The 69,911-nt window shown below is 44.6% G+C and overlaps 2 protein-coding genes and 2 pseudogenes across 4 annotated transcripts; 1 reads left to right on the top strand and 3 right to left on the bottom strand.

The window, feature by feature from the left end:
• The first annotated feature begins 9,163 nt into the window (after positions 1–9,163).
• LOC122544190 (uncharacterized) lies at positions 9,164–42,630 on the top strand. 3 transcript variants are annotated; one of them, XM_087981055.1, is made up of 8 exons: positions 9,164–9,280; positions 9,552–9,869; positions 13,811–14,128; positions 28,608–28,716; positions 29,353–29,399; positions 38,284–38,348; positions 42,354–42,392; positions 42,520–42,630. In XM_087981055.1, the coding sequence occupies exons 1-8, from the start codon at positions 9,229–9,231 to the stop codon at positions 42,574–42,576; spliced, it is 1,005 nt and encodes a 334-aa protein (XP_087837181.1). In that variant the 5' UTR covers positions 9,164–9,228; the 3' UTR covers positions 42,577–42,630. The 3 variants fall into 3 exon arrangements, 2 of the variants coding, with proteins under 2 accessions (XP_087837181.1, XP_087837182.1); XR_015753711.1 differs by lacking the exons at positions 42,354–42,392; positions 42,520–42,630 and adding an exon at positions 37,836–37,975 and having other exon boundaries at positions 38,284–38,349; XM_087981056.1 differs by lacking the exons at positions 28,608–28,716; positions 29,353–29,399; positions 38,284–38,348; positions 42,354–42,392; positions 42,520–42,630 and adding an exon at positions 15,638–16,198.
• LOC148139336 (uncharacterized) lies at positions 16,366–22,862 on the bottom strand (annotated as a pseudogene).
• Positions 42,631–54,447: 11,817 nt separating the features above from the next.
• LOC122544188 (C-reactive protein-like) lies at positions 54,448–60,801 on the bottom strand. The gene is made up of 3 exons (XM_043683242.2): positions 60,722–60,801; positions 59,290–59,365; positions 54,448–55,465 (listed from the first exon to the last, which is right to left on the bottom strand). The coding sequence occupies exons 2-3, from the start codon at positions 59,351–59,353 to the stop codon at positions 54,849–54,851; spliced, it is 681 nt and encodes a 226-aa protein (XP_043539177.1). The 5' UTR covers positions 59,354–59,365; positions 60,722–60,801; the 3' UTR covers positions 54,448–54,848.
• Positions 60,802–67,055: 6,254 nt separating this feature from the next.
• Positions 67,056–67,968, bottom strand: LOC148139335 (uncharacterized; annotated as a pseudogene).
• Between the last annotated feature and the right edge of the window lie 1,943 nt (positions 67,969–69,911).

The following is a 69,911-nucleotide window of genomic DNA, read 5'->3' as shown; positions in this document are numbered from 1 at the left end:
TTGTGGATTTACTTAGGAAGATTAATAACCTTGTGAAGTTTCAGTGTGGCAATGGGTTGTGTAACTCAAGGTCTGGAACAACAAGATTCATTTTGTAATTGCCAAATGGTCTCCAATCGGAAGTTCTTACTTCAAAGAAAATCAGTAATGAGCGTCAAATAGAGAGGCACGCCCACTCAATGAGTCTGTCCATTTCTTTCCCCTCTTGAGCCTCTTTCCCCGTACTTTCCTATTATCCCTTGAATCTTGCCAACCCTAAATCACTCTGCAAGTATTCAGAACTATAACTCACGCGGTTATAGGTGCATGGCATGAAAAAAAGTCTTGAGAAAGAAAATTGCATGTGCTTCTTACCATGGATTGGTTCAAATGTTTGCATTTGTTCTCTTGCTTGGTCACTTTTGGACACATGTAGTTCCTCATTCCCTCCTTCCTCTTTCAACTGCCCAAACCCACAAGATTAAAGCAAGTGTGAAAGAACTTCCTTTACAAATTTTAGGTTCCCTTTATCTGGCAGACTATTTAAAACTCGGCTTTCCAAGTTAACTATTTAGAAACAGTCCGGAATTTCACTGGTTGTATTTGAGCAGTTGCAACGTCTTTTCACAACAATGGACTTGCATAGCTATGTCGTCAGAGAGGAAAATGCAAATTTTACAAGATCACACTAAATCCATCAGAACATCAGCAAATTTTGTTCAGACCACGACTTATGAATTAAAGGGAACAGAGAAGCTTAGTCTTGGTGATTGGTGCAGATGATGTGTCTGTGGTACGTGGGATAGCTTTAAGATCGTGTCTGAGTGGGCCTTTTACATCCATAATCCACCCTTGAACTCAATGGCTTGCCAGATTAATGACCCCACATTTCATTGCCTAAATGACATCAGTCAGCACCTTTATTCAGTGTTGTAACTTTATATCAGCCAGTGTCATTGTATCTTACAGTGTGGAGACTCTTCTGCTTCTATCATTCTCCTCAAACAGGTCTCTTTCTGGAATTCCTATATCTTCCATTTTCAATTTCATCATGCGTCCATTCATTGCTAACTCCCATTAAAATGTTGGCACCATTTCAAAAACAAGATTCAACTCAAATCATTTGTTTTGCTTCCATTGCTGTTCATGCAGAGAGGATGCAAGCAAATGAACTCTCTTCTGCTTCATAATTGACTGGCATTATCCTTGATCTTAAAGCCACGACTGTCCACATATAATTGCTTGCAATGAAACTTAACAGTGCTGAAAATGCAATCACACTTTCTCTTTCACATGAAAAAATCCTGCAGGACAAGGTGATATATCTGTGGGTTTTCATTTATTTGAACCATTCACATTCTTCAAATTATTTCTAAAATATTAAAGGACAAGTCCAATATTACCTACTACTCAAATATTAGTACATAGTCTCGGGCAGCTACTGCAGAGAAATAAGACTTGAACACCTCTGCACACAATTGCAACATTCAAACTTCCTTCTGGTTGACCACATTTCAACCGTTAAGGCGTAAACGTCATTACAGCTTCAGTTCTGCACAGACATACAGAGATAAACTTAGGGTACCTCAGTGTTTGGCAACGTTCATACATAGCGATGCCACCATCATTTTTCTAAAATCTGACCCATTTGTTGTGAGATATAGCATTAGGACATCACTTAAGTACGTATGGATAAGTACTGAAAGGGGATCAAATTTACATTGATAGGAGTACCTATCAAAGCCCTTTGAAGGAACTGCAGTATGGATGAGAGGCCAAGTGTTCTAACATTTTTCCTTGCTCTCACCTTTCTGTGATTTGGACAAATGTGCAGCATGGAAACAGCTCTTAGTTTCACTGCCATGTTCGACATATTGCTCTGTTTTTCTGAAAGAACTGTTAGAACATAATGATTCAAAAATCCATTCTTACCCTTTTTTTTGCAGTATTGTACTTCAGTGATTAAAGGAGTCATATTCCTGTACTCCTGTACCCTACCAGCTGCCCTGCAGTCACCCCACAGCATTGTCATCTCTGTGAACCGTCTCATAGGAGCATAATCATATACAAATGCCGCCTCGTGCTCCCACGAGGAGGTTGAACAGTTCATCCACTTCACCAACACCTTCCACCCCGACCTCAAATTCACCTGGACAGTCTCAGATTCCTCCCTCCCCTTCCTCGACCTTTCTATTTCTATCTCAGGCGACCGAATCAACACGGACATCTACTACAAACCAACCGACTCCCACAGCTACCTGGACTACACCTCCTCCCATCCTGCCCCCTGTAAAAACGCCATCCCATTCTCCCAATTCCTTCGACTCCGCCGCATCTGCTCCCAGGAGGACCAGTTCCAAAAACGCACAACCCAGATGGCCTCCTTCTTCAAGGACCACAATTTCCCCCCCGACGTGGTCGACAATGCCCTCCACCTCATCTCTTCCACTTCCCGCTCCACCGCCCTTGAGCCCCGCCCCTCCAACCGCCACCAGGACAGAACCCCACTGGTCCTCACCTACCACCCGACCAATCTCCACGTACAGCGCATCATCCACCGTCATTTCCGCTACCTCCAAACGGACCCCACCACCAAGGATATATTTCCCTCCACTCCCCTATCAGCATTCCGTAAAGACCACTCCCTCCGTGACTCCCTCGTCAGATCCACACCCCCCACCAAACCAACCTCCACTCCCGGCACCTTCCCCTGCAACCGCAGGAGGTGCAAGACTTGCGGCCACACCTCCCCCCTCACCTCCCTCCAAGGCCCCAAAGGAAACTTCCATATCCGCCACAGATTCACCTGCACCTCCACACACATCATCTATTGCATCCTCTGCACCTGATGTGGCCTCTTCTATATTGGGGAGACAGGCCGGCTACTTGCGGAGCGTTTCAAAGAACACCTCTGGAACACCCGGACCAACCAACCCAACCACCCTGTGGCTCAACATTTCAATTCCCCCTCCCACTCCACCAAGGATATGCAGGTCTTTGGACTCCTCCATCGTCAGACCACAACAAAACGACGGTTGGAGGAAGAACGCCTCATCTTCCGCCTAGGAACCCTCCAACCACAAAGGATGAACTCGGATTTCACCAGTTTCCTCATTTCCCCTCCCCCCACCCTGTCTCAGTCAAATCCATCAAATTCAGCACCGCCTTCCTAACCTGCAATCTTCTTCCCGACCTCTCCGCCCCCACCCCAGTCTGACCTATCACCCTCACCTTGACCTCTTTTCACCTATCACATTTCCGACGCCCCTCCCCCTAGTCCCTCCTCCCTACCTTTTATCTTAGCCTGCTGGACAAACTTTCCCCATTCCTGAAGAAGGGCCTATGCCCGAAACGTCGATTCTCCTGTTCCCTGGATGCTGCCTGACCTGCTGCGTTTTTCCAGCAACACATTTCCAGCATATACAAATGAACAAAAGTAAACATTTCGCAGTATGGCTTTGCATTTTCTTCTGAAAAGTAGAGTTCATCACAGATACAAGTTCTATATTCCAGATTTTTCTGCTGTTGTTGGAACTGAATTAATAGTGTTGTGTAAATTGCCTTCCAAAAGCAGAACATTCAGATTGTGACAGCAGGTAATAAAGGGGTGAGGGTGACTTTCCTTCAGAGGAAGGCTGTATTTGACAAGATGTGGAATCAAGGATTCCCAGCAAAACTGGAGTGAATGAGAATCTTCGCTGTTTGGATTGATAGCTGGCACATTGGAAACTGATTATGATTACTTTAAGTTTGTCATCTCAGCTCCAGAACATCTCTGCAGGAATTCCTCAGGCTAATATCCTATGGCTATCTATTTTCAACTCCTTCATCAATGACCTTCCCTGAATCATAAGGATAAGGTTTGATGACCGCACAATGTTCAATACCATTCACAATTGACAGAGCTGGCAAATTGGATACACAATCGTCTTGATGGGAGGAAGCAGAGTGTAGTAGTGGAAGGATGTTTGTTGGATTGTAGGCCTGTGACTGCTGTTTGTTATCTATATCAATGATTTGGATGAGAATGTACAAGGCATGATTCGTAAGTTTGCAGATGACACTGAAATAAGCGGTATTGTGGACAGTGAGGAAGGCTATCAGAAATTGCAGCATGACCTTGGCCAGCTGAGGAAGTGTGCTGAGAAATGGGAAATGAGTTTAATACAAAGAATTGTAAGGTCTTGCAATTTGGAAACTCAAATCAAGATAGGAATTACATGGTGAATGGTGGGGCTTGAAGGAGGGTTGTGGAACAGAGGGACCTTGCAGTTCAGGTGCATGGTTTCCTGAAGGTGGAGTCACAGGTAGACAGGGCAATGAGGAAGGCTTTTGGCACACTGGCCTCATTAGTCAGGCAGTTGGGAAGATATTGTGCAGTTGTATAGGATGTAGGTGAGGCTGTACTTAGAATATTGTGTTCAGGTTTGGTCACCTTGTTTTATGAAGGATGTTATTTAATTGCAAAGGATAATAAGAAATTTACAAGGATCTTGCCAGGACTTAACAATCTGAGTTATAGGGAGAGGTTGGACAAGCTAAAAATCTTTTCTTTCAATCATAGGAGACCGAGGGGCATAACTTATGGAAGTGTATATGATCATGAGAGGCATGGATAGGGTGAATGCACTTAGTCTTTTTCTCAAGTATAGGGAATGGACATCATAGAACATAGAAGAAGAATACAGCGCAGTACAGGCCCTTCGGCCCTCGATGTTGCGCCAATCCAAGCCCACCTAACCTACACTAGCCCACTATCCTCCATATGCCTATCCAATGCCCACTTAAATGCCCATAATGAGGGAGAGTCCACCACTGCTACTGGCAGGGCATTCCATGAACTCACGACTCGCTGAGTAAAGAACCTACCCCTAACATCTGTCCTATACCTACCCCCCCCTTAATTTAAAGCTATGCCCCCTTGTAATAGCTGACTCCATACGTGGAAAACGATTCTCACTGTCAACCCTATCTAAACCCCTAATCATCTTGTACACCTCTATCAAGTCACCCCTAAACCTTCTTTTCTCCAATGAAAACAACCCCAAATGCCTCAGCCTTTCCTCATACAATCTTCCTACCATACCAGGCAACATCCTGGTAAACCTCCTTTGCACCTGTTCCAGTGCCTCCACATCCTTCCTATAGTATGGTGACCAAAACTGCACACAATACTCCAGATGTGGCCGCACCAGAGTCTTATACAACTGCAACATTAAATCAGTTTAAAGTTTGAGGTGAAAGAATAAAAGTGAACCTCAGAGGCAACTTTTTTTGACAGAGGATGGAATGCCAACAGAAGTGGTTGAGTTGGATACATGAACAGCATTTAAAAGGCATTTGGACAAATACATTAATTGGAAAGGATTAGAAGCATTTGGGCCAAAAGCAGAGAAAAGGGGTAAGCGTGGATGGACATTTTGGTCAGTGTCGACCAGTTTGGGCCAAATGGCCTGTCTCCATGCTGTAGAGCTCTATGACTCGATGACCACTCGGTGTGGGGGAACTTTAAACTCACTCTGGGTTCTATTAACTCAGAGCTGTGCACCTTAATGTCACTGTCACACATGGATCCTGAACGCTGGAACAGGATTCTCTTCCGTTTCAGCGGAAGCTGCATCCGGGGAAGTAAACGCCAGATGGGAAATTGGAGCAAGTGTTTTCACGATTTCGCTTTAGTATTGGTTATTAGGTTGGCGGAGAGTTACCGGTGGGGGAGAGAGTTTGGAGAGCAGAGACCAGAGGGATAATGGAAAATAGGTGAGTCTGAGAGATTTGGTGTGAGAAGATGTCAGTGAGTATCTGAGCTGGCTTGCTTATCTTTTCTAACTTCAATGTGGCCATCATTTGCAATATCTACATTGTGATCGTCCTTCATTGCCCCTTCCGTTTTAGGGCCATTTCTTGGGAGGAGATGGCCGAATGGTATCATTGCTAGACAATTGTTGTAGGAGGAAATATCAAAGAGGTGTTTTAAGCCCTGTGTCCCTTAGCACAAGCGATCTTCATTCAGAACTCTATTACCACATTCAGGGACCACCTCAAATCTGAGGCCCAGTCACCCTCTTAATCACAGTTCAAATCAGAAGTTCAATCAGACGTTCTCTGGCAAAATGCAATGTTTTCAAACTTTTCGCGTAATAATAATTGTATGCAATATTGATATCATAGTTGGCCACATCCCTCCAATCGATCCATTCAATTTGGTAAACACACAATCAGTGATGGATAACTCTATGTACAGCCATTGGTCATCTCATAATCTCATGATGTCTACCAGATACTTCCATCTTTTGTATTTGGGATCTTCTGAAACTGCTTCTGACAGTTTTACTACCTCGCTGCTATTTACCAGCTGACCCACATTATTGACCAAAGGCTTACATTTTACTAAGACCCCTTCCAAATTCTGTGCTTACTTTAGTATGGCAGATTAGGAAGGATATTATTTGGACAGGCAAGAAATCTTTTCTTTCGATCAAAGGAGACTGAGGGGTGTAAGTTACGGAAATGTATATGATCATGAGAGGCATGGATAGGGTAAATGCATTCAGTCTTTTTCTTAAGTATAGGGAATGGACATCAGTTTAAGGTTTGAGGTGAAAGATTAAAGCAAACCTCAGAGACAAGTTTTTTACACAGAGGGTGGTATGCATAAGGAATGAGCTGCCAGCAAAAGTGGTTGAGTTGAGTACATTAACAACATTTAAAAGGCATTTGGACAAATACATTGATAGGAAAGGATTAGAAGCATTTGGGCCAAATGCAGAGAAAAGGGGTAAGCGTGGATGGACATTTTGGTCAGTGTGGACCAGTTTGGGCCAAATGGCTTGTCTCCATGCTGTAGGGCTCTATGACTCGATGACCATTCACAACTCCAGAGGCACTGAAGCAGCCATGTTCAAATGCAGCATAACCCGGACAATATGCAGACTTGTGCTGAAAAATGACAGGGAACTTCAGCACCAAGTGAATGTCAGTCAAAGACCATCTTCAACAGGATCCAATCAAGCCTCGACATTCAATGATGTGACCATGTTCAGCAACCGAATCAGGTAGTATTGTCCAAACTCTGAACTGAACTCACCATATGAATACAATTGCTCCACGGACAGGTCAAAGGCACAGAATAATGCAGCACGCAATTCACCTCCTGACTCCCCAGAGTCTGTACACAAGGCTGAATGAGGAGCAAGGTCAAGTATTCCAGCCCTGCCAGGAGGAATGAAACTCCAACAGTACTAAGGAAGCTTAACCTCATCCAAGCCGAAGCAGTTTGTTTGCTGAGCATCACATCCACAAACATCCAATCCCTTCACCAATGATGCTCAGCAGCAGCAGCAGTCTCTACCATCTACAATAAGCCCTACAGAACTTCATCAGCAATCCATAGACAGCACCTTCCAAAACCGCAACCATCATCCCCTCAAATGTTGGAATATTGGAATATGATGAGGTGTAATTTCCCATCCAGGCCACACACTTTCCTGACTTCATTCCACCATCTGGAATTATATAACAGCTCCTTCCGTGGAATTATCTGGAACTGCCTCCATAACTGCATTACTGACAACACATAGACTACAGTGTTTCAGGAAGGCAGCTCGCCATCACGTTCTCACCAGCAGCAAGGCGATAACTGATAGCTCAGCTAGTGACCCTGCTATCTGACGAATGAACATACATATATATAGTCTGTAGGACAGAAGGGAAGATTCAGATGAAAATGTGCTGGATGACAATCTTTCGAGATTCTCTGGCAGACAAACGATAGTGGTGATTAAAGCTGAACTTTCTCTGAATCTCATGCTGATGCCTCTCCTACACTGAAGCAATATAGATTGTTGCCAACCTGAAGAAGTCCATTTGATGCATCATGTCTCTCTTTGCCGTTAGAAATAAAAACTGCAACAAACGCCATCCAAGGTCATTGCTTCATATCCTGCGTATATTCCATTTCAGAGACTGATCTTGCTTTCTTTTTGAACACCATGCATAAACATCCTTCCATTATCCCCTCAGGCAGGGCACAGCAGATGAGAATGAGTTATTCTGAACTAAGCTTTCCTTCCAGTCAACCACCTGATGAAGGAACAGCGCTCCGAAAGCTAGTGCTTCCAAATAAACCTGTTGGACTGTAATCTGGTGTTTTGTGACTTTTAACTTTGTCCACTCCAGTCAAACATGGCGTTTCCAAGTCATTCCATCCAGTCGTCATTGCTTCTTTTGTGGTTTTCAAGTGTTGGTTACAGCTGTCTCCTTCGATTCCTCAACCAATAGGAAGAGATTTTCCAGAAAACAAAGGTGATACTCGAGCAATGAGTTGTTGGAGAAGGCTTGATGATGTGCTGTAGTGCTTATGTGTACCCAATAGACTGTTACCACAGTGTGCTCAAGTTGAATTGGCTGATTATCTTTCGATTCTCACAGATAGATGCCTTTATCCGAGACAGGGATCTCTTCAGCTGTATATATTCAGAGATGTTCGGACTATTGCATCAAACTTTCAACATGTACATTGTAAATGATGAAAAGTTTTTGCTTTGGTGAGGGGACACACATTAACTCTGCGATCTGTCTGTGTTGCTCGCAAGGCAAAGTTCTTCACTGTACCCTGGTACACGTGACAATCAATTTAATTCGATTCAGTTAACTGATCAGAGCGTGATTCTGCGGTGTTCATGAAAGTTTCTGTTCAAAGATGACCATCACACTATCGAGAGTGTGGACAATGCCATTGAACGCAAAGGGCTGGTTTCACATTTTTGATAGAAATGGAATTATCTGATTCCTCTGTGGTAGGAATGTTCTTGGTCCTGCTTCAGACCAGACACTGGAGCTGCATAGATCCAGCTGCAGGCGAGGCCAGGCCAACTGCATTCCCTGAGGAACTGTGAATGGACCTAAGGACCATCCAGAAAGGCCAGGCACAAGCAGCGAACATGGAAATTAAACCAAGACCGTCCTGCCTGAGGGAATAATAGGCGTCATGGTTACATGACTGCAACATTTCGATTTCTGAACGAGCTGTAACCTGATTCTGCTGCAAACGTTTGTTCCTGATTATTAACCTCTCCCTGTACTTTGTGCAATTTGTTTCCTGTCAGATGACCAGAATTCGGAGCAGTTAGCATTGCATCTTTTGAAACTATCTTCGACGACCTGCACCAGGAGGAGAGGATCCGTCTGTAAATGTAACAGAGACTGGAAGGGTTGTTGGGTGGGGAGGAACGGGGGAGTGCACTCGGGATGGCCAAACTGCCTCTTACCACCATCTCTATTTGCTTATTAATGGCAGTAGGTGAGATACACTTCCTCTTACTATTCTCGATATTTTCCGACTTCACCTTTGCAGGGAACCCATTAGAAACTCCAGAGAAGGTAAGCCTTGTACCTGGGAGCCCAGGGTCGGAGGGAGGAATGCTAACACAGTATAATAACTATTTGGGAACTTGGAGAAACAAGACCAGACACGATGTTAGGAAAAGCCAGAGCGATGTACAGCATTTTAGAGAAATATGTATCCTGGAGGGTTTCTGTTTGTAACTTCCTTAATGATGTGATTTCACCAGCTGAGCCCCAGTCGTTCACGATCCAGACCGAACACAGACAGATTAATGTGACTGTTGGAGAAACGGCAAACTTTTCAGCGAAACCATCAGCTGCTGTGAGGAATGGGAACTGGGAATTCCAAGGGAAAAACATTGGGTTATGGATCGGTTCATCTGCTTCAATAAGTAATGATTACAAGTTGCGAGCTGAGATTTTAACACCAAATGGATCGCTCCTGCTGAAGTCCGTGATGTTTTCAGACAGTGGGGAGTACACTGTTACCATGGTTCCTGAAATGGGTGCCCAAGCATCAGCGACCCTCACCCTGCATGTACTTGGTAAGCTGCATGTTCTATTGCTCTGTGTATGGGATTGTCTGCGATAAAGGGAGGTGCGAGATGTACAGAAATTGTTTGCTCTGTGCACACTCGGTGTGGGGGAACTTTAAACTCACTCTGGGTTCTATTAACTCAGAGCTGTGCACCTTAATGTCACTGTCACACATGGATCCTGAACGCTGGAACAGGATTCTCTTCCGTTTCCAATGTTTCCCATCGGGAAGCTGCATCCGGGGAGGTAAACGCCAGATGGCAAATGGAAAAAGAAATCGGAGCAAGTGTTTTCACGATTTCGCTTTAGTATTGGTTAGTAGGTTGGCGGGGAGTTGCCGGTGGGGGAGAGAGTTTGGAGAGCAGAGACCAGAGGTGAGTCTGAGAGATTTGGTGTGAGAAGATGTCAGTGAGTGTATCTGAGCTGGCTTGCTTATCTTTTCTAACTTCATTGTGGCCCTCACTTGCAATATCTGCATTGTGACCACGATGACTACCAGATACCTCCATCCTTTGTATTTGGGATCTTCTGAAAATGCTTCTGACAGTTTTACTACCTCGCTGCTATTTACCAGCTGACCCACATTATTGACCAAAGGCTTACATTTTACTAAGACCCCTTCCAAATACTGTGCTTACTTTAGTATGGCAGATTAGGAAGGATATTATTTGGACAAGCTAGAAATCTTTTCTTTCGATCAAAGGAGACTGAGGGGTGTAAGTTACGGAAATGTATATGATTATGAGAGGCATGGATAGGGTAAATGCACTTAGTCTTTTACTCAAGTATAGGGAATGGACATCAGTTTAAGGTTTGAGGTGAAAGATTAAAGCGAACCTCAGAGACAAGTTTTTTACACAGAGGGTGGTATGTTTAAGGAATGAGCTGCCAGCAAAATTGGTTGAGTTGGGTACATTAACAACATTTAAAAGGCATTTGGACAAATACATTGATAGGAAAGGATTAGAAGCATTTGGGCCAAATGCAGAGAAAAGGGGTACGCGTGGATGGACATTTTGGTCAGTGTGGACCAGTTTGGGCCAAATGGCCTGTCTCCATGCTGTAGGGCTCTATGACTTGATGACCATTCACAACTCCAGAGGCACTGAAGCAGTCATGTTCAAATGCAGCATAACCCGGACAATATGCAGACTTGTGCTGAAAAATGACAGGGAACTTCAGCACCAAGTGAATGTCAGTCAAAGACCATCTTCAACAGGATCCAATCAAGCCTCGACATTCAATGATGTGACCATGTTCAGCAACCTAATCAGGTAATATTGTCCAAACTCTGAACTGAACTCACCATATGAATACAATTGCTCCACGGACAGGTCAAAGGCACAGAATAATATAGCATATGACTCACCTCCTGACTCCCCAAAGACTGTACACAAGGCTGAATGAGGAGCAAGGTCAAGTATTCACTGTGAACAGTACTAAGGAAGCTTGACCTTATCCAAGGTAAAGCAGTTTGTTTGCTTAGCACCACATCCACAAACATCCAATCCCTTCACCAATGATGCTCAGCAGCAGTAGCAGTGTCTACCATCTACAATAAGCCCTACAGAACTTCACCAGCAATCCATAGACAGCATCTACCAAAACCACAACCATCATCCCCTTAAATGCATATCTTGGAATACGATGACATGTATTTTGCTGTCCAAGCCACACACTTTCCTGACTTCATTCCACCATCTGGAATTATATAACAGCTCCTTCAGTGGAATTCCCTGGAACTGCCTCCATAACTGCATTACTTACAACACATAGACTACAGTGCTTCAGGAAAGCAGCTCGCCATCACGTTCTCACCAGCAGCAAGGCGATAAGTGCTGGCTCAGCCAGTGAGCCTACTGTCTGATGAATGAACATACATATATAAATATTTATAGCCTGTAGGACAGAAGGGAAGATTCAGATGTAAAGCTGCTGGATGACAATCTTTCGAGACTCTCAGGCAGATAAACGATAGTGGTGATTAAAGCTGACCTTTCTGTGAGGCTAAGTTCAAAGATGTGCAGGTCAGGTGAACTGGCCAGGCTAAATTGCCCATAGTGTTAGGTGCAATTAGTCAGAAGGAAATGGGTTTGGATGGGTTACTCTTTGTAGGGTGGGTGTGGACTTGTTGGGTCGAAGGGCCTGTTTCCACACTGTAGGGAATCTAATCTAATCATGCTGATGCCTCTCCTACACTGAAACAATATAGATAGTTGCCAGCCTTTAGACGTCCGTTTGATGCATCATGTCTCTTCTTGCTCTTAGAAATAATTAAAAAAATACAACAAGCACCATCCAAGGTCATTGCATCACATCCTGCGTATATTCCATTTCAGAGACTGATCTTGCTTTCCTTTTGAACACCATGAATAAACATCCTTCCATTATCCCCTCAGGCAGGGCGCAGCAGATGAGAATGGGTGATTCTGTCACTAAGCTTTCCTTCCAGTCAACCACCTGATGAAGGAACAGCGCTCCGAAAGCTAGTTCTTCCAAATAAACCTGTTGGACTGTAACCTGGTGAATAATTTTTAACTTTGTCCAACCCAGTCCAGCACTGGCATCTTCAAGTCATTTCTTCCAGTAGTCATTGTTTCTTTTGTCGTTTTCAAGTGTTGGTTATCGTTGTCTCCTTTGATTTCTCAACCAATAGAAAGAGATTTTCCAGAAAACAAAGGTGATACTCGAGCAATGAGTTGTTGGAGAAGACTTGATGATGTGCTGTAGTGCTTATGTGTACCCAATAGACTGTTACCACAGTGTGCTCAAGTTGAATTGGCTGATTATCTTTCGATTCTCACAGATAGATGCCTTTATCCGAGACAAGGATCTCTTCAGCTGTGTATATTCAGAGATGTTCGGACTATTGCATCAAACTTTCAACATGTACATTGTAAATGATGAAATGTTTTTGCTTTGGTGAGGGGACACACATTAACTCTGCGATCTGCCTGTGTTGCTCGCAAGGCAAAGTTCTTCACTGTACCCCGGTACACGTGACAATCAATTTAATTCGATTCAGTTCACTGATCAGAGCGTGATTCTGCGGTGTTCATGAAAGTTTCTGTTCAAAGATGACCATCACACTATCGAGAGAGTGGACAATGCCATTGAACGCAAAGGGCTGGTTTCACATTTTTGATAGAAATGGAATTATCTGATTCCTCTGTGGTAGGAATGTTCTTGGTCCTGCTTCAGACCAGACACTGAAGCTGCATAGATCCAGCTGCAGGCGAGGCCAGGCCAACTGCATTCCCTGAGGAACTGTGAATGGACCTAAGGACCATCCAGAAAGGCCAGGCACAAGCAGCGAACATGGAATTAAACCAAGACCGTCCTGCCTGAGGGAATAATAGGCGTCATGGTTACATGACTGCAACATTTCGATTTCTGAACGAGCTGTAACCTGATTCTGCTGCAAACGTTTGTTCCTGATTATTAACCTCTCCCTGTACTTTGTGCAATTTGTTTCCTGTCAGATGACCAGAATTCGGAGCAGTTAGCATTGCATCTTTTGAAACTATCTTCGACGACCTGCACCAGGCGGAGAGGATCCGTCTGTAAATGTAACAGAGACTGGAAGGGTTGTTGGGTGGGGAGGGACGGGGGAGTGCACTCGGGATGGCCAAACTGCCTCTTACCACCATCTCTATTTGCTTATTAATGGCAGTAGGTGAGATACACTTCCTCTTACTATTCTCGATATTTTCCGACTTCTCCTTTGCAGGGAACCCATTAGAAACTCCAGAGAAGGTAAGCCTTGTACCTGGGAGCCCAGGGTCGGAGGGAGGAATGCTAACACAGTGTAATAACTATTTGGGAACTTGGAGAAACAAGACCAGACACGATTGTTAGGAAAAGCCAGAGCGATGTACAGCATTTTAGAGAAATATGTATCCTGGAGAGTTTCTGTTTGTAACTTCCTTAATGATGTTGATTTCACCAGCTGAGCCCCAGTCGTTCACGATCCAGACCGAACACAGACAGATTAATGTGACTGTTGGAGAAACGGCAAACTTTTCAGTGAAACCATCAGCTGCTGTGAGGAATGGGAACTGGGATTTCCAAGGGAAAAACATTGGGTTATGGATCGGTTCATCTGCTTCGCTTAGTAATGAATATCGTTCGCGTGCTGAGATTTTAACACCAAATGGATCGCTCCTGCTGAAGTCCGTGATGTTTTCAGACAGTGGGGAGTACACTGTTACCATGGTTCCTGAAATTGGCGACCCAGCATTAGCGATCCTCACCCTGCATGTACTTGGTAAGCTGCATGTTCTATTGCTCTGTGTATGGGATTGTCTGCGATAAAGGGAGGTGCGAGATGTACAGAAATTGTTTGCTCTGTGCACACTCGGTGTGGGGGAACTTTAAACTCACTCTGGGTTCTATTAACTCAGAGCTGTGCGCCTTAATGTCACTGTCACACATGGATCCTGAACGCTGGAACAGGATTCTCTTCCGTTTCCAATGTTTCCCATCGGGAAGCTGCATCCGGGGAGGTAAACGCCAGATGGCAAATGGAAAAAGAAATCGGAGCAAGTGTTTTCACGATTTCGCTTTAGTATTGGTTAGTAGGTTGGCGGGGAGTTGCCGGTGGGGGAGAGAGTTTGGAGAGCAGAGACCAGAGGTGAGTCTGAGAGATTTGGTGTGAGAAGATGTCCGTGAGTGTATCTGAGCTGGCTTGCTTATCTTTTCTAACTTCATTGTGGACCTCACTTGCAATATCTGCATTGTGACCATGATGTCTACCAGATACCTCCATCCTTTGTATTTGGGATCTTCTGAAAATGCTTCTGACAGTTTTACTACCTCGCTGCTATTTACCAGCTGACCCACATTATTGACCAAAGGCTTACATTTTACTAAGAACCCTTCCAAATTCTGTGCTTACTTTAGTATGGCAGATTAGGAAGGATATTATTTTCTACTAATTGTTATATAGTCCTCAAAACCAATTCTAATATAAAGTTACTGAAACAGAGTTGACAAATTGACCACAACCCCTCTCTCACTTCAGCCTGAGTTCAAACAACAGTCCTTCTGATAATCACCTGCAGTTTACAAGCTGCTATTTACATGTTGTAAGTGGAGTTAAACTAAACTTTCATCTTTAAATAAATATTTACTGTTTCCACTCTAAACACTTTATATTGCTAATTATCCTTCCTTATTAGAAATATCTATTTGATTTTCACTGAAGAGGATGAAATTCAACCATGTTACAACTTCAGGAGGCCATTAAATTAAACTTGATTAGATTCTACAAAGAACTAGGGGACAACCACATCTTTACTCTGTATTTTTTAATCTGTGTTTGTCACTATTCCCTTGATCTTTGGGTGCAAGAATTTGCTCAACTCATTTACATCTACACCTAAGTTTCAATTGTTTATCTTTCTCTTGTCATGACCTCTCTTGTTACAACTTTTCTCCTGTGCCAATGGATTTTTTGGAGATTTTGTTTATACCATTTATTCCTTTATCTTCCATAATAATACATTGGGCCTCTTTGCTGCCTATAAACATTTGCTCAAGGAATGCACTACACCTTTTCACACGAATTTGTTGTGTGCCTTTCTAATTGTACAATTACCTAAACAGTATAAAATACTATAGGGGAATACTTTTCCATTCAATTATTCCTCTATAAAAAGATTGGAACTGTGGCAAAAACTAGGCCTTACAAATCTGCCCCTTTTTAAAATGTTTATATGTTTAGAACTGCTTGCTTACAGAAACTTGGTTAACTTCCCTTATGGTTCTTCCTAAGGAGAATCTCATCTTATCCAGTATATCTATATGGAAACTACAAGTTTAGCTGTGATGTCCTACTGTATTAACTGTCGAAACCTTTCGCCCATTTTGCGTTCTGGTTCAGTACTATCCTGCAGGGAAGAAAAGCTGTCATCCTTGGTGACTCCTGACCAGCTGTTTTGTGAATCTCGTCTGCCTTCTGAGCAGTTAGGCATGGCCAAGAAAGGCTAGCCAAGCCAGCGAGGCACACATCCTGTGAATGTTTAACAAACAAAAAATCAGCAGCTATGGACAGTCACATTACTGAAAGTCTGGGGTCGCCAGTACTAGAAACCAAGATATGACATAGATTTTTTTCATTAATTTCACTTTTCACTCACCTGTACAAATCTACTGTATTACATGGAACAATTCAGTGCAGAACAGGCCCTTTGTCCCTCGATGTTGCTTTTCCACCAACATCCATCTGCGACAAGGAAGGGATTATATATTTGTTTTTCATCATAGAATATTTATCAGTAAAATATTTGTCATCACGCATATGCCTGGACTCATCATTTACTTTTCTAAATTATGCCGTCATGTAAACAAGGGGAGTAAATCTCGAATTTGATTCATTTTGTTTTCTTTCTGTACTCATTTTTTTATTTCAAAAATATATTTTGGTTCGTAGATATCTTTTGATATTTGTACAGTGATGCCATTCATATATACATTACATGTTTTTACATACAGAGACCAGACTGAATCATTTGTATTTACAATTCTGTATGTTGACCATCTGGATGTTGAGTTGAGACATCAGCGGAGCTCAATTACTGAGTGGGTCCCCCGTTGTTCTTCAGCAGGCAGACCTTATACGGCGGTCTTTCTCCACCACGCCTTGGCGGCAGCTGCCCCAAGCTTCAGCACGTAGTCCTGGACCTTGGAATGTGCCAGTCTGCAACACTCAGTCAGGGTCACCTCTTTCAGCTGGAAGACCGACAGGTTATGGACAGACCAAAGAGCGTCTTTCACCGAGTTGATGATCCTCCAGGCACAGTTGATGTTTGACTGAGTGTGTGTCCCGGGGAACAGATTGGAGAGCACAGAATCCCATGTCATGGAGCTGCTTGGGACAAACCTCGACAAACATCTCTGCATTCCTCTCCAGACTTCCTTTACATAGGCACATTCCAGAAGGAGGTGTGTGACAGTCTCGTCCTGTCCACAGCCGCTTCGAGAACAGCGTGAGGTGGAGCAGACAGTCTGGGCGTGCATAGAGGATCTTACCAGCAGAGCCCTTCTCACCACCAGCCAAGCCATGTCTTGGTGCTTGTTGGAAAGTTCTGGCGATGAGGCATTCTGCCAAATGACTTTGACAGTCTGCTCAGGGAACCACTCGATAGGATCCGCTCTCTCCTTTTCCCGAAGGCTCTCAAGGACACTACGTGCTGACCACTTCCTGATGGATTTGTGGTCAAAGGTGTTTTTCTTCATAAACTTCTCCATGAAGGACAGGTGATACGGAATGGTCCAACTACTCGGAGCGTTCCATGGCAGTGAGGCCAGACCCATCCTTCGCAACACCGGGGACAGGTAGAACCTCAGTACGTAGTGACACTTGGTGTTTGCGTACCGGGGATCCATGCACAGCTTGATGCAGCCACACACAAAGGTGGCCATCAGGGTGAGGGTGGCATTGGGTGTGTTATTTCCCAGTTGCCCAGACCTTTCGACATGTGTCCCTTCGGTTCCAGTCCATCTTTGATCGCCACATAAAGTGGAAGATGGTCCGGGTGACTGGGGTGGCAGAGGTTCAGGGAATAGGCCAGACCTGTGCCACATATAACAAAACTGAGAGAACCTCACACCTGATGACCAGGTTTTGACTCGCGATGGAGAGCGACCGTTTCCCCCATCTACCCAGTTTCTGCCTTAGTTTCCTGATATGCTCCTTCCAAGACTTGGCGCGCGTCTCAGCCCCTCCGAACCAAATACCCAGCACCTTAAGGTGGTCAGTCCTGACGGTGAAGGGGATGGAGGATTGGTCGGCCCAGTTCCTGAAGAGCATGGCCTCGCTCTTGCCTCAGTTTACCTTGGCCCCCGAGGCCCGTTCGAACTGGTCACAAATGCACATGAGTCTGTGCACGGACAGCGGATCCGAGCAGAAAACGGCGACGTCATCCATGTACAGGGAGGCCTTAACCTGCAGGCCCCCGCTGCCAGGAATAGTCACCCCTCTCAGGCTCGCAACCTTCCTGATGGACTCGGCAAATGGCTCTATGCAGCACACAAACAAGTCAGGAGAGAGAGGGCTGAATCTCACCCATTGATTGAGACTGCACTGACAATGTTGGTGTAGAGCAGTCTGATCCAATTGCAGATTCCCTCCCCAAAGCCCATCTCTCATCTATGTATGCAATATCTTGTCAAAGGCTTTCTCCTGGTCCAGGCTGATGAGGCAGGTGTCCACCCCCCTGTCCTTCACATAGGTGATCGTATCTCTGAGGAGTGCAAGACTCTCAGTGATCTTCCTGCCCGGAACAGCACAGGTTTGGTCAGAGTGAATCACCGATCCCAGAGCAGACCTGACCCGGTTGGCGATGACCTTTGACAAGGTTTTGTAATCCACATTTAATAGCGAGATTGGTCTCCAATTTCAAATTTCCTCCCTCTCCCCCTTCCGCTTGTAGATGAGGGTGATGATGCCTTTCCTCATGGATTCACTCATGGTACCTGACGAAGCATACTGACATACACCTCCAGCAGGTCCTGGCCAATCAAGTCCCACAGAGCTGAATAGAGCTCGACCGGTAAGCCGTCGCTTCCGGGAGTTTTATTCTTTTCGAAGGACTCGAGGGCCTTGGTCAGCTCGTCCAGAGATAGCGGCTGGTCCAGCCTCTCCCGTGTTCTGTCATCTAAGACCTCCATGATAGAGGACAGGAACGACTGGGAGGCCGCGCTTTCGGTCGGCTTCACGTCATACAGACTGGCATAGAAGGATTTACTGATCCTCATGACGTCAGCCTGAGATGACGTTATCGAGCCATCTTCTTCCTTCAGGCTGCTGAGCACGGAGTTCTCTTTGTGCACCTTCTGGAAGAAGAAACGTGAGCACGTCTTGTCCTGCTCCACCGAGCGGACCCTGGACCAGAAAATTATCTTAGAGGCCTCTGAGGCAAAGAGCGAGGCTTGCTGGCCCTTCACCTCCTGGAGGTCCTCCATGACATCGACCCCCATCGTCTGCAGCAGGCGCAGGTTCTGCATACTTTCCTGGAGTTGGGACAGTTTTCCCCGCCTCCCTCTCGCCTCCTGAACACTTTTGAGGATGAAGAATCTCTTGATGTTCCCTTTTACTGTTTCCCACCAGTCCGCTGGGGACTCAAAGAGGGGCTTCACGGTTCTCCAACCTGCGTAGTCCCTCTTGAGCTCCTCAATGTTTCCCGGGGTCAACAGCTTTGTGTTCAGCTTCCACGTTCCCTTACCAGCCCGCTGCTCATCCTGTAGGTAACAGTCGGCCAGCAGGAGGCAGTGGTCAGAGAAGAACACCGGCTTGACGTCAGTGGATCTGACCGAGAGCGTTCGGGACACAAACAGGTAATCTATCCTTGAGCGGATAGACCCGTCTGCCCGTGACCAGGTGTATCTACGCTGCGCTCCGTCTGCAGGGGTGCTGAAGATGTCATACAGCTTGGCATCTTTTACCGTGTCCATCAGGGCTCTGGACGTGGTGTCCAGTTTACTGTCCCCCCCGCCGGATCATCCGTCTGCATCAATGATACAGTTGAAGTCTCTGTCCAGAATGACCGGCCTGGACGTAGCCAGCAACAGTGGAAGCTGCTGCAGGACGGCCAACCGTTCACTCTTACCCACTGGGGCGTACACATTAATCAGTCTCAGGGGAGCATTCCTGTACATGACGTCGGTGACAAGGAGGCGCCCGCCCACCACCTCCTTAACCTCGGAGATGGTGAAATCGCCTCCTCGGAGCAGGATACTCAGGCCAGTATCATTGCTCCCCCCAACCAAACTGACAGCCCATGGGCCCACAAGCTTGACCATCTCCTGTAACTGCTGAGGTGCAGAAATAGGACATCAGCTGTAACGTTGGCCAGGAAGGCCATCGTAGAAACACTTCGCATAGAAGATTAAATGCTATGCAGGTTAATGCTGGCAATTTTAATGGCCATCTTACAGTTTACAAAGTTACCACTGTCTCCGTGGCAGATGTCTGCGTCCCCATGGTAAAGGCGAACTGCTGGACACTTGCAGGGCTGAGGTAGCTGTCCAGTTCCTCGCTGGGGTCATTTCCCCATTCTGGTGTCATCGGGCCATGACCAGTCCAGTTCTGTGTCTGACAGCGGGGCTGTCAGAGGATTGCTGCTCTCAGTTAAGTGGAGCTGTGGGGCATTGGGTATCTCCTGGTTTTCACCTAGTTAGGGAGGGGAGATTGGTGGTGGGCTTTACCAGCCACCTCAGAGGGTGCGTTGTGTCCTGGTTGGTGGGTGTCGCCCTCCTTTCTCCCCTCGGCACTCTGCCTCTTCTTTTAGTGACGACCCTCCTTGCGCCCGTCTTCACCATCTGAAGAGCTGCCTGTATCCTCCTCGTGCAGCTGATGTTTCCCCTTTGCTGGGTGGCTTTGGGGACCTGGCGGGTTTTCCGTTTCCTGTTTTTCACCGGTATCCACACCCCTGCCTCCTTGGTTCGTTCCTCCTCCATTGTCTCCGTCTGTCCTGTCGGAGCTTGGGTCGGCTGCTGTACCTATCCACTGGCTGTTGCCTGCTCCGTTCCAGCCTGTGCTTCTTTCTGTGTGCCCCCAGACTCAGTTCCCCCTGCTGTCTGATTGGACCTTGCTGGTCTTTGGGGTCCACAGCTCACCTTGCTACCCCCGGCCATCTGTGTGTAAGTGGCTGCCTCCCTCCCGTCTTGGGTAGGCCTTGTAAATGTGACCTGCCTCTCCGCACAGATTACAGTTCTTCGCCTCCTTACAGTCCTTTGTCAGGTGACCCTCTTGCTTACAGTTCCTGCAGATGGTCACCTTACAGTCCGCTGCCATGTGGCCTGACTTCCCACAGGTTCGGCACACTTTCAGCTGCCCTGCGTACGTCAGGTAGCCCCCTGCTCCCTCCGAATGCGAAGCTGGAGGGTGGGTGGAGGATGTTCCTGCTGGCGTCCACCTTCAGCGTTACTTGGACCTGCCGTTTGCTGGTCCAGATACCAAATGGGTCAACCACATCCATGCTGTCACCTTCGACCTGCACATACTGTCCCAGGAAGGTCAGGACAACAGCTGCTGAGACGTGGGGTTTGTACATATGGATGGTAACAACCCGACGCCTCTGTGCAAGAAGCACACACAAGACCACCAACAAAATGGAGAACAGAGGCTCCCCTTCCTTCTTCTTCAATACCTTCAGGAGCTGCTTCACACTCCTGAAGGTCACATTGAAATGGCCTGCCCCAGGGAAATCCTGCAGGCAGTAATTTTTTTTTAAAAATTTCAAAAATATATTTTATTCATAAAATATTTTGATAATTTGTACAGTTGGTCATGCCATACATACATAAATGTTCAATTTCTTTGCATACAGAGATCGGAATTAATCATTCCTATATACAGGTCTGTACATTTACTATCCATATATTTAGCTGAGGCGCCAGCAGAGCCCACTTACTGCGTGGGCCCCCTGTTCTTTGGCAGACAGACGTTACACGGTGGTCTTTCCCCACCGTGCCTTGGCGGCAGCTGCCCCAAGCTTCACTGCGTCCAACACGTAGTCCTGGACCTTGGAATGTGCCAGTCCTCAACACTCAGTTGGGATCAGCTCCTTCAGCTGGAAGATCAACTGGTTTCGGACCGTCCAGAGAGCGTCCTTCATCGAGTTGATGATCCTCCAGGTATAGTTGAAGTTCGTCTCGGTGTGCGTCACCGGGGAACAGGCCGTAGAGCACGGAGTCCCGCGTCACAGCGCTGCTTGGGACGAACCTCGACAAACACCACTGCATTCCTCTCCAGACTTCTTCTGCGTAGGCACATTCCAGAAGGAGGTGTGTGACAGTCTCATACCCCCCGCAGCCACTTCGAGGGCAGCGTGCGGGGCGGCTGAGAGTCCGGTGTGCATAAAGGATCTCACAGGCAGAGCCCTTCTCACCACCATTCCTGAAGAAGGGCTAATGCCCGAAACGTCGATTCTCCTGTTCCCTGGATGCTGCCTGACCTGCTGCGCTTTTCCAGCAACACATTTCCACCCCTTCTCACCACCAGCCAAGCCATGTCTTGGTGCTTGTTGGAAAGTTCTGGCGATGAGGCATTCAGCCAAATGGCTTTGACAGTCTGCTCAGGGAACCGCTCGATAGGATCCGCCCTCTCCTTCTCCCGAAGGGTCTCAAGGACACTACGTGCTGACCACTTCCTGATGGACTTGTGGTCAAAAGTGTTTTTCTTCATAAACTTCTCCACGAAGGACAGGTGATACGGAATGATCCAACTACTTGGAGCGTTCCGCGGCAGCGAGGCCAGGCCCATCCTTCGCAACACCGGGGACAGGTAGAACCTCAGTACGTAGTGACACTTGGTGTTTGCGTACCGGGGATCCACACACAGCTTGATGCAGCCACACACAAAGGTGGCCATCAGGGTGAGGGTTGCATTGGGTGTATTTTTACCCCATTGCCCAGATCTTTGTACAGCGAGTCCCTTCGTACCCGGTCCATCTTTGAGCTCCATATAAACTGGAAGATGGCCCGGGTGACTGCAGCGGCACAGGTTCTGGGAATAGGCCAGACCTGTGCCACGTATAATAGCAATGACAGTGCCTCACACCTGATAACCAGGTTTTGACCCACGATGGAGAGCGACTGAAGCTTCCATCCATCCAGTTTCTGCCTCACTTTGCTGATACGCTCCTCCCAAGACTTGGCGCACGCCCCAGCCCCCCTGAACCAAATACCCAGCACCTTCAGGTGGTCAGTCCTGACGGTGAGGGGATCGAGGATTGGTCGGCCCAGTTCCTGAAGAACATGGCCTCGCTCTTGCCTCAGTTGACCTTGGCCCCCGAGGCCCGTTCGAACTGGTCACAGATGCACAATAGTCTGTGCACGGACAGCGGATCCGAGCAGGAAATGGTGACGTCATCCATGTACAGGGAGGCCTTAACCTGCAGGCCCCCGCGGCCAGGAATAGTCACCCCTTTTAGGTTCGCATCCTTCCTGATGGACTCGGCAAATGGCTCTATGCAGCACACAAACAAGGCAGGAGAGAGCGGGCAGCCCTGCCTGACTCTAGATCTGACTGGGAAGCTATCTGATTCCCACCCATTGATTGAGACTGCACTGACAATGTTGGTGTAGAGCAGTCTGATCTAATTGCAGGTTCCCTCCCAAAGCCCATTTTGGAGAGAACATCTCTCATATACTTATGAGATATCTTGTCAAAGGCTTTCTTCTGGTCCAGGCTGATCAGGCAGGTGTCCAACCCTCTGTCCTGCACTTAGGTGATCCTATCCCTGAGGAGTGCAAGACTCTCAGTGATCTTCCTGCCCGGTACAGCCAGGTTTGGTCAGGGTGGATCACCAATCCCAGAGCAGACCTGACCCGGTTGGCGATGATCTTTGCCAAGATTTTGTAATCTGCATTTAATAGTGAGATTGGTCTCCAATTTCAGATTTCCTCCTGCTCACCCTTCTGCTTGTAGACGAGGGTGATGATGCCTTTCCTCATGGATTCACTCATGGTACCTGCCTGAAGCATACTGACATATACCTCCAGCAGGTCCCGGCCAATCAAGTCCCACAGAGCGGAATAGAGCTCGACCGGTAAGCCGTCGCTTCCGGGAGTTTTATTCTTTTCAAAGGACTCGAGGGCCTTGGTCAGCTCGTCCAGAGATAGCGGCTGGTCCAGCCTCTCCCGTGTTCTGTCGTCTATGATATCCATGATAGAGGACAGGAACAACTGGGAGGCCACGCTGTTGGTTGGCTTCGCGTCATACAGACTGGCGTAGAAGGATTTGCTGATCCTCATGATGTCAGCCTGAGATGACATTATCGAGCCATCTTCTTCCTTCAGGCTGCTGAGCACGGAGCTCTCTTTGTGCACCTTCTGGAAGAAGAAACGTGACCACGTCTTGTCCTGCTCCACCGAGCGGACCCTGGACTGGAAGATTATCTTAGAGGCCTCTGAGGCAAAGAGCGAGGCTTGCTGGCCCTTCACCTCCTGGAGGTCCTCCGTGACATCGAACCCCATCGTCTGCAGCAGGAGCAGGGTCTGCATACTTTCCTGGAGCTGGGACAGTTTTCACCACCTCTCTCTCGCCTCCTGAACACCTTTGATGATGAAGAACCTCTTGATGTTCTCTTTTACTGTTTCCCACCAGTCCACTGGGGACTCAAAGAGGGGCTTCACGGTTCCCCAGTCCCTCTTGAGCTCCTGAATGTTTCCCGGAGTCGATAGCTTTGTGTTCAGCTTCCACGTTCTCTTACCAGCCCGCTGCTCGTCCTGTAGGTAACAGTCGGCCAGCAGGAGGCAGTGGTCAGAAAAGAACACCGGCTTGACCGGAGAGCATTCGGGACACAAACAGGTAATCTATCCTTGAGCGGATAGACCCGTCTGCCCGTGACCAGGTGTATCTACGCTGCGCTCCGTCTGCAGGGGTGCTGAAGACGTCGTGCAGCTTGGCATCTTTTACTGTGTCCACCAGGGCTCTGGACGTGGTGTCCAGTTTACTGTCCCCCCCGCTGGATCGTCCATCTGCATCAATGATACAGTTGAAGTCTCCGGCCAGAATGACCGGCCTGGACGTAGCCAGCGACAGTGGAAGCTGCTGCAGGACGGCCAACCGTTCCCTCTTACCCACTGGGGCGTACACATTAATCAGTCTCAGGGGAGCATTCCTGTACATGACGTCGGCGACGAGGAGGCGCCCGCCCACCACCTCCTTAACCTCGGAGATGGTGAAGTTGCCTCCTCTCAACAGGATACCCAGGCCGGAGGCGCGGCTATCGTTGCCCCCCGACCAAACTGACGGCATATGGGCCCACAAGCTCGACCATCTCCTGTAGCTGCTGAGGTGCGGTATCCCACACTCCTGCAGAAACAGGACATCGGCTTTAATGTTGTCCAGGAAGGCCAGCATAGAGACACATTGCGTAGCAGATTTAATGTTACCAGCCCCCTCAGAGGGTTCATCATTTCCTGTTTGGGCGGTGCTGCCTTCCTTTTTCCCTGTGGCGCTTTGTCTCTTCCTCTGGTGACAACCTTCCTTAAGCCCGTCCTCACCATCTGAAGAGCTGGCTGCATCCTTCTCGTGCAGGTGTCGTTTCCCCCTTTGCTGGGTGGCTTTGGGGGCCTGGCAAGGTTTCCTCTTCCTGGTTTTTACAGGAATCCACTCCTCTGCCTCCTTGGTTCACTCCTCCTCCATTTCCTCCACCTGTCCTGTGGGAGCTTGGATTGGCTGCTGCATCTCCCCGCTGGCTGCCGTCTGCTCTGCTCCATCCCTCTGGGTGCCCCCAGACACCGTTCCCATGCTGGTTTGTGGTCCTTTTGCAGTCCACGGCTCACATTACTACCTCCGGCCATCTGTGCATAGCTGGTGGCCCCTCGTCTTGGGCAGGCCTTGTACACGTGGCCCACCTCTCCGCACAGATTACAGTTCTTGGCATCTTTGCATTCCTTGTTCGGGTAACCTTCCTTCTTGCAGTTCCGACAAATAGTTTGGAAGTACGAGCTTTTGGAGCGCCGCTCCTTCATCAGGTGGTAGAGAAAGCTAGTATGAAAGCTAGAAAGCTAGTCCAAATGATCCTGTTGGACTAAAACCTGGTGTTGTGTGATTTTTAACTTTGCCAATCCCAGAAAGTCTAGTAGCCTGTATCTCAGTATTCCACTTGACAACATTGTCTTTTTCCAGTGTGAGTACTGACAAAAAATATTCATTTAGTACCTCCCCTATCTCCTTGGACTCCACACATAACTGTCCATTATTGTCCTTGACTGGCCCTAATCTTACTGGAGTCATTCTTTTATTCCTGACACACCTATAGAAAGCTTTAGGGTTTTTCTTGATCCTACCTGCCAAAGACTTCTCATGCCCTCTCCTGGATTTTCTTAGCTCTCTTTTTAGGTCTTTCCTGGCTAACTTGTAACTTTCAAGTGAGACTTCACATCTCAACCTAACATAAGCCTCCTTTCTCCTCTTGACAAGAGATTCCACTTCCTTAGTAAACCACGCCTCCCTTGTTCAACCACTTCCTCCTTGCCTGACAGGTACATACTTATCAAGAACATCAAGCTGTTCCTTGAATAAGCTCCACATTTCAATTGTGCCCATCCCCTGCAGTTTTGTTCCCCACCCTATGCATTCTAAATCTTGTCTAATTGCATCATAATTGCCTTTCCCCAGCTATAACTCTTGTCCTGTGGTACATACTTATTTGTTTCCATTGCAAAAGTAAGTATAACTGAATTGTGATCAGTATCACCAGAGTGCACACCTACCTCCAAATACAATGCCTGGCCGGGTTCATTACCCAGTGCCAAATCCAATGCAGCCTTGGCTTGTCTACATACTGTGTCAGGAAACCCTCCTGCACACATTGGACAAAAACGGACCCATCTAAAGTACTCGAACTAAGAGAAAGTGAGGACTGCAGATGCTGGATATCAAAGTTGAGAGTGTGGTGCTGGAAAAGCACAGCAGTCAAGCAACATCCACAAAGCGGGGGAATCAATGTTTCGGTTATATGCCCTTCATCAGGAAGCCCTTTCAGGGCTTATGACTGAAAGGGCTTCCTGATGAAGGGCTTATGCCCAAAATATCAATTCTCTTACTCCTCGGATGCTTCCTGACCTGCTGTGCTTTTCCAGCACCACACTATCAACAATATTTCCAGTCAATATTTGGAAAACTAAAATCTCCCATAACAATGACCCTGTTACTTTCGCTCCTATTCAGCATCATCTTTGCAATCCTTTCCTCTACATCACTGGAACTTTTCGGAGATATTTTAAAACAAATATTTTAACTTGCAAAAGAAGAATTCATAATTGGTCTACTTCCATAGAAGTTTCAGACCTAAAGAAATAGAAACAGGAGTATGTCATTTGATCCCACAACTTTGGTCTGCCGTTCAGTGGCATCATGGTTGACCTGACGCTCCTTATGTCCATTTATAACATAGAACACGACAGCGCAGGACAGGACCTGTGGACCACGATGTTGCACCGACCTGTGAAGCCAATCTGAAGCCCATCTAACCTACACTTTTCCATTTTCATCCATACGTTTATCCAATGACCATTTAAATTCCCTTAAAGTTGGCGAGTCTACCACTATTGCAGGCAGGGCACTCCACGCCCCTACTACTCTCTGAGAGGGTGAAAACTCTCAGCAGGGTGACCTCTCCTTTCTTGTTTCTAACCTCTGCCCACACTACCTCAGTGGACGAGTCCTCATCAAATGTCCTTTCTGCCTCCATAATATTGTCCTTGACTAACAATGCCACACCTCCCCCTCTTTTGCCACCTTCCCTGTTCTTACTGAAATATCTAAATCCAGGAACCTGCAACAATCATTCCTGACCCTGCTCTTTCCATGTCTCTGAAATGGCTCCAGTTTCAATCTCCCAGGTGCCAACACATACTGAGGTTCACCCACCTTATTCTGGATGCTCCTGGTGTTGAAATAGATGCACTGCAAACCACCTGCCTGCCTGCTGGTACATCTTTGTGACCTTGAAACCTGATATATGGCCTCACTATTCTCAACTCGTGTACACTGGAACTACAATTCCAATTCCCATCCCCCTGCTGAATTAGTGTAAACCCTCCCAAAGAGCATTAGCAGGATGGCTAGCACAAGAGGACAGAGCCTTAAATTGAGGGGCGATAGATATAGGACAGATATCAGAGCTAGGTTCTTTACTCAGATTTGCAACTCCAGTTTAAGACCTGTTACTTGCATTCTGCAAGTGAATTTAAACTAAAGTCCATCTTTAAATAAATGTTTACTATTTCCACTTTAAACACATTCAATTACTAATTATCTTTCCTTAACAAAATATGTATTTGAATTCCACTGATGAGGATGAAATTCAATCACTTTACAACTTTAGCAAGCCATTAAATGAAACTTGCTTAGATTCTGCAAACAACTAGGGGACAACCACTTCTTTACTCTGTATTTTGCAACCTGTCTAAACACAATGAATTTGGATTAGTGGTGCTGGAAGAGCACAGCAATTCAGGCAGCATCCGAGGACAGGCAGCCTGAATTGCTGTGCTCGGATGCTGCCTGAATTGCTGTGCTCTTCCAGCACCACTAATCCAGAATCTAGTTTCCAGCATCTGCAGTCATTGTTTTTACCACAATGAATTTGGATTCCATTGTCAGGGAATAAAAGTAACTGGCACTTCGGAGTTTTAAGATAATCAAATGGAGCGAGAAAGCATTTGTGAAATGGAACCATATTTCACTAATATAATTTATAGTTTTGATGAAAGTTCAGAAGAAGTTGATTAATAAAATGGAGCAGATGTGGACAATCCTAAATGCCCCTTTTGTGGAGTTTTGATATTCTAGTTAGCAAGTAGTTGGGATTGCAATCAAAGCAACTCAACACTTGGCCAGTCTGTGAGATCTGTAAAAGAAAGCGTTAAATGTCTGGTTTGTTACTGGGTCACTCAGAAGTTAATTTTCTTTTTCTTATTTATCGTGGAGTGTGGGCATCACTACAAAGTTGTTGTCCCAGTACTGATTTTTACAGTTGACAGCAGTTGTACGTTCACTAAAACAGGAACCAGCTGAGTAATTTTGAGAATTGCTAACTGAATTTAAATGTCAGCAAGTTGTATTTAGCTGAAATCATGATTATAGATCTCATGACGTTACTGCTATGTTTTGCTAACGTCTTGCTAACCATATCTGCAACTGAGGCGGCAATTAGCTCTAGACAATGCAATTGTGGCCATTTTGTTATGTGATGTTTCATTATTTGTTCCTGTTGCATTTTCAGATCATAAAACAAATGTTGGTGTCACAGTTGGCATAGTGATTTCATCACTTGTTTTTTTGGGTTTTATTGGTGGGATCAGTGTATGGTTAATCAAAATTAAATCACATAGGTGAGTACATTTTATAACTTTTTTTCTTAAACTTTGCTAAATTCTTTATGGCCAAGTAATTTTGAACAATGTATATTTATAAAAAGTTGATTCATAATATTTCTATATCAATCATAGATAAGTGTAAAGCATGTTTATACTGAGAATGTTAATGTTTTATATATTGCAATGAAAGAATCCTTTGTCTTTGTTAGTTCCTCATTTTAGTTCGAGAGAAAATTCATTATCTTTTGCTAATGCTGTGACATAGTTTTAAATCTCCAATACTGAAACTCTAATTCAGAAAATCTCATAGACTTCGTCAATTTAACTTGTCTTCTAAGTAACTTCAAAGTTTCATTTTTGAACCATTGTAACAATGTAAATGATGGGTTAAAATAATTTAAGCTATGCCTTCGTGTTATGATCATTTTATTTGTTCAATCCCTCATTATTTGAATATTGTGTCTCAATACCTAATACAGAAGGTGGTCAGCCAGTAATAAATTTGTACTGTACACTTTGAAAAAAAAAATCAGTTTCATCAACGGTAACACATTGGCAAGTAGAATATGTCTGTACCAGGTCATAGTTTTTATAACATAATATTGTCATGAAAAGCATTTAATTTTTAAATTTTGGACAATGTTGCTTTAGAATGAAATCTGCAACACAAAGGCAACCTACTAGCTCAAGAGAATGTGGTAAGTAAACTACTCCATTATTTCAATGTTGCTATGGCAATGCAAAACTTTAAAGTGTTTGCTGATTTGAAGTTAATTCAATGAACCATCTATCATACTGACTGTTGAACTTTCACGTTGGCACTTACATTAAGATAAATTAAGGTAACAATCCCTGTCATGTGCATTCCAATTGAAGTAATTGCAAAACATATCCAAACCCCTATTTGGAATGATAGTTTTAGAATTTGTATTGATCAAGTTTGTTTTTAATGATTATAAGTGTTGCTAATTTGTGAAGGAGATAAAGTCATAGTCCTTTGTGTAATATGTATCCTATTCAAATCCTATGATTTTCAAAGTTAACAATCACACAACACCAGGTTATAGTCCAACAGGTTTAATTGGAAGCACAATAGCTTTCGGAGTGATGCTCCTTCATCAGGTGATAGTGGAGGGCTCTCCACTACGATCGAGCCCTCCACTATCACCTGCTGAAGGAGCGTCGCTCCGAAAGCTAGTGATTCCAATTAAACCTGTTGGACTATAACCTGGTGTTGTGTGATTTTTAAGTTTGTACACCCCAGTCCAACACCAGCATCTCCAAATTATGATTTTCAAATAACCTAGTCTCTATTTCTAATCTAGTTTCACATTTTGTTGTCATATTTTTCATGAATTGTATATTCCTTTATTATCAGAACCTAATAGATTTTAGTGCCATAGAGAGCACTATGTGACATGGATGTTGAAAAGAATCTAATTATTTTCCACTAATCAGGATTTCAGCCTTTAACTTTGATCAACTCTGGTACAGCCCCATTATTTTTAATAATTAACGTAATCGTTTGTGTATTAAATTGATAACCAGGAATCATCATTCTACTTTACAGGATATCAAATGTATCGTCCAAATCAAAATTTTGATCTTGACTCTTATTACTTAGTTAACATAGACATTGCAGTAAAAATCCTTGGCATTGTTTGTTTGGTTGTGTTCTTTAATTGAAACAGTTCAAAATCTAAGCTGATATTAAATGCATCTACTAATAATAATGAACTTAGGACATACAGAATCCATTCAAAACCCAGCAAGAAAATAATGAGGAATGGTCATTTAAGTTTCATACATTGTAACTCCGTTATTGTAAATATATTGGACTTTAGAATTGTCCATTGTTTTAGGTCTTTTGGTACTGCTTGGAATATTATGAAGCAAATTGTTGCCACAATAGTTCCAGAGATATCAGTTTGCATTTCATTGGAGTGGTAAGGATAGTGGTTGGTTTTTCTGGATCATGGAATGAAAAGGAGATTTGACAGGAATAAAGTAGTTCTGGAAGAATTTTGTTGAAGCAAGAATGAAAAGCTGTGACATTTCATTTAATGTTAAATTAATAGCACCTACAGAGTTCAGTGTTACGGACTAGGCCAAACAACTCAAAACATTCTTAAGCAGGCAGCTTCGACCTAACTTTACAATTTGTTTTAGTAAGTGTACTGTACAGTGAAAATTACCCAGAGTAAGATAGCGAGGTTGACTACTAGATTTTAAAACAAACATAAAACTTATTCACAAAATTACATAGTGAAACACAAAAAACATAATAAGCAAACTCCCTTTCAAACCCAGTATAAATGGTACACATGCTTTCGGGTTGAAGCTGAAGGGCAGAAGAGAGAGAGAGTTTCCACACAGATCCCTGTTGAACTTCCCAATTCAAGACTGAGCTAAAACTGCTCCCCTGAACCATTCCCCTCTCTTTATACAGGTCACTTCTAAAACATGACCACTTTGACCTGAAGTCTCATTGCTTACATATAAACTAAAGGCCTCTCAAAATCCTTTTCATCTCTATTCCAAACTAGACTGATTGGAGGTTTATTGCCCCTCTGAAAAAAATCAACCACAGAGTCTCCTTGAGCCAAGGAACAGCTTTTGAACAAAAAGGGGTGAGCTTTGAGACACCTCCCCACTTAAAAAAACTGAGCAATCAATACCAAAAGATAGCTTCATTTTTAACCCTTCTGAACCCTGGTTGGTAGTCGAAACACACATACATACAAATTCACTATAAACATGCAAACATGCACAACCCGATGCAAATTCAGGCCACGGCACACCTGCCCCCAAATACCTCGTTCGAGTTTTGATAAAGCATTGGCTATCACGTTTCCGTGACCTGCCACATGTACAATTGTCAAATCAAGTGGCTGCAGCAACAAGCTCCATCTAAACAGTGTGGCATTTTTGTCCTTAAAATTCTCCACAAATGTCAATGGATTATGATCAGTGTATAACAATTGTCTAAGATGCATTGCTGGTGATATAAACACTGCAATGTTGTGATGCCAACACCAAGCTTAAAGTCTCTTTCTCCACCCAGAATATTTCTGTTGATGAATGTTCAACTTCCTGGAAAAATACCTGTTGGGTCTTTCTATTCCCTCATCATCCTCCTGCAGGAGCACCACACTGACACCCACATCACGGGCATCGATAGCCACCGTGAAAGGCTTTGTGTAATCTGGTATGGCTAATACTGGGGCAGTGGTTAACACAGTTTTTAGGCTGTCAAATGTCTTTTGACAGTCCGCTATCCACTGAAACTTCTTGCCCTTTTTTAACAATTTGGTGAGTGGAGCAACCACATTGCTAAAGTTCGACACAGACATTCAGTAAAATCCACTCAATCCCAGGAACCGTAGTACTGCTTTTCCATCAACGCTGTGCGATATTCCCCAATTACTTTTGCTTTCGCATCCCGTGGGTCCATTTGTCTATGTCCAATAACATGGACATAGGTGACTTGGGCTTTGGCAAATTCACTTTTAGCTAGATTTACCAGCAAGCCTGCATTCCAAGGTCGATTGAACAAGTCCGATAAATGCTGTAAATGTTCCTTCCATGAGTGACTAAAAATCACCAGGTCATCAATATACACCACACAGTTGAGTAATCTGGCAATGACCTTATTAGTCTCTGAAATGTGTCTGAAGCGTTTTTCATCTCAAATGGCATGACTTTGATATAGCCTATTTGGTGTTATGAAAGCTGAAATTGCCTTTGCTCTCTCTGACAGAGGTAGTTGCCAGTAGCCATTGAGCAAGTCTAACTTAGAAATGTAAGGTGCTTGTCCCACGTTTTCAACACAGTCCTCCAACCATGGAATTGGATATGCGTCGATCTTTGTAACAGCGTTAAATGTGCAATAGTCCATACATACCATTGGGTACCACCTGGCATTGGCACCCTGACTATGGCTGAGCTCCAGTCATTGTAACTCACTTCGATTATGCCAGCTGGGAGCATGCACTCTGTCTCCTTCTGTACCTGTGTCAACTTTAGAGAGTTATGCCTATAAGGATATTGTTTATTCTTGCACAATTAGGTTAGTGCTTCCCAGTTTATTTCTGCATATCTCCCCGTGTGACAGTAATAACTCTTTCAGGTCATTTTGTTATGGAAGATAACTCAATAATTTACCCCAATTTTTGACATCTTCCTCATTTGTCCAATTGGATTTGAGGAATGTTCAATTCGGAATCCTCTGAACTTTGTTCTTCCTTCTGTGCTGTAATCACCAACACCTTCTCCTCTTGCTTTCCTTCCCTATCAAAATACCCTTTGAGCATATTCACATGACACACTGTGAGATTTCTTCCTGTTTGGATTCCTTATTAAGTAGTTCACCTCACTCAATTTCCTCTCAAATTGATTAGGTCCACTAAACCTTGCTTTTAAAGGCTCACCAGTTACTGGAAGAACCACCAAAACCTTATCCCCAATTGCAAAATTGTGAACTTGTGATTTCTTATCAGCTTCTTGTTTCATTGTATGCTGTGATACTTTTAAATGTTGTCTAACCAACTCTCCAGTTCTATTTAATCGTTCATTTAAAATTTGGCACATTGTACAAATGGGTGGTCTCTGCACTCTGACTTATTAATTTCTCCTTCGTCAATTTTAATGGTCCTCTTACTTCATTCCCAAAATTTAATTCAAATGGAATGAATTTGGTCAATTCATTCGATGTGTCTCTGATTGCAAAAAGTACAATCGGAATTCCCTTATCCCAATCATCTGGATAATCCTGACCATAAGCCTTCAATGTGGTCTTTAGTGTTTGATGCCATCTCTCTAGTGCTGTCTGCAATTCCAAATGGTACACAAGAGATTTGAATTGCATTATTACCAAGTTATCCATAACTTGTTTGAATAGTTTGGATCTGAAGTTTGATCCTTGATCTGACTGGGTCTCTATTGGCAGTCTGTATCTAGTAAAAAAATTAAGTAATTCTTCTCCAACCCTTTGAGCTGTGATGTTGTGTAATGGGATTGCCTCTGGGAATCTAGCCGACACATCCATTGTTGTTAATAAATACTCATTCCCACTTTTTATTTGAAGTAGGGAACCTTCGCAATCAATCAAAACACTTGTGAAAGGTTCCTCAAATGCTGGAATAAGTATCGAAGGTGTAGGTTTTATTATTGCCTGCGGTTTTCCAATTAGCTGACATGTATGATATGTCTGGCAAAATTCAACTTTGTCTTTGCAGAGTCCAGATCAGTAAAAATGACTTTGTATTTTAGCCTGTGTTTTCCTCACTCCTAAATGACCTCCAAGTGGTAGCTCGTGCGCCACTTACAGCACCTCCTTTTTATATCCTACTGGCAAAACAATTTGATGAATCTCTGCCCATTTTTCATCTGCTTGAATGTGTGATGGTCTCCATTTCCTCATTAAGACATCATTTGACACTCAGGGAATGCATTCATTTTTTCTCTCAGTAAATGCCTTTTGATATAACTGTTTTAACTCCTCATCTTTTTGCTGTAATTCAGTCAGCTTAGTAGAGCTAAAAATACTTGAATGTTTACCTATTTGGTCTTTCTCTGTTCCGCTTATCTGATTAAAGGAAGTTATGGATAGCACTACTTCAGCTTCCTTTTCCGTGCCTTTTGATCTCTCCTGCTTCAACTTGTGCCTCTGTGATTATGTGATTACACAATCTGGGAAATTTCCTGGATAAACATTCTCCAGGTCTTTAGTTGTCTGCATCTCCCCTGGCGTTTCACCTGGAGTAGGCAGCACGCCTCCCGATGCATCAGCTATATCATTTGCAAGGACAAATTGTATTCCTGGAGCTAAGAGTGTGTCCAGTACTCCTACCACAAATTCTGCACTATTTCTGGACTCTCTAGCCTCACTTTGCATAATTGAGCACTTTTTGTCTCACCATGAATTCCTGTTACCAGTACCTTTTCTGGCAATAGTCTCTCAGGCATGCAAATCTCCTCATCCTTCAGCATTACCAACTGAGAGGATCCTGTGTCCTTTAATATTGTAACCTCCTTACCTGCTACTCCTGGCTGATGTGAATAAACTTTACTCTTGCAAATATATTTCTTAAGCAGCATTAGCACTTCCTCCTTACTCAACCTCTGATCATTTTGTACACTCTGAAGCAGTTGTCTAACTTACCTTTTGTTACTAGTCCAACAAAACATCCATGCTTTCCCTACATCTGGCTTTCTCCAAGTCCACCAACGCTGTGATTTCGTGTGGCCCACTTTATTACAATGAAAACACCGGAGCCATTTAATTTCTTTGTCCCTCTTAAGGGTTTCTTTTTTACCTGTGGTAAGATCTACCTTTCCCTTTCCATGTGAGGATTTCTCTTTGCCCCAATTTCTGACCCTCATGGACTGAAATTGATTCTGGAAGCCAAACCATGTTTTATGAACCAGCTCATAATCATCAGCCACTTTAGCTGCTAACCTTACTGTTTTAACTCTCTGCTTTTCCATATGAGTTCACACTACTTCCTCACTAAGGACACTTTCAGCCTTTATCTCCAGCCTTTAAGCTGACTTTCCTTTTTAAGTGTCAGTTTCTGAAGTTCAAAAGCTTTCTCTTTTTCCCTCTCTTCTGCTTTTCATTGTAACTCAAACTGTTCCATTTCTGCTAGCCTTTCCTTATCTCTCGCCTCTAACTCAAGCTGCATTATTTGGAATTGAATTCTTGCCATCTCTATAGATTCTGATGGTTTCTGCGGCAAGTTTAAATGCTGAGCTACTGCTGTAATTATCTCTCCTTTCCTCACAAAAGCAGACAGTTCCAATTCGAGCTTCTCTGCTAATTCCTGCAACTTGGTCTTATTCACTTTTTGCAAAACCTCCAAAGTTACTGCATCCACATCCAGAAAACGTTTGGCGAATGAAAGAGCCATTATTATCTCAAGCTTTGTCTACCCAACCAAACGGACGCCCGAAATAAAGACACTAGCGCCTATCATTCGCTGTTTAAAATCCTGCAAAAAGCCCCCACACTGCTATGGACTCGGCCAGACCACTCAAAATGTGCTTAAGCAGCAACATGAGACCTAACTTTGCAAATTGTTTCGATAAATGTACAGTGAAAATTACCCGGAGTAAGAAAGCTAAGTTGACAATTAGATCATCGATAGATCATCATTGTATCATTGATAGTCACAGGTTAGGTACTGGAAGACTGGAGGTTGGCAAACGTGGTGCCACTGTTTAAGAAGGGTGGTAAGGACAAACCAGGGAACTATAGATCAGTGAGCCTGACCTCGGTGATGGGCAAATTGTTGGAGGGAATCCTGAGGGACAGGATGTACATGTATTTGGAAAGGCAAGGACTGATTAGGGATAGTCAACATGGCTTTGTGCGTTGGAAATCATGTTTTTTGAAGAAGTAACAAAGAGAATTTATGAGGGCAGAGCAATAGATGTGATCTGTATGGATTTCAGTAAGGTGTTCAACAAGGTACTGTATGGGAGACTGGTTAGCAAGGTTAGATCTGATGGAATACAGATTAGATTACTTACAGTGTGGAAAGAGGCCCTTCGGCCCAACAAGTCCACACCAACACGTTGAAGCGCAACCCACCCAGACCTGCACATTTTGGAATGGTGGAAGGAAACCCACGCAGACATGGGGAGAATGTGCAAACTCCACATAGAGGGTCGCCTGAGGTGGGAATTGAACCCGGGTCTTTAACCACTTTGCCACCGTGCCGCCCACAGGGAGAACTAGCCATGTGGATAAAGAACTGGCTCAAAGGTAGAAGACAGAGGGTCGTGGTGGAGAATTGCAATTCAGACTGGAGGCCTGTGACCACTGGAGTGCCACAAAGATCGGTGCTGGGTCTTCGACATTGTGTCATTTACATAAATGATTTGGATGTGAGCATGAGAGTTACATTAGTAAGTTTGCAGATGACACCAAAATTGGAGGTGTCATGGACAGCAAAGAAGATTACCTCAGATTACAACAGGATCTTGACCAGATGGGCCAATGTACTGAGAAGTGGCAGATGAAGTTTAATTCAGATAAATGCGAGGTGCTGTATTTTGGGAAAGCAAATCTTAGCAGGATTTATACACTTTATAGTAAGGTCCTAGGGAACAAAGAGACCTTGGAGTGCAGGTTCATAGCTCCTTGAAAGTGGAGTCGCAGGTAGATAGGATAGTGAAGAAGGCATTTGGTATGCTTTCTTTTATTAGTCAGAGTATTGAGTACAGGAGTTGGGAGGTCATGTTGTACAGGTCATTGGTTAGGCCACTGTTGGAATATTGTGTGCAAATCTGGTCTCCTTCTTACGGAAAGATGTTGTGAAACTTGAAAGGGTTCAGAAAAGATTTACAAGGATGTTGCCAGGGTTGGAGGATTTGAGCTGTAAGGAGAGCTGAACAGGCTGGAGCTGCTTTCCCTGGAGCGTCGGAGGCTGAGGGGTGATCTTATAGAGGTTTACAAAATCATGAGGGGCATGGATAGGATAAATAGACAAGGTCTTTTCCCTGGGGTAGGGGAGTCCAGAACTAGAGGGCATAGGTTTAGGGTGAGAGAGGAAAGATATAAAAGAGACCTAAGGGGCAACTTTTTCACACAGAGGGTGGTACGTGTATGGAATGAGCTGCCAGAGGATGTGGTGGAGGCTGGTACAATTGCAACATTTAAGAGGCATTTGGATGGGTATATGATTAGGAAGGATTTGGAGGGATATGGGCCGGGTGCTGGCAGGTGGGACTGGATTGGGTTGGGATACCTGGGTCAGCATGGACTGGTTGGACCGAAGTGTCTGTTTCCGTGCTGTACATCTCTATGACTCTAGATTTTAAAACAGACGAAAATTTATTCACAAAATTGCGCAATGAAACACAAAGAACAGAATAAAGAACCCCTACTGAACTCAGCCAATCCAACTTGACTTAATTATGCTGTTCCAAATGTACACAACAGTCCCAATAAGCAAACTCCCTTTAAAACCCAGTTTAAATGGAACACATGCTTACAGGTTGAAGTTGAAGGGCAGAAAAGAGAGAGATTTTCCACACAACTGCCTATTGAACTTGCCAGTTCAAGACTGAACTAAGACTGCTCAGCTCAGCTCTGCTAGAGAGGTGACCATGCCCCTCTCTTCATACAGGTCACCTCTAAAACATGACCATTTTGCCTGAAATCTCATCTGACCCCGGCCAGGTTTATTGTCCCTCTGTAAAAAGTCAAGGACAGAGTCTCCTTGAACCAAAGAACAGCTTTTCGAGAAAAAGGGACCATCTTTGTGATGTAAGTCTTTTACTCTTCTAAAATGCAATTGAGCTGTGAGGTTTTGCGTATTCCTTCCAGACTTTGAGCTCCTCAAATCTGAAACATACAGACTGAAATGTTGCTGTAAACAAAATGGAGAGGAACTCATGAGAAAATTGGATAAATACTTGATTAGGCTGTGGTAACATGACAAGGCAACAGGTTTGACTTGATGTCACTGAAAGGCGACACTGGCATAGCAGCCTAAAAAAGCTTCTTTCAAAATGTTAACATTCCATGTCTCTGCAATTACCATACATGGTAAAATAATTATCTTGTTTTCTCAGACCATGCTGCACCATTTAATAAGAAATCATCAACGATCTATGAAAATATCCCAAGAAAACAAAAGGTTGGTACTAATATGACAATTATGTCAGTGCCATTAATATACAGATAAGGGGATGTGCTTATTAAACTACGGTCATATGTTTGCTCCCATGAACCTCATTGCTCCAGTATTTAAAGAAAATGGATTTATTAATAAACCAAAAAGGAGCATGGGATTTTTGTTGTGGTTTTTGAAAAGTTGATTGTTAAGACAATTCAAAAATAATTTTTCCTCATGCTGTCAAATAATCAAAGCCTACATAATCATAGGGTGGTTCTATCATTGGATGTAGTTGAATGGTGCTGTGTAATATCCTGAGGGTCACCACGACCTGTGCGGGTTTGGGAGGGGCGTGTCTTGGTGTGATGCTCTTTTGGGGTGTGCAGTACAGACTGGATGGGTCAAATGGTCTCTTTTAAAGTGCAGGGATTGTACAATTCTATATTTGACATTCACACCTACACCTGAAAGTCAATTTGGCAAAAGCATGATTGGCGATTGTTGTATGATTTTTATCGGTCTGGAAAATATACATACAAGGTTAAAGTTTATTCACATCGGCCTGGAGTAGTAGGTAAGGAGGTTACAATATTAAGGGAAAAATTCTTCTGCCGCCTTCGCCTCCGCGCCTACTTCTTCAACTAGGATTCCCGCCCACCCTCTGACGACCCCTTCTCCCGCCTCCAACACACCCCATCCACCTGGACACCCCATGCTGGCCTCTTACCTCCCACGATCTCTTCATAGCCATCTGCCGCCGCGACATTGACCACCTCAACCTGTCCATCCCTCTTACCCATTCCAACCTCTCACCCTCGCAACGTGCAGCTCTCCACTCCCTCCGCTCCAACCCCAACCTCACTATCAAACCGGCAGACAAGGGAGGCGCGGTGGTAGTTTGGCGCACTGACCTTTACACCGCTGAGGCCAAACGCCAGCTTGCAGATACCTCCTCCTACCGTCCCCTTGAACATGACCCCACCCCCCACCACCAAACCATCATCTCCCAGACCGTCCATAACCTCATCACCTCAGGGGACCTCCCATCCACCGCCTCCAACCTCATAGTCCCACAAACCCACACCTCCCGCTTCTACCTCCTGCCCAAAATCCACAAACCTGACTGCCCCGGCCGACCCATTGTCTCAGCCTGCTCCTGCCCCACCGAACTCATCTCGGCATACCTCGACACGGTCCTGTCCCCCTTAGTCCAAGAACTCCCCACCTACGTTCGGGACACCACCCATGCCCTCCACCTCCTCCATGATTTTCGCTTCCCCGGTCCCCAACGCCTTATCTTCACCATGCACATCCAGTCCCTATACACCTGCATCCCCCATCACGAAGGCCTCAAAGCCCTCCGCTTCTTCCTTTCCCGCCGAACCAACCAGTACCCTTCCACCGACACCCTCCTTCGACTGACTGAACTGGTCCTCACCCTGAACAACTTCTCTTTCCAATCCTCCCACTTCCTCCAAACCAAAGAAGTAGTCATAGGCACCCGCATGGGCCCCAGCTATGCCTGCCTCTTCGTAGGGTATGTGGAACAGTCCATCTTCCGTAGCTACACTGGCACCACCCCCCACCTTTTCCTCCACTACATTGATGACTGTATCGGCGCTGCCTCGTGCTCCCACGAGGAGATTGAACAGTTCATCCACTTTACTAACACCTTTCACCCAACCTCAAATTTACCAGGACCGTCTCAGACTCCTCCCTCCCCTTCCTAGACCTCTCCATTTCTATCTCGGGCGACCGACTCAACACAGACATTTACTATAAATCGACTGACTCTCACAGCTACCTAGATTACACCTCCTCCCACCCTGCCCCCTGTAAAAACGCCATCCCATATTCCCAATTCCTTCGCCTCCGTTACATCTGCTCCCAGGAGGACCAATTCCAATACTGAACAACCCAGATGGCCTCCTTCTTCAAAGACTGCAATTTCCCTTCAGAAATGGTTGACGATGCTCTCCACCGCATCTCCTCCACTTCCTGCTCCTCTGCCCTTGAACCCCGCCCCTCCAACCGCCACCAGGACAGAACCCCACTGGTCCTCACCTACAACCCCACAAACCTCCAGATACATTGTATCATCCTTCGTCATTTCTGCCACCTCCAAACAGACCCCACCACCAAGGATATATTTCCCTCCTCTCCCCTATCGGTGTTCCAGAAAGACCACTCCCTCCGCGACTCCCTTGTCAGGTCCACACTTCCCACCAACCCAACCTCCACTCCCGCCACCTTCCCCTGCAACCGCAAGAAATGCAAAACTTGTGCGCACACCTCCCCCCTCACTTCCCTCCAAGGCCCCAAGGGATCCTTCCATATCCATCACAAATTCACCTGCACCTCCACACACATCATTTACTGCATCCGCTGCACCCGATGTGGCCTCCTCTACATTGGGGAGACAAGCCGCCTAGATTAGATTAGATTAGATTACTTACAATGTGGAAACAGGCCCTTCGGCCTAACAAGTCCACACCGCCCCGCCGAAGCGCAACCCACCCATACCCCTACATTTACCCCTTACCTAACACTACGGGCAATTTAGCATGGCCAATTCACCTGACCTGCACATCTTTGGACTGTGGGAGGAAACCGGAGCACCCGGAGGAAACCCACGCAGACATGGGGAGAACGTGCAAACTCCACACAGTCAGTCGCCTGAGGCGGGTATTGAACCCGGGTCTCTGGCGCTGTGAGGCAGCAGTGCTAACCACTGTGCCACCGTGCCTACTTGCAGAACATTTCAGAGAACACCTCTGGGACACCCGCACCACTTTAACTCCCCCCCCCACTCCGCCAATGACATGCAGGTCCTTGGCCTCCTCCATCGCCAGACCATGGCAACACGACGCCTGGAGGAAGAGCGCCTCATCTTCCGTCTAGGAACCCTCCAACCACAAGGATGAATGCAGATTTCTCCAGCTTCCTCATTTCCCCTCCCCCCACCTTATCTCAGTCCCAACCATCGGACTCAGCCCCGCCTTCTTGACCTGCAATCTTCTTCCCAACCTCTCCGCCCCCACCCCCTCTCCGGCCTATCACCCTCACCTTAACCTCCTTCCACCTATCGCATTCCCAACGCCCCTCCCCCAAGTCCCTCCTCCCTACCTTTTATCTTAGCCTGCTTGGCACACCCTCCTCATTCCTGAAGAAGGGCTTATGCCCGAAACGTAGATTCTCCTGCTCCTTGGATGCTGCCTGACCTGCTGCGCTTTTCCAGCAACACATTTTTCAGCTCTGGTCGCCAGCATCTGCAGTCCTCACTTTCTCCTACAATATTAAGGGACACAGGATCCTCTCAGTCTGTAATGCTGAAGGATGTACTCCTGAGAGACTATTGCCAGAACAGATGCTGGTAACAGGAATTCATGGTGAGACAAAAAGTGCTCAGTTATGTAAAGTGAGGCTAGAGAGTCCAGAGAACAGTGGAGAGTTTGTGGTAGGAGTACTGGACAAACTCTCAGCTCCAGGAATACAATTTGTAAATGATATCGCTGATTCACTGGTAGGTGTGCTGCCTGCTCTAGTTGAAACGCCAGGGGAGACACAGGCAACTAAAGACCACGAGAATGTTTTCCCAGGAATTTTCCCTGATTGTGTGATCACAAGTTCACAGAGGCACAAGTTGAAGCAGGAGAGATCTAAAGGCACAGGCAAGAAAGCTGACATGCTGTTATCCGAAACTTCCTTCGATCAGATAAGTGGAACAGAGCAGGAGCAAATAGGTAAGTTAGGTTTGTCACCTCGGAGGGCATTTCAGGATTTAATGAAACGACAACCAGGCTGGTTCTGTCATTGCCTCGGACACACCTCCTCCCCTGCTCCTATTAATCGAAGGCAACAAATAGCAACCATATTTTGCGATAAGAACAGTTTGAACAGATTATTCATCAAGGACATTCTTGCTAATAATGCACAATTGCATATTAACTGTGCTCTGACTTGAATTACCTCCTTACATTTTTGTTAACCCTGATGACATACATCTTACAAATTGCATTTGTACAGGGGAAAGCCATGAAACCATCCGATGAAAATATTTACACGGTAAAGACATCTTTTGGGTCTCATTTTAAAACTTTCACATGCAATTTATGCTGTGTTTCATCTCAGTTTTATTTTGCCACATTATTTCACTCACTCAGAACAGCTATCTCTTTTTAAATTATAACAGGGATTACAAATGCAGGATCAGTCTGTTTACAGTGAACTGAAGAGGAATGTGGAGTGAAGAAGTTACAATTCATCTACCATGTTAAGTAAAAAACAACAAATGAAATATGAACAGATCTATTTGTCATCAGGATTGATGTCCCCTATGATTTCCAGTGCCCAGTCTTAAAATTGTGAGTCAACCTTATTGTTTAAGACTGGGCACTTGATGTCAAATGAAATTGACTGTCATGCCTTGAGCATTAAGGATGTTGACTGAGTTACACACATATTTGTTCTGTACACAAACATGCATCTCATCAGTTTGTGGGAAAGGGGATAAATATACATTGAATACATCTAGTATGAAGGTGTGCATAGACTGCAGAAGAATCGTAATTGTTTCCAAATTCTTGCAGCCAAATGGATCAATTTTCTGAGCGCACATTTTGTTTTCTTGCATAGCCATCGGTCTTATGTAATATCCATCAATCAACAAACCCTGCAGGAATATTTTCGTGATTCACTCACGGATTCTAGCAGGCACCGTCTGACCAGAATTCATAATCTGTCCCTAACCACCCTCAAGAACGTGGGTCCCTTCTTGAACAGTTACAGTCCAATTTATGTAGATAAAATGAATACTTCAGGTGGAAGTTTCAGATTATTGTCCCAATGACAGCGAAGGACTGGAGATATAATTCCGAGTCAGGATAGTGAGTGTTTTGGAATGGATCTGGCAAGGGGTGATACTCAATTGTATCTGCTGCCCATCCACTTCTAGATCATAGTAGCTATGTGATTGTAACCTGTTCCCACGGAGCCTTGGTGAGTTTCTACAGTGCATCACGTGGATACTTCACACTGCTGCTACTGAATATCACTAATAGAAGGAGTTGATTTTGTGTCTGTGCTGCCAAATAATCAGGATGGTTTTTCCTGGATGGTGTGAAGCTTCTGTTGTGTTGTTGGAGCTACGCTGATGCAGGCAAGTGACAAGTATTTTATCACAGTTCTGACCTGTGCCTTGTGGATGGTTGACAAGCTTTGATGATTCATGGGGTGAAATACTGCCTCCCAGACTCCAATCCTCTTTCCTGTTCTTGAAGCCCCCCATTTAATTGAAATATTAAAGTAGTTATGAATCAATGATAACTGATAGTGCAATGATGCTGTCACATTAACAAGGATATTTTGTCCTTGTGTTTTCTTTTTAAGACAGGTCATAAAGGCAGAGATGTGGAAATGCCTGGAAATACCATTATTTAACAATAGCAGAGGAGTGGCCAGTTCTCCCAGTTCAGGTTTTTATCTAGTTTGGTTTAGTTGTTGCAGTGAGAAGCTGGTACAGGCCAGATAAAGCTTCCAAACTTCAGCAGATCATTCTTGACTGACTTACCTCTGCTGCCTGTGAGAACCAGTATTTGAATTTACCTTTCACCAAGGGGCATGTTTACGGGATGTTACGGGAATTGGAACAGTTCCTTAGTTAAGTTGCTATGTTGGGTCAGTTAAGTTTTCCAACAATAAGTTATTCTAAGTTCCATTTCTTTTGTCCATGTTTCAACTGTAGCCTTGAAATAAGCTCTAGTTTTCTTAAAGCCAAGTGGTTTGAAGAGCTGCATCACAATTAGAATATCCACTTCACATCTGCCTTTAACTAAGATAAGTCAGGTTCTTGGCTACCTTCTTAAAGTATTTTGAGGGGGTCTGGCCTAGTCACTGATTCAGCAATGGAAATTACATTGGAATTCAAGGGATAGTGACACTCTTCCTGGCAATGCCATTAATTGGCATTTTGGCGAGATGTAACTTGCAACTTGTCAACTTATTCTGAATGTTTTGCGGGTTTGTTTAGTATCTGCACGTGAGTTGCTTCAATACCTGAGGCGTCACAAGCGGTGCACCCTAATGTTGAGTCATCCATGAACATCCCTGCGTGTCACCTTCTGATAGAGGGAAAACAATTGATAAAGCTACTGCATACGGTTGGACAAGGACATAGTCCTGAGGGACTACCGCAGAAATGTCTTGAAACTGAGTTGAGACTCCACCTAAAGAATAGGTATTCAGGACTTCTATTGATGCTAGTATTCCACATTTGGTGAGATGCAATTTCGTATCAGAAATATATTGTATTTCTATTTCAACAATTCAATGCATTGCTCTGTAAATTTTCTGAGCTGTGTCAGAACTGGAGGTAAGACTTGGGGTAAAGCAATCAGCGATATTTGCAGAAATACTCTATTTAGCTGAACCTAATCACAATTAATGTCGAAGCAAGCTTGAAGTGCCTACTCTTCGTTGTGTTTTGTATTTCTCTATGTTTCACTTGGAATATTTGATCCCTGGGCATTGTATCAATTGCTGACTCACAAGTCTTTGTGGGTTTATGATGTGGTGCAGCTAAAGGATGACAACCTCATGAAAATGTTACAAACTGCTGTTCATATGTTGTTTTCAAATGCATTTGCTCATATTTCATATGGGAAAATAATTCTCTATGAGATGCTATCCATTTGACATTGACTTCCAAGCTCTGATGCCATCCCTTGTGGTTGGAGGGTTCCTAGGCGGAAGATGAGGCGCTCTTCCTCCAGCCGTCGTGTTGCTATGGTCTGGCGATGGAGGAGTCCAAGGACCTGCATGTCCTTGGTGGAGTGGGAGGGGGAGTTGAAGTGTTGAGCCACGGGGTGGTTGGGTTGGTTGGTCCGGGTGTCCCAGAGGTGTTCTCTGAAGCGTTCCGCAAGTAGACGACCTGTCTCCCCAATATAGAGGAGGCCACATCGGGTGCAGCTGACTCCTCCATTGCCAGACCATAGCAACACGACGGCTGGAGAAGAGCACCTCATCTTCCGCCTAGGAACCCTCCAACCACAAGGGATGAACTCAGATTTCTCCAGTTCCCCTCCCCCCACCTTGTCTCAGTCCCAACCCTCGAACTCAGCACTACCTTCGTAACCTGCAATCTTCTTCCTGACCTCTCCACCCCCACCCCCACTCCGGCCTATCACCCTCACCTTAACCTCCTTCCACCTATCACATTTCCAACGTCCCTCCCCCAAGTCCCTCCTCCCTACCTTTTATCTTAGCCTGCTGGACACACTTTCCTCATTCCTGAAGAAGGGCTCATGCCCGAAACGTTGATTCTCCTGTTCCTGGGATTCTGCCTGACCTGCTGCGCTTTTCCAGTAACACATTTTCAGCTCTGATCTCCAGCATCTGCAGCCCTCACTTTTTCCAAGCTCTGATTCTTTGTATTCATTACTTCAATCTGCATCTGATTCAGCTTAACTAAGCACCACTGCTTTCTGTCTCTCTTTGAGATCCATGACTACACTTCTCCATCCAAACGTTTGTTTAAATTAGAGTGAACATAGAACATGGAACATAGAACATAGAAGAATACAGCGCAGTACAGGCCCTTCGGCCCTCGATGTTGCGCCGATTTAAGCCCACCTAACCTACACTAGCCCACTATCCTCCATATGCCTATCCAATGCCCGCTTAAATGCCCATAATGAGGGAGAGTCCACCACTGCTACTGGCAGGGCATTCCATGAACTCACGACTCGCTGAGTAAAGAACCTACCCCTAACATCTGTTCTATACCTACCCCCCCTTAATTTAAAGCTATGCCCCCTTGTAATAGCTGACTCCATACGTGGAAAGAGATTCTCAATGTCGACCCTATCTAAACCCCTAATCATCTTGTAATTGTGGTTGTGGTTCTGTTCGCCGAGCTGGAAATTTTTGTTGCAAATGTTTCGTCCCCTGTCTAGGTGACATCCTCAGTGCTTGGGAGCCTCCTGTGAAGCGCTTCTGTGGTGTTTCCTCCGGCATTTATAGTGGCCTGTCCCTGCCGCTTCTGGTTGTCAGTTTCAGCTGTCCGCTGTAGTGGCCGGTATATTGGGTTCAGGTCGATGTGTTCGTTGATGGAGTTTGTGGATGAGTGCCAAGCTTCTAGGAATTCCCTGGCTGTTCTTTGTTTGGCTTGCCCTATAATGGTAGTGTTGTCCCAGTCGAATCCAGAGTGGTGCTGGAAAAGCACAGCCGGTCAGGCAGCATCCGAGGAGCAGGAAAATCAACGTTTCGGGCAAAAGCCCTTAATCAGGAATAGAGGCAGGGAGCCTCCAGGATGGAGAGATAAGTGGGGGGTGGGGTGGGGCTGGCCAGAAGGTAGCAAAGAGTACAAAAGGTGAATGGGGGTGGGGATGGAGGTGATAGGTCAGAGAGGAGGGTGAGGGAAGGTAGCAAAGAGTACAGTAGGTGAATGGGGGTGGGGATGGAGGTGATAGGTCAGAGAGGAGGGTGGGGGAAGGTAGGAAAGAGTACAATTGAGTGGGAGAGGGGATGGAGGTGATAGGTCAGAGAGGAGGGTGGAGCGGATAGGTGGTATGGGAGATTGGCAGGTGGGACAGGTCATGAGGACAGTGCTGAGCTGGAAGGTTGGAACTGAGGTAAGGTGGGGGAGGGGAAATGAGGAAACTGGTGAAGTCCACATTGATGCCCTGGGTTGAAGTGTTCCGAGGCAGAAGATGAGGCGTTCTTCCTCCAGGTGTCGGGTGGTGAGGGAGCGACGGTGAAGGAGGCCCAGGACCTGCATGCCCTCGGCAGAGTGGGAGGGAGAGTTGAAATGTTGGGCCACGGGACGGGGGGTTGATTGGTGCGGGGGTCCCAGAGATGTTCCCTCCTTCATCCAAACGTCCTGTCTGCGTTCTCCACTTTATTTTGACTTCAGATGCAGAAACAAATTCCTTATTCCGTGTGTGGTCATTTTCCTGGAAAGAAATTTTGTTTCCAAATGATCCACAAGGGGTCACTTTGAAACTATCGGTTACTTAACTCTGAAAGTTGGATAAGGATGCAAACCTGCAGCTGCGAACGCTTTCAATCAATGTCTCAGCTTCATGTAAAATGTTTCTGATCCCATAAAAATGTTACCCTTTCTAATTTTCATTTCCCCTTGGGATTTAACTAGTTTTTGTACAATGGCAAATCAACCATGCATGTTTCTGCCCTTAACTGGTTGATCTATCAATACATAGGTCATGGTGCCTCACTTAAAGCAACATATCTCTCCGCCAAACATTGTAACTTCCCTGGGTTCCTTTCGGGGATGATGATAAGGCTACGTTGTTCTTACTTCCACCATCGATTCCATTTGTTCTCCAACCTTACATTTAAACACACTTTGTTTCATTCTCACAGCAGTAACACTGTCATAGCTATTCGCAGATGTTAATTATTACTTTAATCACTGTGCAGTTCTTCTCCCAACATTCCTGAAATGTAGAACATATTAAAATCCATTTGTCCATCTCTGTATGGCAGTCCTTGTATACTTTCACTTTTTTCTCTATATAAAAAGAAGTGCTCTCATATACAACTGAAGTTCTTCTCCCATCACCAAATCATCTGTGGTATTTTTACACTTATTAACCCATCACCAGTAAATTGCCTGTACTTTAGATTAATTTCCCTACAGTGTGGAAACAGGCCCTTTGGCCCAACCAGTCCACACTGACCCTCCAAAGAGTAACCCACCCAGACCCACTTCTCTCTGACTAATGCACCCATCACGACGGGCAATTTAGCACGGCCAATCCACCCAAACCTGCACATCTTTGGACCGTGGGAGGAAACCGGAGCACCCGGAGGAAACCCACGCAGACGCAGGGAGAGTGTGCAAACTCCACAAAGATAGTCACCCAAGGCTGGAATTGAATCTGGGACCCTGGTGCTGTGAGGCAGCAGTGCTAACCACTGAGCCACCGTGCCCCCCTTTTATATTCAATTAATTTAACTGCACAATGCATGAAGATCAAAACAGACCATCAAATGTGAGGGGTGAGGCAGGGGCAGATCATGATCAAGTTAGAAGGGGTGATAATGAATGCTACCGTCATGCTTTCATTCTTACCTCTAACTTTCCAACAATATCACCTGCAACAATTGCTTTCCTTAATAATGCATGCAATTACAGACCAAGGCAACCAGCATCTATCTCTGGTTGCTTCCTATGCTTCCTATGTCCACAGTCATTTTCTTCGAATTGCATGTAGATAGGTGTCACAAACTCACATCATTCATCATCCAGAAGGATAGTTACATCAGATAGTCTGGATCCTCGGCATCACCCACTGCATTGGTCTGGATGTATTTGCAATATCTCCATGGAAATTGGGGAGAACACTGCTGCCTCACAGCGCCAGAGACCCGAGTTCAATTCCCGCCTCGGGCAACTGTCTGTGTGGAGTTTGCACATTCTCCCCGTGTCTGCGTGGGTTTCCTCCGGGTGCTCCGGTTTCCTCCCACAGTCCAAAAAATGTGCAGGTTAGATGAATTGGCCATGCTAAATTGCCCATAGTGTTAGGTGAAGGGGTAAATGTAGGAGAATGGGTCTGGGTGGGTTGCGCTTTGACGGGTCGGTGTGGACTCGTTGGGCCGAAGGGCCTGTTTTCACACTGTAAGTAATCTAAAGTAATCTAAAGTAACCTGACGTTCCCTGCCAAAAATATAGTAGCTGTGGTACATTATCACCACAACGATTTCAGCACTCAACTGGAGGATTACTCACGCCCTCTTCGGGAGGAAAACAAATGAGCAATAAACACTGGTCATCTCAGTGATGCTCATTTCTTTGACCTGGTTTTAAAAATGAATTATATGTCTTCATATTCTGGATTCTGCAGCAAGAAGGAATGAGTTTTTTTTTTAGGTATTTCAGTGAGATCCATTGAAGTTGCAAAACATCTCCATCATATCATCAAATAGATTTATACAATAATTTAATGAAAGACAATCTTGTTCTCAGAAGTAACTTCTTTAGTCAGTGGAATCAGGTGTGATCAAGGATAGTCAGCATGGTTTTGTGAAGGGCAAGTCGTGCCTCACAAACCTTATTGAATTCTTTGAAAAGGTGACGAAGGAGGTTGATGAGGGGAAAGCGGTAGATGTGGTATATATGGATTTTAGTAAGGCGTTCGATAAGGTTCCCCATGGTAGGCTACTGCAGAAAATACGGAGATATGGCATTGAGGGTGAGTTGGAGGTTTGGATTAGGAATTGGCTGGATGGAAGAAGACAGAGGGTAGTAGTTGATGGCAAAGTTTCTTCATGGAGTGCCGTCACTAGCGGTGTTCCGCAAGGATCTGTTTTGGGACCATTGCTGTTTGTCATTTTTATAAATGACCTGGAAGAGGGGTTAGAAGGTTGGGTGAGCAAGTTTGCGGATGACACGAAAGTCGGAGGAGTTGTTGACAGTGAGGAAGCATGTGGCAGGTTACAGCAGGATATAGAGAAGCTGCAGAGCTGGGCAGAAAGGTGGCAGATGGAATTCAATGTAGCTAAGTGCGAGGTGATTCACTTTGGGAAGAATAACAAAAAGATGGGGTACTGGGCTAATGGTCGGATACTTGGTAGTGTGGATGAGCAGAGGGATCTTGGTGTCTATGTACACAGATCTCTGAAAGTTGCCACCCAGGTAAATAGTGCGGTGAGGAAGGCATATGGCGTACTGGCTTTTATTGGTAGAGGAATTGAGTTCCGGAGTCCTGAGGTCATGATGCAGTTGTATAAGACTCTGGTACGGCCGCATCTGGAATATTGTGTGCAGTTTTGGTCGCCATACTATAGGAAGGATGTGGAGGCATTGGAACGGGTGCAGAGGAGGTTTACCAGGATGTTGCCTGGTATGAAAGGAAAATCGTATGAGGAAAGACTGAGGCACTTGGGGCTGTTTTCACTAGAGAAAAGAAGGTTTAGGGGTGACTTGATTGAGGTGTACAAGATGATTAGGGGGTTAGATAGGGTCGACAGTATGAACCTTTTCCCGCGTATTGAGTCGGGTATTACAAGGGGGCATAGCTTTAAATTAAGGGGGGGTAGATATAGGACTGATGTTAGGGGTAGGTTCTTCACTCAGCGAGTCGTTAGTTCATGGAATGCCCTGCCAGTAACAGTGGTGGACTCTCCCTCTTTATGGGCATTTAAGAGGGCATTGGATAGGTATATGGAGGATAGTGGGTTAGTGTAGTTTAGGTGGGCTTGGATCGGCGCAACATCGAGGGCCCAAGGGCCTGTACTGCGCTGTATTCTTCTATGTTCTATGTTCTATTTACTTGGACCGCCCTCTGAAAATTCATGAAGATGATTGCCTGCTTTCCTGATGGATGATGTCATTGATGTTTGACGCTGTGAATGCATTTGAACTGAGAACAGCATGAAACATACTTTGAAAGTGATGAGAACAAAACTTTGGCAATTGGTAGACATTTGTGAGCAGCAGCACTCCTGTGGTCAGTGTCATCCCTGCACCATGACTTCTTTAGTCAGTGGAATCAGGTGAGTAACTATGCCGTACACATGCTTCACCTCTTTAGAATTCATCCTCCTGGATTGAGCACCAAAACTGCTTTGGACATTTTGTTATTTATGCATACGATTTATGTTCTTTGATTGCCTAAATCATTTATTTCCTCACATTTGCCTGGTTTACTCCATGTTTGAACTGGAACTATGTACGTAATGATCATGTTTTGCATTTTATGACTGTAATGACTCAAAGCTTTGGACATACCAGATTACTTTAATTTTCCTGTGTCAAGTTACTGATGTTCCAGGTGGCTCACTGTTAGAATCCCTACATAAAGTGACCAAGATAAATCAATTGAGATGATGTGAACCACCTCTTTTATATTTTGGAAAAAAGCGAGCAAATGTTATGCTCTGCCAAACAAGAATGGGGAGAGGAGAATTTATGTGCAGACTACTATTCATAACTGCATCTCTCAGACTAAAACAATGCACTTGTGGATTGTTGAATTTCTCCATTTCAAGAAGAAATATGGAATCTAACATGTAACATCTGTGCACAATTTTCAGTTTCTGATTTGATTTATATATTTTTAAAATTCATTGTTATAGAGTCATAGAGTCACACATGGAAACAAACCCTTCAGTTCAACCAGTCCACGCTGACCATGGTCACAACCGAAACGAGTTCCATTGCTTGCACTTGGCCTATAACTTGGATGCTGCCTGAACTGCTGTGCTTTTCCAGCACCACTCTAATCCAGAATCTGGTTTCCAGCATCTGCAGTCATTGTTTTTACCTTGGCCGATAACTGTCCAAACCTTTCTTATTCATGTGCTTATCCTAATGTCTTTTAAATGTCCTAATTGTACCTGCATCCAACAATTCCTATAGCGGCCCATTTCACACACGAACTAATCTCTATATAAAGGTGTGTCCTTTTAAAACTTTCTCCTCTCATTCTAAAAGTATGCCACCTACTTCTGAATTCCCCCACCATAGGGCAAAGGCCCTTGCTATTCACATTATCGATGTCCATCACCAGTTTGAAAGTGAAGGTTGGATTCAAGACTAATTTACAAGCAATAGTAACAACATGGGTGTGAAAGCTGAGAGAACTACAGTGAACAGGGATACCAGGCTAGCGGATAGATCATTTGCTAAGCAATGGCAGACATTTAAGGATATCCGCATGTTCCTATCAGGAAGAAAAATTCCAAGAGGAGGACACAGTATCCATGATTGAGTAAAGAGGCTAAGGAAAGCATCAAACTTAAAAGCATTATTGTGCTGAGATGATTGCTGGGTGAGTTGATTGGGCAGAATATAAAGAACAGCAGAGAATGACTAAAAGGTTAATCAGAGAAAGGAATTAAAGTGACTAGATGGAGCTTGCTACAAAGGTAAAATGGATAGCTCTTTGGGTTTTAAGGAAGCTTGTACCTTAATTTCTGTAAGGTATTTGACAAGGAGCCACAGAGAAAAAAAAGTCATTGTGTAAAGTCGGAGTTCATGATGAAAGGAATAAGCTGTCCACATGGATAAAAGATTGTTTGGTGAGCAGAAGGCACAATAGCCTATTTCCACTCTGTAGGGAATCTAATCTAAGAGTATTCTAAGTTGAAAGACACTCAATGCTTTCATTGATGTTTGACGCTGTGAATGCATTTGAACTGAGAACAGCATGAAACATACTTTGAAAGTGATGAGAACAAAACTTTGGCAATTGGTAGACATTTGTGAGCAGCAGCACTCCTGTGGTCAGTGTCATCCCTGCACCATGATATTCAAAACAATGGCTTCCAGGAGGTTTTGTAGGTACCAAGCAGAGCGCTTTAAATATCTCTAATATCAATTTAGAATATCTTTGACTGGCTTAATATTGGATGTTTCAGAAGGTGTGCTTGAGAAAGCAAAGGAGACGGGCTGTGACAAAAAAAATGTGATGAAGTTGCACAGAATACAAAGCATGCGACTGGAATCTCTAAATCTACATTACTCTCAAGGAATGTTCACATGATGCACTGTCAGCATAATATTGTATCTGAATGTAGCTGGACAGGGAAATAACCTGCCTTCAAAAATCCTCTGTATTTCTCTGAATGCTTCCTTATCAATGTCTGAGTTCAAAATCCCCTGGAGGAACTCAGCGTTGAAATGAAGGCTTGGTGAAGGAGAATTCCCTTTCTTAACTGTTATTAACAGTAAGTGACTTCAACCTATTATTACTGATCTATGAAGTCATCCAGTCACAAAAGCTTGAGTGGAAAGACTCTTCCACTGCAGTTAAATAAAAACTCACAATCATGTTTTATTTTAAATTGAACTGTTTCTTTGCATAAGTCCTGTTATGTTTGTATTCCTAAAAATGTCATAATATTTTCCAAGACTTGAAGGTTTCATGAAGGTGTGCGTATTTTACATGTGAATATACATGCAAATATATTTGTCCTGTTTAAGTAATTGAATAATAATCCTTACCTCTGCTTTTATTTAAATTTATTTGTTATAAACTTGTTCTATTTATCTTTATTAAAGAGCCTGTCTGTTTACCTGATGTATATATAGTTGAACCCTAGATCCCTCCTTATCTGTATAACCTGCACCAGCTCACCTTTCGATAATATTCACACATCTACAGTTCATTCTACAATTCCAAATACATCCCAAGAAAGCCTCCAGACCTACTCCAGTCTTAGAATATAGTTCAGTACCCACTGACTTCCTAATTCCTGATAGGTGACCATGAGATAGCCTCCCCAATCCATCTGCTCAGCAATGTTGTAACAGGCATCTAGAGGAGATGAGGTTTGAAACCAGGTCTCTTGGTCTGAGAGCAGCAACACTGCCACTGACAAGTGTACACAGGTATGTGGATGTGTTCAAGAGAGCATTCAGAATAAAATCACAGAAACCCCTTTTTTATTGTGAGTTTATGAATTTAATGGCAAGAATTACTGTTTATTCTGTGTACTTGCTCAATGTTTGAGTCTTACATATTAATGAAAACAGAGACATATATAGAGATTAAGTATTTGTAATTACATGAGGGTACATTCACAATCCAGGACAGATCTTGACTAAGGGAACTCTCAAAAGTCTGACCTCTGACACTCAAGTTAGCAGCATTTTGCAAATGATGTGCACATCCATGAGCTGCCAATTAGTTTTTGCATGTTTGTGTGGTGCACATGTTTCTATATGTCCATGTGTTTTAGTGTCCTTGTGTGAGTTATGTTAGGGTCTACGTGTCTGAGTGTGTGTTGTGTTTTGTTAGGGAGTGTGTGTGTGTTGTGTTAGGGAGTGTGTATGTGTGAGAGAGCGTGTGTATTTGGGTGTGTATATTGTATTGTGTTGGGGAGCCACTGTGTGGGTGTGTGTATTGGGGGGGCAGGACAGGTCTGTGTGTTGTTGTGGTTCTGTTCGCCGAGCTGGGAATTTGTATTGCAGATGTTTTGTCCCCTGTCTAGGTGACATCCTCAGTCTTGGGAGCCTCCTGTGAAGCGCTTCTGTGATCTTTCCTCCAGCATTTATAGTAGTTTCTCTCTGCCACTTCCGGTTGTCAGTTCTAGCTCTCCGTTGCAGTGGTTGGTATATTGGGTCCAGGTCGATGTGCTTATTGATTGAATCTGTGGATGAGTGCCATGCCTCTATTTTGACTTCTCCTCATCCACAGATTCAATTAATAAGCACATCGACCTGGACCCAATATACCGGCCACTGCAGCAGACAGCTGGAACTGACAACTGGAAGCGGCAGATTCAAACCACTATAAATGCCGGAGGAAAGATCACAGAAGCGCTTCACAGGAGGTTCCCAAGCACTGAGGATGTTACCTAGACAGGGGACGAAACGTCTGCAACACAAATTCCCAGCTCGGCGAACAGAACCACAACAAAGAGCAACCAAGCTACAAATCTTCTCCCAAACTTTGAGGTCTGTGTGTGTTTCTGCACTTGTGTCCATTTACAGGAGTGCCCGTAGGAGAGTCAGCATGTGAATGCTCCCATCAAATCCAAACCAGTCCCAATTTTTTAGAAGCTACAATCGTGATTATCCTCCACATTCACATTCCCCCTGCTCTCGTATAGCACTGTGTCCCAGTTGATGATGTTACCCCCAGCGCTGTGACACCCTTGACTGAGCGCCTTGATGTCGTTTGCTGACAGGACATGGTCCCACAAGTGGACGTCTGTCAGCTCTCCCACGAAACTCTGCTTGCTGTCAAACTTGCCCTCCACCTGATCCTGTTCCTGACCCAGGATAAACGTGCCCCCACCTCGGACCACCGCACCGCTGTTCCCAACTTTCTGAAGACTCCGGACTCCATTGAGCCAGAAGGTGATGAATCCAGTTGAGGACTCCCAGCTCACGCAGATGTGTCTCAGCAGAGCATCGGTCTCTGGGAGGGCAAAATAGAATATGTTGCTGCCAAAGTAAAGGGACAGCCTGGTGTCCTCATTGTGCCAGAGCAGCAACTCATTGTCCTTAGTCGCTGTGGCATAGGACAACAAGCTGTAGCCTCGCTTCGCCTCTGAGGCAGCCCTCAGGCAGAGAGTGAACGCCGAGAGCTGGGAGAATTCATTAGGCAGCAACTTCACATAAATACTGTCGGTTTGAGTCGAGAAAACTAGCGACTTGCCCAATAAACCTGTAAACAAAGGAAAAGACAGTGTTGAGCCTTTGGAAAGGAGTATCTATGAGATGCAAAGGGAATGGAAGAGGCGGAAAGGGGAAAAGGGTCAGATCTTCCAGCCTCCTCCTACTCTCCGATGCTTTACACTGCTTCATGCACTCACACACCTTCAAACAAACACTGTCATGTGGTTGCACACATAAGATTGCTCTCTCCCAAACACATTACCTCTCAAAAACATACTCATGCTCCCTCTCTCTGTCTCTCACACACATATTCTCTGTCAAATTGTCACACACACTTTCTGTCCTCATAAACACCGTTACATTGAAAACATATTTTCACATAAATATTATACACACAGTCACACACATAAAAATCCCCAAAAACTGAAACACTTCTTCAGACAGACAGACGATCCCAAGAAACACATTCTCTCATTCATATAGAAACTCATGCATGCATATACACAAAGTCACAGGAATTCATTGACTTTGATACACAGAAACACACACAAAGAAACCAAAAGTCTTTTGCATCAATACACACAAACACACACTAAGAAAAAGAAATTCATTCACATAATCACAGACAGACACCCACAGAAATGCTCAAAATCTCAATTGCATAAACCCACAAAGTCAACACAGAGACACACACACACACACACACATAAAGACTCGTTCATATTGTCACACAGAAAAGCACACAAGACAGAATAGAGATCCTGTGATTGTTTTCTTCTGAGCAGAGGAGACTGAAGGCAGATCTGAAACAAGTGCACAATGATCTAAGTGGCATAGAGAGAGCTTACAGTAAGAAATCTCTCACCTGAGCAGAGGGATCAATAACCAACTGGAACAGCTTTAAGGTAAGGAACAGACATTTCAGGGGTGTATTTGAGGTAAGTGTTGTATGCAGAAGGTTGTGTGTATAGAAGTATCTAGAATTTAAGGCCTTAAATGATTATAGACGCTGGGAGACTCAAGACATTTGAGAAGTATTTAGTTAAAATCACACAACACAAGGTTATAGTCCAACAGGTGTATTTGGAGGCAATAGCTTTGAAGCTATTTAGTGTTTCCTTAACACTGTGAAGGATGCCTACCACTGCATCCCAACCCTCATTTCGGGAGCTCTGACTACAATGCCATGTTTCTTCTCCGGGCTTACAGGCAAAAGCTCAAACAGGAGACCCCCTCGCAGATACAGGTCCAGTGCTGGTCAGAGGAGGCAGAGGATCTACTCCAGTGCTGTCTGGAATTGGCTGATTGGGCCAGGTTCAAACAGTCTGCAGGTACCTTGGACGAGTACACCACCACTGTCACAGACTTTATCAGCAAGCGTGTGGAGGACTGCATACCGAGGAAGTCAATCTGGGTGTTCCCCAACAGGAAACACTGGATGAACCAGGACATACAGAACCTGCTAAAAACCAAGCGCGAGGCCTTCAGATCAGGAGAGCCACTTAAATGTAAGGAATTCAAGTATGACCTTCGCAGAACCATTAAAATGGCCAAGGACCAATATCGATCCAAATAACTGGTGAATATGGCAAGGACTGATTGATGTCACAGGTTCTAAAAAAAGACAGTACAAGATAGCAAATGATGACGTATCCCTCCTAGATTGTCTCAACATCTTCTATGCTCACTTTTAGCAGAATTTTGGCGGAGAGGTAACAACTATTCTGACAAGTCCTGATGAATCCATCCCAACAGTCACTGCATCAGAGGTCAGATCAAGTTTTCCTTCATGTGAATCCAAGGAAAGCGATGGGACCAGATGGAGTACCAGGCCGTGCACTCAGCATGCACAGATCAACTGGCAGAGGTCTTCTCGGACATCTTTAACCTCTCCCTGCAGCAGGCCACTGTCCCTGCCTGTTTCAGGAGGCCAACATCATCCCTGTGCCTAAGAAGGCTCATGCAGCTCGCCCAGTGGCCCTAGCTTTGGTGGTCATGAATGCTTTGAAAGGCTGGTCATGGCATTAATCAACTCCAGCCTCCCCACTACTCTTGACCCACTCCAATTTGCTTATTGGACCAACAGATCCACATCAGATCCCATATCATTTGCCCTTCACTCCTCCCTAGAACATCTTGACACCAAGAACAGCTACGTAAGAATCCTACTCATTGACTACAGTTCATCCTTCAACACTATTATCCCCTTGAGACTGATTACTAAAGTTTGTGATCTCTCACTAAGCCCCACTCTCTGCAACTGGATCCTCAGTTTCCTGGAGGAGAAAGTGAGGTCTGCAGATGCTGGAGATCAGAGCTGGAAATGTGTTGCTGGAAAAGCGCAGCAGGTCAGGCAGCATCCAGGGAACAGGAGAATCGACGTTTCGGGCATAAGCCCTTCCTCAGTTTCCTGACCCACAGGCCACAATGAGTGAAGATTGGGGACAATATTTCATCATCACTGACACTCAACACTGGAGCCCCCAGGGGTGCGTACTGAGCCCCCAACTGTACTCACTGTATACCCATGACTGCGTCGCCAAATATCAGACTAATGCCATTTACAAGTTCCCTGATGACACCATCATAGTCAGTCGAATCTCAGATGGCGACGAAACAGACTACAGACGGAAGGTGGAAGACGTTGAAAAATGGTGCACTGAGAACAACCTAGCTCTCAATGCCAGCAAAACCAAGGAACTCATTATTGACTTTCACCGGGATGTTACTCATGCCCCCGCTCCCCCCCTCCCCCACACACATTAACAGCACAGAGGTGGAACGAGTGGAGAGTGTCAAGCTCCTGAGAGTGGTCATCCACAACAAGTTTTCTTGGACTCTTCATGTGGACGCACTGATTACAAAGGCCCAACAACATCTCTTCATCCTTAGGCAGCTGAGGAAATTTGGCATGATGGTGAATATCCTTGCCAACTTTTATAGGTGCACCATCGAGAGCATTCTGTCTGGATGTATCACTGCCTGGTATGGCAACTGTACCATTCAAGATCAGAGATGGTTACAGAGAGTGGTGAATTTGGCCCGGTCAATCACAGAGGCCAACCTCCCATCGAAAGAATCCATCTACAGGCCCACTGTCAAGGAAAGGCTACCAGCATTCTTAAAGATCCATCCCACCCTGGCGATGTTTTTCTACAACCTCTACCATCGGGGAGAAGGTACAGGAGCACGAACACATGCACCAGCCGGCTTTGCAACAGTTTCTACCCTACTTTTGTTGGAATACTGAATGGTCTCACAAACATTCGCTTGTGTTTTTTGTTTTTGCGGCTGTTTACCTATTATTTACTTATCTATGCTATTTAACTCTGTGATCTGCCTGTATTGCTCGCAAGACAAAGCTTTCCACTGTGCCTTGGTACACATGACAATAAATTCAATTCAGTGTCATGCAAGTAAAGTGATATATTTAACAAATCCCGAGGTTTGTTGGACAATAACCTGGTGTTATGTGCTTTTTAACTTTGTTCACCACAGTGAAACACTGGCTCCTCCACATCATGCCTATCATCGAGAAATATTTAGTGAGCACTTCAAATGCAGTATCATAAAAAGGTTGTGGGTCAAGTGCTGGTAAATAGAATTGGAATAGACAAATGCTTGAAGACTGGCGTGGACACGATGGACTGAAGGGCCTCTCCCCTGCTGTGTAAAAAAAACGGGTCAATTGTTTCCGTTTCCATGACTCTTTCACGTATAGACACACAAACACACTCTGACGACCGAGCTGGGTTTCCTTTTGGGATCTGCTACCTCCCTGCTTTGCATGGCTGCTTATTCTCGGCATGAGAAAATATATTGTAGAATGAGGATTGCAACCCAGCAGCCTGTTTGTTATCAAAGCAAGCATACCTCCATGGACCAGTCCAGGTAGAATAATGCAGCTGACAAGCCCAAGGAGAAGGAAATTCTTCATCCTGCAATCAGTCTGTAAATGGTAATGATCAGAGAGTTACGTCCCTAGGTTTGATGCTGCTTAGTACAATCAGAACTGCAGTCCAACACTGACGTGTAAAACTCAACACCCAGGAAATAAAGTGATATCCCCAATAATTCTTTCAGAGTTATGGCAGTGCACAGGTTTGCTCCACTGGCAAACACTCCTATATCAGTGTAGACGGGCTATTGTTTGAAATCCCATTCTATGGGACTTCCATGCAGAAGTCAAAGTTGTCTGCCCTCTGCTGTACTTCAGCATTGCTGCACTGTCGGAGGGTCAGTGCTAAGGGAGTGGGCACTGTCGGAGGGTCAGTGCTGAGGGAGTGCCGCACTGTCGGAGGGTCAGTACCGAGGAGTGCTGCACTGTCGGAGGGTCAGTGCTGAGGGAGTGCTGCACTGTCGGAGGGTCAGTACTGAGGGAGTGGACACTGTCGGAGGGTCAGTGCTGAAGGAGTACCGCACTGTCGGAGGGTCAGTGCTGAGGGAGCGCCGCACTGTCGGAGGGTCCGTGCTGTGGGAGTGGGCACTGTCGGAGGGTCAGTGCTGAGGGAGTGCCGCACTGTCGGAGGGTCAATGCTGAGGGAGTGTCGCACTGTCGGAGGGTCCGTGCTGAGGGAGTGCTGCACTGTCGGAGGGTCAGTGCTGAGGGAGTGCCGCACTGTCGGAGGGTCAGTGCTGAGGGAGTGGACACTGTCGGAGGGTCAGTGCTGAGGGAGTGGGCACTTTCGGAGGGTCAGTGCTGAGGGCATGCAACACTTTCTGTTGGTGAGTACTGGTGGGTCAATACAGAAATTATGCTTCACTCTCAGAAGACCAGCACTGAGTGAGGGCCGCATGGCCTGACAGTCAGTGCTAAGGGTGTCCTGAGCTGTATGAATGTCAGTACTCTAAGAATTACCCAGACAAATTGACAGAATGCGGTGCATCTGCATCTCTATCGCTCCCTGTCTCTTTCTCCCTCTCTCTCTGTCCCTTACTCTCTGTCTTTGTTTCAGTTTGTCTGTTTGTCTCTTCCTGTTGGTATGCCTCCTTCTGTTTCTCTCTCTGTCTCCTTCCCTCACTCAGTATGTTTGTTTCTCCCTGTTTTTCTTCCTCTGCCTCTTACGGTCTCTCTCAATCTCTCCCTCTCACACTATCTCTTGCTATCTCTCCATCTCTCTCTCTGTCTCTCTCTGTCTGCTTTTGCCTTTCTCTCTCTCTCTGTCTCTGTGATGTGCACCTCTCTAATTTTGTGCCCTCTGCCCCCACTCATTGACCATTTATTTGCATGCCTACTCCCACTGTCCTTGCTCTTTCTCTGTCTGTCTCTCTCTTCAGTGTTCGTACATCTTTGAAAGGTACTCACTGGTTTGGATTGAACTGCGGGATCCGTTTTCTCTCACCCAACAGGTAGGAGTCTGTGCAGCTTTGTGCTGTACGACTGAGCAATTTAAGGAGCTTGCACAGGAGGAATGAGATCAGTGAGCAGTGGATTAACCTCCATTGAACTCCTTATTTAAACAATTCAGGAGCTAACAGCAGTAAATACTCCTGATAAATTTATTTTAACTTGTAAATATTTAAGTCTAATGTGCAGCTTCAATAAACACATTCAGACGCATAGATATCAACCACATGGACATTACATACAGAGAATCAGAAACTCAGGCACATACAGACATAGTCAGAAACGCATAGTCGCTTGCGCACATGCACACACACAATACAGACACACACACACACACACACACACGATACGGACAAACACACATGAACACACCCTTACACTTCCTATCTTTCTAAGTTGCATTGCACGCGTACATAATAGAGAAAGACAGAATGAATGCAAATGGTTGCTGTGCATTCAATTTAAATTTAAGGTCCACCCCGAACCTCAACCCAACTGAAAGAACTGGTCTCCATAACCTTCCTTATCTATGTGATTTCCTCAAGCCTGGATAATAATCGTTATACTGGGAAGCTCATTTCACATTTGCAATCTTTCTAAATACACTAAACTTCTCCAACTCCTGAAATCCTCTCTATATTTGTAAACATCTCAACTGCAGAAACAATTTGTTTCTGTTACTTTACAGGAATAAGGCCCAACAATCCCATTTATCTCTGTAACTTTCTCTTGCCCTGACAAACCTCCCTACCCTGATGACTTCCTTCAGGCCCAAAACCCATTCCTATCTCTCATAACCTCCTCCAGCCTCTATGTCATTTACTCTGTAACCTTCTCCAGCCCTTTTCCCCTCCCTTTGTCGTAAATATCTGCAGCCCCTCCATTTCTCTCTCTCTAACCTTCTCCAGTTCCTACAACCCTCCATATCTCTGTGATTTTGGCCAGCTTCTACAATCCTTGTTGACTTTCTAAAGTCCTCTAAACCCTGAGATGCAGCATATCAATGCAACCTCTTCCAGGCTTATCCCTGACTTGATGCAGAGGGACAGTATTAAAGCTCTCTAACTGAACAATGACTATCCTGATCAGGTCTTGGTTCACTGCGTATCTCACAAAAATGTGGAATTCTATCAGTATTGGTTGAATGGTGTGTTGGCTAATTCATTTGAGCTCACATTGTCTCAGTACAAATATCAAACATTGCATCTTTAGTCTTGGAATCATGAGTCTCTCTCTCTTGTGTTGAACATTCAATTATGTGACCTATCCTGATTGACTTGTTGAGAGGCATTACTAGGCACCTTTGGAACAAATGGGACTTGAACCTAAGTATCCTCACTTGGAGGTAGGGACACAACCACTGCAACAAAATAACCTTTTGGTGGAACTTATAATGGAATACCAACTAAGAGTGCTCCAGATTTGTCCTAGAAATGCTCTTGGTATCGAGAATAGTCCATTGATTGAAGATGACTGTTACTGTATTGAAGAGTCCAATGTTTAGTGCCAGATACCAGGTCTTGAGTTCCAGTGAAGAACTGGAAATGCCAGGCTTATTCTTCTTGCAGCATGTTGACAGCAAGAAGTTGTCATGGGCAAATTTACAATAAACCACGTCATCGAGTTATGGAGTCATACAACACGGAAACAGACTCTTCAGTCCAACTCACCCATATCGACCAGGTTTCCCAAACTAACCTAGTCCCACTTGCCTGCATTTGGCCCATATCCCTCTAAACCTTTTCCTCTCCAAATGTCTTTGAAACATTGTAAGTGTACGTGCATCCGCCACTTCCTCTGGCAGCGCATTCCACACAGGGACCACCATCTGTTTGAAAAGATTGCCCCTCAGCTCCCTTTTACATCTTTTCTCCTCCCACCACAAACATATGCCTTCTTGTATTGGACTTCCTTGCCCTGGGGAAAATACCTTTGCAATTCATCTTGTCTATATCCCTCATCTTTTATAAACCTCAACCTTGTACACTCCAGTGAAAAAATGTCCCAGCCTATCCAGCTTCTCTTTATAACTGGCAATATCCTGGTAAATCTTTCCTGAAGCCTCTCCAAATTAATAATATCCTTCCTGTAGCTGTCTGTAAATACTGAGTGAGGATGCAGACTAATTATCAAAATAGATAGCTGCGAGTACAGACTTTCCTTTCAGGCAGTGGTTTGCCATAATCTCAAAATTACATCCTGAAATAGTTTAAACAAATCAGTTGTAAAATTGAATGAAGATTTTGAGGGAAATACGTAACAGGGTAAGGAGAAATAGCAAGGGAGTGGGCTTAACTAGATGGTTTGAAGAGCTGAAACCAAAATGGTGATTAGGAAAGGTTCCTTCCATGTTGCTTCCATAATGACTTTCCAATTCAAGGCTGATTGAATGTTCTTCTGTGTACCTGGCTGTATGTTTTTCTTCCAAATATACTTGAGTAGGACCAAGGTAAGGTTGCAGTAGTGCCATAGCCCAGCTGTCTCATTACAGAGAGACAACTGGCTGTGGTTTAATCAGAGTGTCACCATGTCTCAGGCAAGTGGGAGAACTGATCAGAAATGCCCTTCATCTTGTTCAATGAATTGAACCCATGCTGTTAGTTTCACTCTGCATTGCAAACTGACCATCCAACCAACGGAGCTAACTGTTGAGCAGTTGCCAAACCACTTGATGCAAGTTTCCCATTCTTTTTACGTATACAGTCAGGTCATTATTTTGTGCATTCCTTTACATAAGAACATAAATGCAGGAGCAACTGGAGGCAAATCAAGCCCTTGAGCCTGCTCTGCCATTTCATACAGTTAGAGCTGATCTCATCTCGGCCTCAGCTTCACTATCCTCTCTGCTCTCCATAAGCCTCCTTCCCATTAATAATTATAGTTTGTCAATCTCCACCTTAAAATTATCGAATGTCTCACTGCACTCTAGGGTCAAAGATTCTGCAAATTCACAATCCAAAGGGGCAGCATGGTGGCTCAATGGTTAGCACTGCTGCCTCACAACACCAGGGACCGCGGTTTGATCCCTGCCTTGGATGACTGTGTGGAATTTGCACATTCTCTCCATGTCTGTGAAGGTTTCATCCAGGTGCACCGCTTTCCTCCCACAGTCCAAAAATGTGCGGGTCAGGTGAATTGGCTATGCTAAAATGCTGATGGTGGTAGGTGCATTAGTCGGGAGTAAATATAGAGTAGTGGAATGGGTCTGGGTGGGTTACACTTCGGAGGGTCAGTGTGGACTTGTTGGACTGAAGGGGCCTGTTTCCATACTGTAGGGAATTGAATCTAATCACCTCTCTTTGAAACCTGTTACCCTTTATCCTAAAACTGTGATGTCTTATTCTAGATTGCCCTGCTGACAAAACATACTGTTTGCATCTGCTTTGTCAATCTCAGTCATTTTTTATACGTCAGAATGTTAAGTTGCAATTTATTCTAGATTTCAGTTCACTTCTCTGTGATTACACTCTCTCTGTTCACTCCTGCCAAATGCATTTTATAAAATAAATTTTAAAATGGATTGCACTCCAGGATTGTTAAGTTCACAATGAGTAATGTAGGAAGAGTGTTTTAAAAGTTGCATGTCTTTTTTTAATTTAAAGTACACATTTTTATTATTTCTTAGGACAGAGGTATCACATGGCAAGGATCTGGGTATATGTTATCTCCAGTGTCCTCATTGCTTTCAGTGCCCAACATGCCACATTGGGTTGGGAATTATGACACATTGACCTTGGTAGGATGATATGCATGTCCGCTGGAAAAATACTGCTCAAATAGGTTTTTGTAACAAACATAATTCAGTTCCAATTTTCTGTTGTGACAGAACTGGTGAGTGCAATGTCAGCACATGAGCTGGTGAGCTTTGAACTTTGGTTGAAAAATGTCTTCAGGTGCCCTGCACCCAAGAATAGTTCATGTAGTTTGAGATTATTACTAATTATTTCCTTCAATGTTGACTTTGGATGTCATGAGATGGCAAATGCTGATTCGTCGTAATACGTTTAATACTTCTGGTAATACCTTTAATACTTCTGAGCACTCAAGATGTTTACCAAATTATCTCATGTGTCATCATTAGACCCAGACTTTTACAGCATTAAAATTACACTATCTGCCATGGTAGCATTTGAACTCAGGTACCCAGAAGATTATTTGGGTCTTGTGGATTAATAATTTCTTGATATTGCCACTGGGCTAATGCTTCCCAGCCAAGTGCCTATCATTTTAGCCCAGGATAATGCTGGAAGAGTTGGAACAGATGCGAGCAGGACCTGATAGCTCTTGATGTGAACATATCTGCGTTCACTGAAGTCCTCTTGAGAGAGATATCTTACTGGGTCTGGTACACACGTGACTCCAGACTCACAACAATGAGGTTGTCTTTGAAATGACCCAACAAGCCAACTCAGTTCAAGAGAAACCAAGGATGGGCAACAAATACCAGCCTTACCCCCAACCCAGGCAAAGAATAAATGAACATAATTAAATTGAAGCAGAACCAATGCTGAAGAAAAGGCCCACCAGTTTCCTGTCTATTCATTGCCTGATGATGAGTTCAGTAGATTGGTTTAGGATATTATTAGATCAGTGAGGGTTTAGAAAAGGTTTACCAGCATGTGGCCAGGATTGGAGAGTTAGAGTTATAAGGAAGTCACGGTTGATGGTTAAGTTGATGGTGGTCATTGCAGCCGCCATCGTTCCATTCCGAACTAAGTGAAATAGTTTCTAAAAGAAACCAACTTTACTGTGGACATGCCCTCAAACCTGTCAGTGTTTCCCTGGAGACTCTACATCATTGCTAAAGAGCTAAAAACTCTGTAACGTTTTTTGAAGATGCAGATACATGTTCATTTTCCCCGTCTCTACATGCATCTATCTGCACGTGTTTATCTGTGCACGCGTTTATCTGCGCAGTTCTATCAGGGTTTCTCATTTTTCCATTTCTGCTGTTGGATGGGACACATTCACTTGTGAACTTTACTCTCATCAACTCACTAAACTCTGTGGGTAGATTGAAAACATGGGAAACTGGAGCTGGAGTGGTCTATTCGGTCCTTCCAGCCTACTCCAGCATTCAATATGACCATGGCTGACGATCCAACTCAGTACCTCTTCCTATTTTCTCCCCATACCTTCTGATCATTTGAGCCCCAATAACAATAGACAACTTCTTCTTGAAAAAGTTCCATGTTTTGCACTCAAGTACTTTCTGTAGCAGGTAATTCCACAAGCTTATCATTCTCTAGGTGAAGAAAGTTCTCCTCACCTCTGAGCTAAATGGCCTACCTTGTGTCTTTAAACTGTGACTCCTTGTTTTGGATTCATTGGGAGCATCCTCCCTGCTGTTACCTTGTCTAGTTGGTTAAAATGTTGTAGACATTTCCGCCCCTGCGCATGTTCTTCTAAACTGAAGTGGATACAGTCCTAATTATCTGATAGCCCACTATCCAGTATGCATTCCTCTCCCCTTCACTCACCTCTGTAGGTACATTATTCCGTGTTCTATCTCTGCCCCCATGTTACTCAAGTATGTCAGCCCAATATCTTTTGCACCATCCTTCCTCCTCACTTGCCCATACAGACGCCACTATTACAACGTGTGGGTGTCTGATATCCCACGTTGTACCTTATATAAAATTCACCATGTCTCAATTTCTGCTGCCACTGCCCGTCATGACTTATCTCATAGAGATCAGTTGTCCCATGACTCCCTGAAGCCACACTGAGTCCCCCTATTCATGTAACCTCCTCCAAACACTGCAACTTCTCAATTGTTCACTCCTCCTTTGTTCCCAGCAACCCTGCAAATCTCTATAACCTCCTTTCACCCACGTAACAGTCCTATCTCTGTGAACCCCTCTGGCCCCTACAACCCTCCCTATCTCTGTAACTTCATTTCTCCCGTGCAACCCTCATTCTCTCTGCAACCTTCTTCAGCCAGGACAGTCTTCCCCATATCAGCTCTGTTTGCGTGTGCGTGCATTCATGTGTCTGTATGAGAGAGAGAGAAAGTGATAGAAAGATAGAAGCAGTCAAACACAGCGAGATTCAGATGAAAGGGGTAGCAATACTTGACAGACAATTTTATAATACAAACACACGGGTAACTCTAATTTCTGATGCTAGTTTATTATTTTGATCAGACAGCAAGCACTGCATTTGCATAACATGATGCAAATCTTTCCCTCATCCTATCAGGTAGATTTCAAGACCAGATATTAAACATCAGATAAAGGAACATTCACAATCCAGGGCACAACCTGCTTGAAAGCAGGTACTCTTTCAAGTACTAACTTTGTTTGTGAAGTGCACATAGGTTCTCATGTGGTTAGCATATGGTGCGTGTATGCATGTGTTTGTGTGTATGTATATATAGGGGGTTGGCTGCGTCTGACATTGTGTGTGCACATGAATATGTGTGAGAGTTAGATTCTGTGAGAGTGCATTTTCCTGTCATTGTCAAACCATTACAGTCAGCTTGGTGCTTGCAATCTTAATTTCCTAGATGTTGATAATTCCCCTGTTCTTGAACTCCAATGTGGCCCAATTGATGATGTTACCCCCAGCGCGGTGTCACCTTAAATTTAGTGCCTTAATGTCTGTCAGGGACAGGATGTGATCCCACAAGTTAACATCTGTCAACTCTCCTATGAATCTCTGCTGGCTGTCAAACCCACCCCCTTCCTGATCCTGCTCCTGCCCCAGGATAATTGTGCCCCCCCCCCACACTCACCACCCCACCCTGATGGCCGCGTTTGCTAATGCTCCGGACTCCATTGATCCAAAGGACGTGGAAGATATAGAATATTACAGTGCAGTACAGGCCCTTCGGCCCGGGATGTTGCACCGGCCTATGAAACCAATCTGAAGCTCATCTAACCTCTACTATTTCATTATCATCCATATGCCGTTCCAATGACCATTTAAATGCCCCTAAAGCTGGCGAGTCTACTACTGTTGCAGGTAGGCCATTCCATGCCCCTATTATTTCCTGAATAAAGAAACTACCTCTTACATCTGTCCTATATCCATCACTTCTCAACTGAAAGCTTTGCCTCCTCGTGCTAGCCATCACCATCTGAGGAAAAAGGCTCTCACTGTCCACCCGATCGAACCCTCTGGTTAGCTTATATGTCAATATAAAGTTACCTCTCAACCTTCTTCTTACTCTCTCTTTCTGCCTGTGTTTCTTTGCTTTTCATGTGCTCTCTTTCTGTCTGACTCTTTCTGTTTCCCTCAATCTCTCTGTCTCTCTTTGCCTCTCTCACTCTGTGTTTCTGTCTCTGTTTCTCTCTGCCTTTCTCACCTTCTCTCTCTGTCTCTGTTTGCTCTGCTTCTCACTACTTCATTCTTTGTTTCAGTATTTCTCACTGTCTCTCTGTTTCTATCTCACACCCTGTGTCTGTGTCTCTTTTTCGCTGTCTGTACTGCTCCCTTTCACACTTTTTTTCTCTCTCCATCCTGGTCCTTCTCTTTCCCTATCTGTCTCTCTTTCTTGCTTTCATTTCAATCTTAAAGAATCTGTAAATGGCACTCTCTGTTTCTGAATAGTGTGGGAACGTTGAGATTTCTCACTTAACGATAAAGATTCTGTACAGTTTGATTGGGTGGTTTAGTGAGTTTCAACAAGCAAGAACAAATTATTCAGAAAGCGGACTTTCCCCTTTTGGACTTTTCGCAAGAAATCTGACTTGTTTAAACAATTTGTTATCTGTTTAAACATTAAGTGCTTAACCTTCTGATGCAATTCTGTCAGCTCCCAAATATCTGGGCTGAATCTCTGGTCAGCAGTAATGTGCACTTCACTGAGCAAAATATAAGGCTTGCCATCACTGCAGCTATCTGGAATAATCCTGAATCAAGAGCAAAGACAGCCCAGAGGGTTTTGTGGAGGTTATCTCAGCTACTGAGGGTATTGGTGAACCACACTGACTCCCAACTGCATCCACAAACAAACTGTCACTTGCACAAAACGTGCAAAGGCTGAACACGGACTTTCACAAAGAGATAGAAGCACACAAGAAAATGGGCTCACCTACAAACAGAATCGCAGACACAGAAACTCACAAACATACAGACTCACATTTTACACATTTATCTTACACACGTGCTTACAATCACTCACATACATATTCCTCACAAATACACATAACCAAAGATGCACATACAATTTCAAACACTCGCTGATGCACACACTTATATTCCACGCTCATGCATTCTCACATTCTCAGACACTTACACAAACACACTCATTCACTGGAACACTGACAGAAAGGCGAACACTGGCATACATGCCTTGCACGAATACACAGATGCTGTTCAGTCTTAGCAATGAAGCCACCTTACACAGACATGCACACAGTCTCACTCAATTATGAGTTGATTAGCTCAGTTGGTTGGATGGCTTGTTTGTGATACAGAGGAATGCCTACAGTGTAGGTTTAATTCAGCTGAGGTCATCACGAAGAGCTATCTATCTCAAACTCTCCTCTCGCCTGAGGCATGTGTTATGGACCAGGCCAGACCCCCTCACACCATTTCAGGAAAGTAGCCCAGACACTAACTTTTCTAGTTGTTTTGATCAGATGTAGCGTGAGTATTTTCAGGAGTAATGCAGCACGTCAAAACCCCTTGGTTTTAAACCAAACAGAATTGGTACTGAATGAAATACCAACGAGAACAGAATTCAGAATAACTGAACCTGTCAGAAAACCCAACAGACTATTCCAACTGCCGTTCCAAATTCCTGCAACAATCCCCTTGAAAGCAGAGCTAGTGAAAGTAAACTGTCAATTTAGTTTAGCAGGTAGGTGAATAGAGATGGAAAGGCAAACATTAAAGGGATGTACCAGAAAATGCACAGATTAATTCCAACAGACAACAAAAATTCTATGGAACAGACCAACTATCACTGAAAAATTCAAATGTACTATCAACCACAAAGAATCAACGTTTAATTGTGCAAAGGTGGGTGACAGGTGAAAAGACTGGGCAAATGTTTTAAAATAAAACAACAGAGATCAATAAAGTGAGAAAAATTAGGGTGCGAGAGAATTAGCGAGATGTACAAAAAATAGAAAGGAAAAACAATTCTCTGGATGCTAAAAAAAATTAAAGTTACTGAAGTAGATGTTCGTCCTGGCTA

The sequence above is a fragment of the Chiloscyllium plagiosum genome, unplaced genomic scaffold (assembly GCF_037043375.1).
Source record: "Chiloscyllium plagiosum isolate Xiang-an unplaced genomic scaffold, Cpla_swu_hap1 HiC_scaffold_38, whole genome shotgun sequence".
Taxonomy (NCBI): Eukaryota; Metazoa; Chordata; class Chondrichthyes; order Orectolobiformes; family Hemiscylliidae; genus Chiloscyllium; species Chiloscyllium plagiosum.
Note: the sequence above shows the minus strand (reverse complement) of the source record. Positions and strands in the feature narration are given on the sequence as shown.

Excerpts from the sequence above, each read along its gene's own strand:
- LOC122544190 (XM_087981055.1), top strand. The coding sequence starts at position 9,229 with ATGGCCAAACTGCCTCTTACCACCATCTCTATTTGCTTATTAATGGCA. Across the intron at positions 9,870-13,810 it reads CCTCACCCTGCATGTACTTG|CTGAGCCCCAGTCGTTCACG; the intron begins GTAAGCTGCATG and ends TGATTTCACCAG. Across the intron at positions 38,349-42,353 it reads ATATCCCAAGAAAACAAAAG|GGGAAAGCCATGAAACCATC; the intron begins GTTGGTACTAAT and ends GCATTTGTACAG.
- LOC122544188 (XM_043683242.2), bottom strand. The coding sequence starts at position 59,353 with ATGAAGAATTTCCTTCTCCTTGGGCTTGTCAGCTGCATTATTCTACCT. Across the intron at positions 55,466-59,289 it reads ACCTGGACTGGTCCATGGAG|GTTTATTGGGCAAGTCGCTA; the intron begins GTATGCTTGCTT and ends CTTTGTTTACAG.